Consider the following 72,089-nt stretch of genomic DNA (forward strand, 5'->3'; position numbering starts at 1 on the left):
GTAGTCTATCACTGTGGACAGTCAGAGCAGGAACTTGAAGCAGCCAATCACATCGAGTCCATAGGAAAGAAAGAATGAATGTGTACATGCCCACCACTCAGCCCACCTTTCCTCTTATAGAGTCCAGAACCTAGGTTTGCCTAGGAAGCGGTACTGCCCACAGTGGGCTGGGTCTTCCTGTATCAGTGAACTGTAATCCAGGCAGTCTCGCACAGACATGCCCACAAGACAGGCCGACCTAACAATCTTTCTCTGAGACTCTTTTCTCAGTTGATTCCAGATTGTGTTAAAATAACAATTAAAACTAACCATCAAATCCTCAAACACATCCTTAAGTTCATTTCTTCAGGTCTGTTATAGTAATAAGTGAAATAGCTAAAGCACTAACCACAGTGCATGATTGGTTAAGAGAAGTGTGTGTGTGTGTGTGTGTGTGTGTGTGTGTGTGTGTGCATGCGCACACATACCTTAAGAAAAAGTTGATAAGAGACTTTTTTTGGAAATAGATGAGTTGAGTGAGTCAAAATAGAGATTCGGGTTCTTCTTGCTTTAAAAAACCATTTCTATTTCTCCTTTGTCTTCTAGTCATGAACCCATAATTATTCCATTGTTCCCAGGTGTATTTTCCCATGAAATGACTATTTTCATCAACTCTTCAAAGAGTGGTATAAAATGACCATAACTTCTAGAAATGTTGGAACCTATATAGAGTGCATCTGTGTCCTGTCACTGTCTGGCCATTATTTCAGTGCTTTGGTATTTGATATACATCATAGTTAGCTTCAGCTGTCAACTTGACAAACCTAGAGTCACCTGGGAAGAAAGAACTACAACTGAAGAATTGCTTAGATCGGACCGGCCCATGGGCACATCTAAGAGACATTTTTTTTTATTGCTGGTTAATGTGGAAGGATCCAGCCCATTGTGGGCAGTGTCATTCCTAGGCAAATAGACTGGACTGTCTAAGACAAGTTAGCTAAGACAAGGGAAGCAAGCCAGTAAGCAGTGTTCCTCCTCCATGGTCTCTGGTTCCTGACTTGAATTCCTGCCCAGGCTTCTCTTGATGCTGGATTGTGACCTGTAAGCCAAATAAGCCCTTCCTTCCCCTTCTTGCTTTTGGCCATGTTATCACAGCAACAGGAAGCAAACTAGAATGATATACTAGAAGTGTATTGCTAAACCTGAGTACTAATATTTCCACTTTTTAAACATTTCCCAATGTTCAAGAAAATCAATTTGAGTTTCTTCTCAATTTTAATTATTGGAACATTAATGCACATGTTTGGAACCTTGTTTTCTTTCCACGTGACAAAGATTTCTGGGGAATTTTATAATACATTTATTCATTCCCAGGAAGTGACTGAATCTTCATGTCTAGGGTGCTGCTCTTATTTTAGGGCTGTAGCTATGAACGGGATAGAGCTGCTACTGCCAGGGAGATTTTCTTCCATTTTGAACAAGGATCTTCCAGTCATTTGGTTCTTAAATGAGGACAGCCCCTTTCTTCCAGGTCCACAGTAGTCACTACTGCCCTTCTTCCTCATGGTCATATACATTCTGTGGCCACTACATATCCCTATATATGGTCATATGATCTTAATATCTGGCTTTCCTTCTAGAAAGTAGGGTGATATTTCACCATTTCCTGGTACACTTAAGGCATTAAAAACAAGAGTGCAAGGTAAATTCTCAGTTGATGATTGACCACATGGATACTTTTATATTTATGATAAGATTTAAGAGCTAGATCAATCAAAGTATTAGAATCACTTCTCTTATCTTGGGTAATTGTGCTTTGAATCACATGGTTGAAAAGCAATACATTCAGTGCACACATCAGACTCAAACATTGCATGTATAGTTTCTTGAGCATGACACTGGTTGACAATCTCGCAGGTACAAACCAGACTAAAATGGTACAGATAATATTAGCAGCAATAACACATGAACGTAACTGAACACACAGGATATTCTGGGATCATGCTGAATGCTTTCCATGTGTATCTTAGGGGTCCCCATGGCCACTGTCTGGGGAAGAATTGATGTTTCTCTTTTTGTATTAAAAGAGAAAAGACACAAGTTTAGAGTATTGACTCTACTTTTGTGATAACTATCCAGTGATAATAATTTGACTGCTTTTTCTTTGTTTTGATATGGCCAGACAATAGACTGACAGATGCTTCCTGTACTTAATTCCAAACATAGATCTACCTCTTGTGATATACTTTCTAAGGATGAGTAATATGTGTGAACACCTCTCAAAAGAGCTTCTTTCTGTAGCTTCGAACTTATGTCCTACCTTCCAAAGACCTTTCTCTCTCCTCTTTTCTTCAGTGGAAGCATTATTTAGTTGTCTTAGTCACATTCATTACTAATGAGATAGGATAAATTATATTAATTTTAACTTTTTTTTTTGGTTTTTCGAGACAGGGTTTCTCTGTTTAGCTTTGGAGCCTATCCTGGCACTCGCTCTGGAGCCAGGCTGAACTCACAGAGATCCTCCTGCCTCTGCCTCCTGAGTGCTGGGATTAAAGGCGTGTGCCACCAATCCCTGGCTGAGAACCAATCTTAAACAAACCAAAACATAATCCACTGATTTAAGTGTCACTCCCATAATGTTGTGCTTGCTGATGGCACTCCTGCCCTTCGGTTCACAGCCAAGGCTGACCCCTGGCTTCTTTGTATCCCTGTTTCTCCTCATAATCTTTTATGGCCTTTCTTTGACCTCAAGAATCTCCCTCATAACCTAATCTTGAAGATAGGTTCTTGGCTTTGTCACTTTTGTGTAGACACTGCTTGAATCTGGTAGGCATTTAGACAAGTAAATGCTGGGTAAATGGTTAGATTCCTCCATCTCCCCCGCCCCCCGCCCTGCCATAGATTAACCAGATTGGAAAAGTTGACTTTAGACATCAGCCAAATATACAATGGCAAAAATATCTTCCAAATGATTTGAATGAGATTTCCGGGATTTCCCACTCTAGAGACTCAGTAACAGTATATCTGGCAAGGGGAGTGCTTGCTAGTCTCATGTCCTGTTAGATAATTAAGACCCCTAGAAGAGTAGATTTTAATTAGACCCTGAAACCTCACCGTTCCCGAAGCTTTTGACTTAAGTACAAGGTATAATGTAAGTCACGAGGGTCCGCTTACTCCTTTAGTTTCTCATTATTGTGGAGGCTTTGATTCTTCGTGAAAGCACAATTTACTTGGAGTGCTGCTTGCAAATTGCCATTTAACAATTTATGGTCCTGGAACATGGTACACCCTTTACAAATAGGAGCTCTTATTAGCCATCTCCTGTTCTTCGCAGTATCTGACGTGCTTTTGCAAAACAAAAACAAGAGCTGGTATCCAACAAATGCTTTGGAATGAAAGAATAAATAGACTAGACCACAATTGTAAGGCTGGAGTAGAGGAGGAATTGTTACAAGCCTTTGCTGGCTGTGATCGGTGTGCTTACCCTCAGGAAGTAGCATGGTTAGTGCCTCCTGGATAGCAAGGCAGATATTTTTGTCCTGTACTATTAAGCCCAGTAATTGTTTTCTTTCTGCACATGGGGAGCAGGTGCATGGGGGGAGTGGGCACTTGAGAGCCTAGACTCCCTTTAAAAAGAAAAACAACATGGAAGTTATTTTGAGTTCCTAGCTCAGTAGACCCATTTATACTTGCCATTCCTGCAAAGCCTGCGGAGCCATTATGTTCTGAGTCCCTGAGGGCTGACAATCACTGATGAAAAGCCAGGAGGTTAGGGTGAGAGGAAAAAATGATAAGCAAAAGGGACACAGTACTTTTTCTTTTGTACTCAAAATCAACAATTGTGGTGGGTGGTGAAGGAGAATGGCCTCCAGGAGCGCATACATCTGAATGCTTAGTCACCAGGGATTGGGACTCTGAGAAAGATTAGAAGGATCAGGTGGTCTGGCCTCATGGGAGGATGTGTGTCACTCGGGGGTGAGCTTTGAGGGTTCAATAGCCACAGCAGGCCCAGGTTCTTTCTCTCAGGATGTAGCTCTCAGCTACTGCTCAGTGCCTGCCTGCAGGCCTCCATGCTCCCTGCCATGCTGGCAATGGACTACACCTTTGAAACTGTAAGCAAGCCCCCAATTAAATGCTTTCTTTTATGAATTGTTGTGGTCATGGCGTTTCTTCACAGCAAGAGAACCGTGACTAAGACAATAGTCAGATATATGTAAGTCAGTATGTAATACCTATCAAGGGGAAAAGTGCTGAATACTGGGTAGTTTTCAGACCAGAGGAACTCTTCTAATAAATGATAAAGAAACAGAAAGGCTGGAAATAGATGGGGTGGAAGAGACAAGGTGAGCCACATTAGCATCCCAGGGCTTATCAGAGGATGTTTGCGCAAATGTTTGTGCTGACACCATTGTGGGGTCATAATACCCACCTCCCTGCTCTGGAGACTTCAACTCTCTGCTAATGTTTTATGAATCTTTTCATTTCAAGAGATACACATATGTTCAAACCACTGTATGAGTGCTCTTGACACAGTCCTATTTCATACAGTACGTCCCAGCCTTCCTGTGGTGTAGCGGAATTTCTCTCCAAGGACACTTTAGAAATTAAGACGCTGCCTTGGGTACCAATTTGACTCTATAGATTATATATAAGAAATGACTTAAAAAGAGGGCTTGAAGTTGGGAGGGAGTCTTAGTGGGGGGTCTTGGAAGAGTTGGAAGGGACAGTGGGCAGGGATTTGATCATCATATGCATGCATGGAATTCTCAGAGACTAGATAAAATATGTTTTAAAATGATACTTTCCCCCATTTACAAATATTTAATTTGCATAAAGGCCACAACGTTGGCAAACTTAAGTGTCTTAGTTCAGAACTAGGCGATGCCCTGTTACAAACTAAATAACAGGGCTGGAGAGATAGCTCAGCAGTTAAGAGCTCTCACTGCTCTTGCAGGGGACCCAGGTTTGGTTCCTGGTACCCACATGGAGGCTGATAGTGAACAACCACCTGGAACTCCAGTTCCTGTGGATTGGCCATCATCTTCTGCTCCCCCACCCATGTACTGCACACATATGGGGCAAGCAAATACATTCAGGTGAAACACTCTTCATCGTAAAACGTAAAAAACTCATATTACTTTATCTTAGAAATAAAATTTAATATCTCTGTGCTACTGGAATGCTAGATACAGTCACTTTCTTTCTTCCTTCCTTCCTTCCTTCCTTCCTTTCTTTCTTTCTTTCTTTCTTTCTTTCTTTCTTTCTTTCTTTCTCTCTTTCTCTTTTTTAAAAAAACAAAAAACAGGATGCCAGTATGCCTGTACCGAAGCTTCACTTCTTAAGGTCAAACCTGGCATGTTTTTTTTTTTCCCTATAAAATTGAGATTTTTTAAAAAGAATGAAATACATAAAACCAAGTAGGATGGTAGAATTAGATGTTTCCATTATTCAGAATTGCAGGGCTGGGAGGATGTGGTTTGGTGACAGAGGACTTGCCGAGCATGCGCCGAGCCCTATGTTTAGTCCTTAGCACTGAGAACAAACATCTCATCAAAACAAAAGCCTTTGGTTCCGGGAAGCATTTGAAACAACCTCCCCAGCCTCTCCCACCTCCCTCCCAAGTGATGACTGTACATGGAAAATGACTTAATCCAGTTGAGCAAAAACAACATATCAATGACTCATATTAAGAAAGAAAGCACAGCCTTTGGCTGCATGAATGGAGGCTTCTACAATCCTTCTTACCACCCCCTCCCTCTGCAACTGTCCAAACAGTCCGTGGGAAGAAGGAAGAACGCGGGATTTGTGCTAGGTTTATGGCGATTGAAATGAGAATAAGGAAAACTATCTCACCATCCAGACAGGATTGGGAGCTTTAGAAGCGGCGTGTGGTTAGGCAGAGTAAGAGGACAAGAGCTGGAGGGATGGAATGGAGCAAGCCAGGCAAGGCAAACTTGTTTTGTACCAACTTAGATTTCTTTTCCCCACATCTTTGAACTTCCCATATTTTGGTCCACACCCTCTGTCAACTTTTGCAGACCTGTGCAGATCTGTCTGAGAGACCTCCGGTCTGAGGACCTGAAAGAGTGGGGTGGGCCACAGTCTGATGCAGTAAACAACCTCCCTTCAGTTCCAGTGTACTTGTACATGTGAATGCAACAAAGAAGGCTACGATCCAAGGAAGGTTACTTGAGTTCAGAAAAACATGTCATTTATTTATTCCTGTAAGGACATACTAAATATTAAGAGAGCAGCCCTTTCCCAGAACTTTTTCAGGAAGTTTAAACACAATTGTCTGGCACATACTAAAGGTTAGATCTAGAAAAGCATGGAAACAAGATAGAAGGCCATGTCCAGAGCCAGGGTACACTGAGGACAGCACCTAGCACATCCTTCCAACAGATTGGATTCTATCGCTATATTCTGATATCCAAACAAGAACAAACGTAAGTTCTAAATTGAGTGTATATGTTTGTTGCAGGACACATGAAATCACATCCAAGAACAACCCAGGAAACAAAATTCACCTCAGGTAAAAGGCCCTCTGCCTTTTTCCCCTGGAGCCTGTCTCACAGTTCCCTGCAGCATTGTTCGCTGTGGGACATTCAATGCTCTTTGTTATCCTTCTCCATGCTCACCTCACTCATCATCTCCCAGAGACACCCCACTGTCCTTTCTTAGAGCTTTCATATGTCACTCAGCCCGTGATGCCAATCTGATGCATACAGAAGTGCCTCCATGCGTTAGCCTCAATTTCAAATATTTATGAGAATTTCATTTCCTCAGCCAGAAAATAAACCTTCAAGATGACTTCTGCTACATTTGCTTCAACTTTCTCAGTTTGATGGGCATATGTTGTAACTGAAATAATTCCCGATTCCTTGATGTGCTGCTTTTCTGGGAACAGTAAGAATCCCTCCAAGAGCATGTTTATCATCCTTCCATCCAATCTTGGCATTTCTGCTCGCAGGCTCTAGATGTGATGATGATTTAAGTGTTACCCTGTCACACGCAGGTGTGACTTCTCCACAGAACAACCTGGAAAACAATCTGTAATTCTGTTTGACTGTGTGTGCTGGTCCATGTCCCCTCCTTAGCTGTCTAGTTGAAATGCCTTTGTGTAACCTTACCCTGGCATATATGTGGTAACTCTCAAGAGGGTGTTAAAAGGGCTGGAGAGATGATGGCTCAACAAATAAGAACGCTTGCTGCCAAGCATTAGGCTAAGCTTGGGATTCCTGTTGAAGAGAGGGAGAAAGGATTGTAGAAGCCAGAGGGGTCAAGGACATCCCAAGAAAACCCACAGAAACAACTAACCTGAACACATAGGATCTCACAGACTCTGAACCAACAACCAGGGAGCCTACATGGGACTGACCTAGGCTGTCTACTTATATGTGACAGTAGTGTAGCTTGGTCTACTTGTGGGATGCCTAAGAGTGGGAGCAGGGGCTTCCCTAATACTTTGATTGGCTCTTGGAACCTGTTTCTCCTACTGGGTAGCCTTGCCCAAACTTGATACAAGGGCAGTGCTTAGTCTTACTGCAACGTGATCCGCCATGCTTTGCTGACACCCATGGGAGGCCTGCCCCTTTCTGAACAGAAATAGAGAAGGAATGGATTGAGGTGGGGTGGAGGAGAAATTAGGGGAGGGGATAGGAGGACAGGAAGTAGGGAAAACTGCAGTCAGTAAAAAAGCAAAGTCTATTCTGCGGCCTTGAGAGATGGCTCAATGGTTAATCGTACTGGCCGCTCTTCCAGAAGACATGGGTTCAATTCCTAGCACCCACATAGGCAGTTCACAGTCATCTGTAAAGCCAGTCCCAGTGGATCTTGTGCCCTCTTTCTGGCCTTCTGGGGTACTACATGCATGTGATGCACAGATATACATGACCTCGAAACACATACAAATTTTAAAAATAGATTCTTTTATAAATGGAGTCATGATCTTACTTAATTTGTCTGCTCTGAAGGCGTGCTCCCTAGATAGCCAGCGCTATTTCTTTGTATGTTGCTGTTGACTTCGTAAGCAAGATCCATAGATCACATTGGAATATGTTTCCTCATGTGACTTAAAGACTGTGTGGAAACCACAGGCACAATGCCTTTGGAGTTCTGCTGAGAAGAAAAAAAACAGGACCACATTTAGCTTTTCTGCTGTCTCTTGACTTCTCAGATGGAGTCACCAGGTAAAAATGAGCTAGAATAAAATGCTTGCTTTTTCTTCCAGAGGACTTGGGAATGGCCTTGTGATTAGCGTGACAGGTACCCACATAGTCAGTGCTTGGCTGCAGCTGGTGGCACTGCTGGGAGTTGGTGGAACCTTTCCAAGGTTGGATCTAGTGGCAGAGCGCTAGGTTACTGGGGGTTGACTATTGAAGAGGACAATGGAACTCTGCCACCACCTTTGTTTTCCCAGCCAGCTTTCCCAACTGTCCTAGTTATGGTTACTATTACTGTGATGAAACACCATGACCAAAGAATTTGGGAATGGAAAGGTTTATTCAGCTTATGCATCCCCATTACAGTTCATCGTCAAAGGACGTCAGGACAGGAACTCGAGCAGGGCAGGAACCTGGAGCCAGGAACTGACACAGAGACCATGGAGGAATGCTGCTTACTGGCTTGTTCTTCATGACTTAGCCTGCTTTCTTACAGCACCCAGGACCATCAGCCCAGGGATGGTACCACCCATAGAGGGCTGGGCTCTCCCCATCAATCACTAATCAAGAAAATTCCCTACAGGCCTTCCTATAGCCAGATATTATGGTGGCATTTTTTCACTTGAGGCTCCCTCCTCTCTGATGACTCTAGCCTGTGTCATGTTGACATAAAACTAGCCAGTACACTGACCATGATGGAAAGCTTGCAATAGTCCCAAAAGTTATTGAGCTAGTGACCACAGCAACTCCATAGACAGGAAGGACCCTTGTACCATAACTAGGAGGGAGTGCCCTCTGTTAATCTCCACAGCTGTGTCCCAAGCAGGTTGAAAAGAGAAAAATGTCAAACAGGGTGACAACAAGACATATTTTCATTTAAGATTGAGGACTAGACAGCAAAGATCATTTTTGGTATCTGTGAGAAAAATGCATTGGGTTTGCCTAGTGAATGCTGTGTGTGCATGTGTGTACGTGTACTAATGTGCCGAGCTCCTAATTAGCTTGGAGATCTTGGGATGGGATATTTATACACAGTGGTTTGGAGGTAGGATGCTGGTTGATGGGTATGACCCAAGAGGATGCAGGTGGTACCTGGAGATGTGAGGGTTACATGTGAAAGACCAGAAGAACAATCAAGCTAAGTTGCTGCCTTTTTACCCAAACCCTTTTTCTCAGTACCCAATAACAGGGTTTTTTTTTGTCCAGTTGTATATAAAGGAGAGTTTATAAGTTAAATGATACGGAACAATCTCTCGGCTTACAAGGCGGGATGGCTGAGCTCAAGAAGGGATTGTGTTTCTCAGAGGATTATGTGAGCACAACTTGGCCACATCTTACACACTGGTGAAATGGGCACCAGAACAGCCATTTTAATTGGGTCTCTCTGCCTTTCCCTTTGTTTGAGTTTTAGGAATAATTTGCTATTGTGAGAAAATCAGCAAGATCGTCAAATCCGTAGTTAGGTGTTGAGTGTTGAGGGCTTACTGTGTGCTGGACTGTGACAGGTGACAGGGTTATAATGACAAAGACACACTGTCTCCCCTCCTATGAGTCCCTATGAGTTGCACATGGCTGATAATGACATAGACTATCTGTGATAGACACTTCAATGGTGAAGTAAGGCAGCATATATGAAAATATTTTGCTCACCTCAAACATTTTAATTAAAAATTATTAAGAATTCTGTTGATTAGGGGACTGGAGACCACATTTTTAAACAAATTAAAAAATGCTATAGAATAAATAGGGCTGTAATTAAGACCTTCATGATGCCTTCCTTAAAATGATATAGATGTAATTGGGATATATATAGTGTATATATACAAATGTATGATTTATATTATTCATACTTTATACATAATTTTAACATTCATACTGATACATTATAATGATGAATATGATCATCTTGGGTCTTATTCATTTTTAATTTTGATCCTTAAAGCAACTTAAAGTGGTTCACTGCACATGTATAGGGCCCCCGAATATCTCATTCCTACCTGCTTATTGTCTTTAACAGACAGAGGTGGCCCACTAAGAACAAAGGAGATGCCAGGGATATGGAGTAGAGGAAGCTAGTCCTGGCAGGGTTATTTTGCTAGAACCTCACAGATGAGGTGGCATCTGAGTTAGGACTTGCAGCCAGACCAAAGTTAGGTAGGAAATAGCATTCTGAGGCTGGGAGAGCATCAGCAAAGAGTTGAGGCAATGTGCGGTTCCTTCTTGGGAGGACAGGTGGTCAGACAGCAGAATGGGAGAAGGTCAGAGCCCATGAAAGCCTACAAAAGTGACCAAGCCTTGTTATCCTTCAGTGTTCTCCATTCCTGACGTTTTCTTCAGTCTAATCTAGTGTTTTCTAATTCATTAACAACGTAGGTGATGATATCCATATTATGCCTGCCTCATACTTCTAGCTTATCAATTTTGATTCTCTAAGCACTCTACTGTTGTTACCATAATGTCTAACTTTGTGGAGGCAGTTTGAAATCCACTTTCTAAAACTCCTTTGATGTGTAGGCTTGCTGGTCTCAAATATTCCTTTAGAATTTCTTTAGTTAGTTTGCTCAGGCAAGGTCTTCATATATAGTTCTAGCTGGCCAGGAGCTTACTATGTAGCCCAAAATGGCCTTGAATTTGTGATTCTCCTGCCTGTGTCTCTTCAGTGCTGAAGTGGCAGGCACTTGCCTTTCCTCAACCTCAGATCTGCCTCCCTTATTTTCTAAAAAAAAGTCTTTATTATGCTCTTGTCCTTGAAAAGTAGTTCTGCTGGAGAGAGAAATCTAAGAGGACCATTATTTTCCTCATGACATTTTGAAAATCATTGCCAGCTGTTCTTGAACTTCTATTGTTGCCTGTGAGACGACATGTCCATTTTTTTGCCTTCCTTTCTATAGTTCATTCTGCTAAGTAAAATGAACAGTGTTTATTCTGCTTTCTGTGGTCTTGGGTTGGTGTTTTACATTGGTTCTGACAAACTTGGCCATTTTCTCTCCTGATTCTGCCTTCCTTATACCCCATCCATTTTCCTTGGGGACTTAAGTTAGATAAGGATAGGGCTGGTGACTCGATGCTCTGACTGAGCCTCTTTCATTTCTTCCCACCTCACCTCACTCATCTAAACAGTAGATCAGCCCTAAGTCTGAAGCGTTACTTTAGCCTTTCTCTTATGGAGCACATCTTGTTTATAGCTCACATTCACCTCTGCACAGGTGACTCCTGTCTCCAGACCTGGCTGTCCCAGAGCTGTAGGCTGTGGTCACACATGCTGCTGCCTAGCTCTACTCCACATGCCATCATCCTGGTGATCCCACAGCCCACTTTCTTTTCCTTCCTTGGCGCTGACCTGTCTTTGTTTTCATTCAAAGACTGACGTCTTTTCTTCTCTCTCTGTTCTTTACACTGACTGTTGCATCTGACCATGCAAATGGTCAACAAAGGGCTTGTCCCAAAGCTTCCCACTTAACTGACCTCGTAATCATTCTTTTCACATGGGACTCTTGTTTGAATCTAAGAAGTGTGCCCATCGTTTTGACCCCGTCTCTCAAAAATGCCCTCTACAAAGTTCAATCTTGAGAATTGTGCAACCAAGTCACAGAAACTCTTCCAAAACATCTCATAATGTTAAACCTTAAAAGTAAGTTTAAGATTCTGTGTTTAAGTTGGAAAAAAACTGGCTCAGCAGTTAAGAGCACTGGCTGGTCTTCCAGAGGGTGAGGGTTCAATTCCCAGCACCAACATGGCAGCTCAAAACTGTCTGTAACTCTGGTTCCAAGGAATCCAGCAGCCTCTTCTGGTAAACACTGTATGCATGTGGTAAAACACTCACACACAATACAAAAATACCAAAATAAACATCTATAAAATGATTTTGTGTTAGTCTGAATTCATAGCTATCCTGAAATGCATGTACCCATAGGCAATAGGTTGGTAATGCCAAGTAGAGAATAAATTCTAAGCACTTTAGTGTTACATTTCAAAATCTTCCAGAGCCAAAGCCTATCACAGTTCATTTCTCTGCTGTTGAGACTGCATCAGGCCTTGAGAGTGTGACAAGACTAGAAATAAGCATTTCATACTTATGAATGTTCTACTTATGAATAAAATATTTGTGAAGATGGGAAATAATAAAATTGAGTACATGAAAAATCAAAAGTTCTGAATCATGTGATACCCGCCATGCATGAGCACTGTCCTAAGAACTTTACATGTGTTGTCTCATTTCACTCTCATATGTTCACAAATATTTCCAGTTTCTAGAGAAGAAAACAGGCATAGAAGGACTGGGGAGATGACTCAGTCCATTTGAACAAATACTCTACAAGCCATGAGGTCTTGAGTTTGAATCCCTAATACCTACTATCAAGCCCCGCCCCCATCTTACCTTCCACCAGTTCTCAGCAATACCATCATATCATGAACCCAACAAGGGCTTAATCATTCATCAGGCCAGAGACCCATCATCTGTATATCTTTAAAAATATCCTCACAGACACACAGATGTATGCTTCATTAATCTAACAGATACTCCTTAATCCAATCAACTTTACAATGAAGTTGGGCCTCACAGGTGCCTTGGGAAAAAGAAAACTACATAAGATATCAAGGCAAATGTCAAATATATGGACATGAAGTCCCTAGGGGAAGACTGGTCAGGATTTATGCGTGTATGTGTGAGTACATGCCTTGTGTGTGTGTGGGTGCTCACAGAGGCCAGAAGAGGGTGTTGAATCTCCTTGGAGCCAGAGTTACAGGTGGCTGTGAGCCACCTGACAGGGATTCTGAGAACTGAACCTGGGTCTTCTGGAAGAACAGCAAGTGTTTGTTCAGAACTGCTGAGGCATCTTTCCAAACCCCTAGACTTCTAAGTCTGAGTTGGGTAGATGGTGCCATACTGCACAAAATGACACTTTTAACATGTAGTGGAAAGGAATCCAGCCCTTGTTTCAGTGACTTTGGACAGCTGGAAGAAGAACCTGTTGAAGATGTGTCTCCTGCTGGAAGGAATTTTAGATCCTGTTTGTGAGGTCTGCTTTAATCTTTTGTAGAAGATTTGAACGAAGGGTGAAGGCCGAGTGGGAGGAATTAATTATAGATTCCTCCACAGAACACCACTGGATAATCACCGGTCTTTTATCAATAGGAGCTGGTTTTGGAAATTGTGGTTTGAGTCTATTAAATGGAGGGGGAGGACAGACAGACAGACACACACACAGAGGTAGGTACACACACGTGCAACACACAATTTATTTCAAACTGCTGCAAAACTGTTAAACTAGTATTCATTTGTATACTATAACTTAAAACATTTGAAGCATTGAAAATTAAATTTTCTTGTAGAAACAAACCACAAGTTCTACAATGAATGGCTTGAATAGTGCTACAATTTTCTTGCTGTGTAACTTACAGATAAAGCATCTTTTCATCTCCCTAGCAAATTGTCACCCTACTTTAGAAGACCATGTCAGGCGGTCTTACAACATGATGTCCTGTGATTTTCAATACTTTTCCAGCTATTTCTGAGATAGTTATAAAACATCTCCAAAATAGATCTCTGAAAATTCCTTTAATGTGTGTGTGTGTTTGTGTGTATGTATGTATGTATGTATGTATGTATGTATGTATGTATGTATATGCACATGCTTGTAAAGGCCAGAAAAGAATAATTTTAGGTATTGTTCCTTGGGTACTGTCCCCCTTGTTTTTTTTCTTCTTTTTTTTTTAAACAGCCCCCACCCACCTCCACACCTTATGAAGTAGGCCGTTATTTAACCTGAGAGGCCCACAGATCTGCCTGCCTCTGTGTCCCCAGTGTTGGAGTTATAAGTTTGTGCAACCAATCCTGGCTTTGGGGAATTGAATTCAGGTCTTAAAAACACTTTACTTACTGAACTGTCTCCCCAGTCCCAAGTTCAAGGTCTTTGCTCTTAGCAGTTTCTTATATCATTTAACAATACATCTGTGTTTTATAAAATGTCAAAGTAGAATTTTATTTATATCCTGTTTAGTGCCCTCCTATTAGACTTAACTTAAAGCTGTCCTAAAGACTGGATTGTGCTATTTATGAAACAAAATGCCCTTTCCCAACTGGAACTCCTTTTATATTGTAGCCATTTTCAGGAATATGGTGTGGTATATGCTCCTACAGACCTGCAGGAATCTGTGACCATACTTACCTCACCTGATGGTCCTTTGAGTAGGAAGTGGCAGTGTGTATAGCTGGAGGTAGTAGGCTATTATCATATTTTAATAAATAATAAATGCAAAGTGTGAGGGATTGCTTGTGTTAACAGAGTCAGTAGAGAAGAGAATCTCCAATCTGATGTAAATTCAGTATGATTTTTACCTTCTCAAACTCTAAAATGAGGTCTCTACAGGGAAGTAAAAAGGAATTTCCACATATTTATCCTTTCCTGAGTTGTTAGACTAGACTAGTATTAGAACTTACCTTCCTGTAGGGTCTGTATTAGTTTCAAGGCGGCTCTGACAAAGTACCACACATGGAGTGGTTTAAATAACAGAAAGCTATTGCTGTCTAGGAAGTCCAAGTCCAAGAAGTCAGCAGCTAGAGTCATTCCTTCTGAGGATGCATAGCAAGGGTGTTCTCTGAGCTTCCTCCTTGCTTGGAGAAGGCTGGCTTCTCTCTGTGTCTTCCATTTCATCTTGCTTCCACATGTCTCTGCATCCAAAAGGACACCAGTCGTATTAAAACAAGGTTCACCCCAATGACCTTATTTTAACTTGATTATCACTGTAAATACCTTGTGTAATGATAACTCTTTCCTCCAAGCTGCCTGAGCCCCACTGCCACGTGGGTGCCCAAAATAACACACAGAGACTTATATTATTTATAATGCTGCTGGCCAATAACTAACTAGGATTTCTTATCTGCTATCTCTGTCTTAAGTATTGAAAGACCCTCTAGGTGAGGAGTCTCCCCAATCCGGCTGGTCACCCAAGAACTCAAAGTCCAGTTCAATTGATGCAATGAGCAAGAGGCTTTAATGAACGGAAAGTGTTTGTACAAAGGGGCCCTCTCAGCACGCAGGCTAGAGAGAAGCCCCATTCCCCAGGCACAGGCGTTTTTTTAGAGGCAAAACCCACAAGCTTTGGCAGGGAGGGTTGTGACTCTCCAGGCCCATCCATTGGGCAAATAGACCAGACCTCAGAATGTGCTAATCAATCTTGCCTAAGACAGAGGTCTTTGTTTTTCAAGGACTTACTTATCACTTTTTGACTCATGGTCAGTTAGTTCCCTTAATGGGTTCCTCTGGGGAGTGCAGCCATCTGGAAATTCTTGGTGCTCTAGCTATCTTATGGCCTTGTAGGGGAGATTCCAGGAACTGAGTCATGGGACCTTGGTCAGCAAGTCTCTGGGTCAGGAGCAATTCTTCCTGCAAGGGGGTGGGGTAGGTGGGTAGGTAGCAGAGCCGCATCTGTTTCCTTGCTAATTTTTAAATCTTTCAGTATCAACCATAATTATTAATCTATATATTTTATAAAGACTTATCTGATTGAGGACTCTGGCAGCATGCGTCCTCTCTTGTCGGGCTCACATGGCAGCTCCAGAGAAGAGAGCAGGAGGAAGAGGAAGAGAGCAATTTCCTGCTTGTCCCTGCTTATATTCTGAGTCTGCCTGGTATGTCACTTCCTGCCTGGATCACAAGACTTCTCTTTACTACATTTCGAGAATCCTCCTTGACTCCTAGTCCCAACTATCTTGCTTCCCTGTTGGCCAGCAGTACTTTATTTATCAACCAATAAGACAAACATATACGCACAAGGACTTCCCCCATCAATCTTGTTGTTAAACAAGGTGTCACATTCCTTACTTGGGAGTTTAGGGCTTCCACATAAGATTTGGAAAGAAGGCACTACCAAAATTCAACCTATAATGGAGCTGTAAGGCAAATTTCATCTCTTAAAAAAATGATCATAAGAGCAGTTATAGAAGGGGATCTTTTATCCAAGCCCGATTTCCCACCAAGGTCCTTGTGTCTTGTGTGTTCTACTGTTGTGGTCAGTTTATGTCACCATTTAGCTTTCAAGTGACAGACTGGGTGCTTTTCCTAGCTCACTGTCAGCTGCAACTTTCTGAATAGTCTCTGGAGATATTTTTTTGGTTGGGGGGAGGCAGCTGCTGGATTTATTCACTTGTTTAATGATTTCAGGATTCAAATGTATCATTTAACTTGGTGTCTGACATTTGTGGTGAATTTTGCTCAGTGCTCAGTGCTAATTTGATGCCTTCTGAGCAGTTTCCTTCTTCCATAGTTGGTTAAGGCGTCAAGGGATTCCAAATGCAGGGAACAAAAGTTAGGGTGGTAACATTCTGTATGTCAAAGCAGTTTGCAGTATGGAAAGTGCATCCCAGTAATCAGCACCATCCCACCTTCTTGGAAAACCAAAGGGCAGAACATGGCCTGACTTTAGATGGCTGGTGCCAGAATGCTGTAGATGTTGGAGCTTGTCTGTCACTCTGCTTCCTCACTGTGTATATCCCACCTGTGTGTTTTTCTTTCTGGTCATATGGCCATATGGATATTGCATAGATGGATCAATGTGTGTATATAGTAAGAAACAAATCTCGAGCTTTTTTTTTTTTAAGAGAAAATAGTATTATGTTAAATATAGAAAATTTGCTTATGCGCATAGATTTATAATATTGGTAAATTTATTTGATTTTTCTTTCTTTTTTTGGTTTAGTTTTTCAAGACAGGGTTTCTCTCTATAGCCTTGACTGTCCTGGAACTTGCTCTGTAGACCAGGTTGGCCTTGAACTCACAAAGATCCACCTGCCTCTGATTTTCCAGTGCTGGCATTAAAGGTATGCACCTCCATTGCCCAGCTTATTTGATCTTTTTTAAAGTGAGTATTTTTTCAATTAATAGAAGAAAGAACACTTTCTGTTTGTGTTGGGTGCAATGACTAAATACGGAAGCCGCTCTCCTTCATCTGAGGTTCTCCCATTGTACCTGCCCATCTCTTGTATCCTATGTAACCACTTGTATCCTATGATTTTTCTGTAATGTTATTATTTATCTTTATATATTCACTTTATAGATTTATATTTCTATGTAGCATATTGTTTAATTTTAAAGTAAAAAAATTCTTAAACTGCTAGAGATTTATAAAAATATAAGCTCTCATATGTTTTCCTAGGTTTAACATTTTGCTAACTTTATATTTCCCCTACTATCTCCGGTACTCTTTAATACAGTTTCTCATGTTGTGGTGACCCCCAGCCATAAAATTATTTTATTGCTACTTCATAACTATAATTTTGCTACTGTTATTAATAATAATGTAAATATTTGCTATGCACCCTTGTGGGGGTATTGATCCCCCAAGTTGAGCACCAGGACTCTAGAGAGATGTATCTACCCACATAAGTTATGCTTCTCTGAGCTGAGAGTAAGTTATAGATAGACATGATTATGATGATTAGAGAGTCTCTGCCCAGGTTGGGGGCTGGACTTCTGATGGCCTGGATGGCCTCTGGTTCAGCAGGGATTGCTGCCAAGTTTGGGGCTGGCATTCTGGCTATCTGTATGACCTCTGATCTGGCCGGGGTCCTCTGGGGTTCAGGATGCTGGCCTGGCTTCTGGTGAGGCAGGAGTCTTCTGCCAGAGGTGTGGGCTAGGATATGGTGACAAGGAGAGGAGAAGTGGTTGGGGTTATGCTGGGCAGGTGCAGGCAGGGTGTGGGGACAGAGTTACCTTGGGTTCAGGGAGCTGGCTTCTGGTGGGGAAGGAGGCTTCCGCCAGACATGTGTGGGGGAAATATTCTATCACCTCTGGTTTATATGACCAGACATGCAATCAACAGGAAAAACCTCTAGGCAGACGGATTGTACAGCAAATACTTCTGTTTGCTCTGTACCTGGGGTGGTCACACAGCCTGTTCCACTCTCTTACTCACAAAAAGAATATTGGATCAGAACAACTAAGCCCTTCGTAGTATTCTTTGGTGCTGTTTGGTACCTTTAACCCCACTCTGCCTTGATAGGCTAATCTTTGTTTTTCAGACCAATGTCATGTTTTCCATTCATCAGTTTGACGTGAATTGCACTAACATAGCAGGGTGTGTCTCTGCCAGGAGCCTCAGAAATCTCTGAAGTGAATACCTTTGTTCTGGTCTTCTATCCCATGACAGTGACCTGAGTAGGTCTACATGACAAGTACAGATAGCAGCTACCCCCTTTTGCTGTGTAGCTGAGCTGTTTCACAATTGTCCAGAAGTTTACTCTACTCCATGGCAACAAGCATTTTGCCCAAATTTCCCATCTGGTGTTGAAGCCTGTATCTTGCAGAGACTTGTGTCATATGCTGACAGTCATCATCTGCCTTTGGCTTTAGTATTTCTGACATTATCATGCTGCTCATCCTAAACAGTCATCATTTCACAGAAGAGGCGCTTGGGCTGGTTTGCTTAGCAGAAGGAACTTCAGTTCCCCATTTGGAAAACTAAGGATTTGGCTGGCTGAGAAAGCCCCTGCCAGCTGGAACTGTCTATGGTTTTAGGCAACTTTGTTTTTAATGATTTGTGTATGTGATTGACAGCTTGCTTAGATGGAGACCCTGGCCTGTAAGGAGGAAGGCCTGAGGGCCATGCTAGGCACTTGAGTTAGCAAACAAGTGAATGGCATCATGAGCCCAGACTGTCTAGGGGTGAGGAGGCCATTTAACCATGAAGAATGTATCAACTGCATTTTTCATCAGATTTTTAGAGATTTCCCAAAAATAAATCTGAAGGTTGGACATGGCTTATAACTCCTAATTATTTTTGGTCTGGATTTCTCACACTGTTTTCTCGGGCCTGTGGTGGGTCTCCACTGGCATGTTTGGTGTTTCTGAACATACCAAACACATCCTGTGTTGAGTTTCTGATGCTCTCAGAATATTCTAGTTACTCTCCCCAACCTTCTTGGAAAAAAAAATCCATGCTTAAATAGCATCTCTCTGAGAGACCATCACATATAACTTTTAGTCCATTCAACATTCATTTTCCATTACAACATTCTGTATCAAATGTCATAGGTGTTATATTTACTACAAATCAATTGCTCCCAATCCCTGTGATAATGCTACATAACAAACAGTCCACAGACAGTATTGGATGAACAAGTATGCAAATAAGAGCAAGAAAAAAAATGAAACACTTGGCTTGTGAATTAAAGTTCCCCAACCTAATGCTCCAATATCATTGAGAGTAGGCCTTTGTCTGTAGTGCCTCTTGTGGCTTTTCACTTCCTCACTTCTGTTCCTGTCACTGCCCCTTCCATCTCTTATCATCTACCTTGGATATTTATCAAGTACCAATTCCTTTCTATTACTGTCAGATTCTGACATTTCTATGAGACCTTTTCTGCCCACACCACTCTTTCTTCCTCTGGTGTAGTGGGGGATGCGCCTCAGCATGCTCCTCCTTCTCCGTGTCCATCTTACTCCTCATCTATCTGGTGTACTTTTACTCCCCAGCCAGAGACTTTGCATCTGGAGACTAGACTTTAGTATCAGGGGTTTGTAATTTTACATTTTCCTAGGCATTGTGAGTAGAATTATCTTTATAATGAGAAGAAGAAAGGGAAACCACTATCAATTTTTTTCTATAAAGAGACAACTACTGTCCCCCAAAGGATGTCAGAGTTTGATGATCCCTCTCGGAAGGCCTCACTATCCTTGGGCAGTGGGTGGGCGGTGGGGAGCATGGGAGGATGGGAGAGAGAGAGAATGGAGGATTGATAGGATTGTTTCTAAAATAAAAAATATATGCAAGCAAAAAGAGACAACTACTATTAATACATACATAATCCCTCCAATATATATGTTCATGTATATACCCATCCCTGTACCCATTCCATATTATCAAAAATGTCATTATACATGCATGGTACCTAGTAACTTGGATTTTTTACAAAGATACTTTAACACTATATAAAGGATAATTTTCCATTCAGTCAATCTGTCTTCATTGCTTTAGTCATTATTCTGTTTAGTCCTTTCTAATCTTGAGACTATAGTTTTTCACTATGTGTGGTGTATACTTTGAGGATAGTTTGAGTGAAAGCTTTGGAGATAGGGTAGATATAGAATCAGTGTTGTGAATGACTAAACTATGAGTTGCCTGGAGAAATACTCTTCACACTCAAAAGAAAACCTCACGTCTTCCTAAAAGAATTTTAAAAAGCAGTATAAGGTTTCAAACTTTTAAAGCTAGTGCTATATATGACTTGTTAAATGTAAATATATTCAGAGCCAATTATTTCTAGAAATTTTAAAATATGCACTCCTTCAAATTAAACCGTGATAGTAATCTTTATAGTGTTCTGGATTGTGGAAGGGGCAGTATGGCAACATGTGCCCTTAATCTCAGCACATGGAAGGCAGAGACAGGCAGATCTCTATGAATTCAAGGTTAGCTTAATCAACATAGCAATTGTGGACCTGTCAGGGTGACATAGTCAGACCCAAATATGAACTTTCTCCTTTTAAATGGTCTGAAATGTCATACTGCCCCCTTTCCCTATTGAGTTATGAATCCTGGTCTAATCCCTTAGACAGTTTTAGTCTAACATAGTATATTTTCTTCTTGGAAGTCTCATTGGACATTTGTTGTTATACCATTCATGGGCATAAATTGAAACATTTAAAACTTCCCAGAAACATGAGGAAGTTAAAAAATGTCTATTACATGTATCAATAGGTAATTTATTATATGTAAATAAAAAGCTATTTCCTACCATTACATAATGGGTCAATGAGTATTACTGGTTATGGGCACTAAGTAGAGCAGCATAATTTTTCTTATTGTCCACTTTCATATATATCAGTGTTGAAAGCAATTTTCATATAAGTCAAACGAATGTGGATAGAACAGTTTTAAGCAACATTGACCAATTTTTTACACTTTAAAATTATTTAAAGTAAGTATTAATTGTCAGTTACTTTTAATATTCTATTAGGTGACAAGCGATTAGTTCATCTGACATTCAGTTGGTTCTGTTGGCAGGAAAGGCCATAGTACTAGAGAAAATATCACAAGGTGTCAGGTATAGGGGTTATGTATTATGTAATATGTTATTTCATAAGGCTTTATACCCATCCAGGGTGTGTTTATCATAGAAAAAAGTTGTTGATCATTAGCTTTCCACAGGGGTAGCAAAATGGCCTCAAGTTTCCCCATTTCATTTACATCTCTCCAGAATAAACTGTCCATTTTTATTTTGCTCCAAAACATTTATTCCTAATATATTTCAAATATGTTTATTGAAGTGTTTTCCTACTTATTTCTGATGTTTATAATAGAACACTTCTGAAAAAGCATTGCTAAGTTCTAATTTTATGTTTTTTTTAGGTATAGGTTCTGAGTGTTGATTCCTCCTTTTTAAATGTTTATTGATTCAGGTATAATCTTTATAATCATCTAATTATTTTAACTTAGGAATTACTTCTGATCAATATCCCAATTTTAAGGCATGTCTCAATGAACAAAGAAACCAATGTTTCCTTTTCAGTTACACAATTATTTTTTTCTTGAGGTGTATCACCTTAATTCTCACTTCATTAAGTAGATAATTTTTAATTTTCTAATGGGTTTTCAAATTTTATTTTTTACTGAAACACTTTTTTCTCACAATATTGCATCTAAAATGAAAACAGGAAGTGCTTTGAGATCTGGCTCGGCGGTAGAGCACTTGCCTATCAAGTCATGCTGTATCACCACAAAACAAAGCAAGCAAAGAAACCAAACCGACAGGGGCTATTTCCTGCATTCTAATCTCATGACTTCCTATCTTATCTTGTTGAGCAATCTACTTACACAGAAAACAGCCACAGTACACTTGATCACTTACTGTGTTCCAGACATATGCTAAATTCATTACTAGAATTGTCATATTTAGTCTCCACAGTAGCCTTGTAAAGTGAGAGTGTTTCCCCACAACAGGCTAACAGCAATCTTATTAGGTTGAAGTTGGGTGGTTTTGCACAACAGTCCTTCCTTTAGTCACATTAATGAAGGAGAAATGATGCTCCTGTCCCATTCGTGTGACTGTACAGAAGAACACCTTTGAAATCTCAGGTCTACATTTTTGCAGATGTTGTATACACTTTACCTTTATGGATGATCAAATGCAAACTATTGCCACTTTTGTTTTGCTACCAAACTCAATCCCATTTGGTACCAAATATCTTTTGAAATTCACTCAGCATCACAACAGTCTCCTTTGAAAACATTTGTGTGTTTAGTGTCAACAAATGGTTACGATTTGGTAATATCTGATTCTCTTCTTTTTTTCTCTCTTAAAGATAGTGTTTTTAGAAGAATCATCTCAGCAGGAAAAACTGGCCAAAGAGTGGTGCTTCAAACCATGTGAGATCAGAGAGCTGAGCCACCAGTAAGTCTCTGCCAATGCCTTCCAATTTGCTGGGAGCCAGTACCAACGTTCAAGTGATGAGAAGTGTGCCTTGAGAGATGGAGCAGGCTTTCTAATTTAAGCAGTTGGCTATCAGTGGGGAAGATGGGTGAGAGGAAAGCAATCTGAAGAACAGAAACTTTGAGGACAAGAGGCTGCTGTCATTCCTTTATTAAACATCTGTTGGGTATTTTGTGTGAAGTATTAAAATCTTGACAAGTCTTTACCCCCATATAAGCACATGGGAGGGTGGGGACAAAACAGGGAAACCATCAAGGAACAGACTGAGAAACAACCATTCTAATGGCATGCTTAGCGAAGACCTGTGTCCAGAATGCATTTGAGTTGACATTTTAATGGTCTTTACAATTTGTATAAAATGTATTTTCTGTGCTGGGCTGTCTCCATAGTCTGGCTGATTTCTTTTGTACAAATGAAAGCACTTGTTATAAGCTCAAATACTTTTATCTAATTTCAGAAGGCTATTTTTCCAAATCAAATAAAAGTGGCACCACCATTTTTATTCTGAAAATATGTTTAAAACTTGGGAAGTGACTTTAGGATGAAGTAATGAAAAATTCATTTAACTAGTGATGGTATTCAAACTGGGTGACGTGGGCCTTAGCCTGCAGTCAGCTGTTCTGGTTGTGTGGCTTCTTTTGGTGTTTGCCATTTATTTAGACCATGAGTGGAAGGGTGGAAAGTGCCAGCACATGCCTGTAATCCCAACACTTGGCGGAGGACTGCAGGTTCAAGACTAGTCTGTGTTACATATTGAGACTACACCTCAAAAAGGAAATGAGAAGTGGCGGGGTCGGGGGGGGGGTGTCGGGGATGAGTGGGATATGAAACTGTGGTTGTAGGTTAGTGATAGAAGACATGCTTATTATGTATAAAGTTCTTGGGTTTTATTCCCAGTAGTACAAAAAAAAGTTAAATATGTGACAGATTTCGATGATTCCCCATGGAAGGCCTCACCCTCCCTGGGGAGTAGATGGGGGCATCGGTGGGGGGCATGGGAGAATGGGAGGGAGAGGGAACTGAGATTTATATGTAAAGTGAAATTGTTTCTAAATTAAGTAAAAATATATTAAAAAGTTAAAAATAAAGAAATAGAAAAGATGGGTAGGTGTTTTGATTACTGTGTATAGGGATGTATAGTGTTCTTCTTGATTTTTATAAGGTTAAACTACTATTTCAGGTTTAAAACGTGAAGTTGATGTTCTAAGGGAATTATGCTTACTAACATAGGATGGAAAAGGCTGAAAAGTGATGAGAGGAGAGCTACTTCATTTCTGTCTGGTGCAGCCAGTGGGCCACCTTTTTTGCTGTGTCTGAAGTTGGCTCCTGATAGGTACTATCCAGCTCCAAGTCATTTTATGAATAGTGAACAGACTTTTCACCTTAGCAAGGGCATTGACAAATTACAAGTCTGTAACCATCCCCAAGCTGCATCTTTCTGTCTGTAAGATGAGGTGGTACACTTGAGGGCTTTCTTCCACCTGCTTCTCCCACACTATACACTCTCGAATCTTTATCTCAGCAAACCCCATACTCATCCCTTAAGTATGTGGACTTTGCTAATGTCACAGCCCAGTGCTTGCTGTATTGGGTAAAAGCCACTCAGGCCGCAGAGGGTCCTTCCTAGCCCATCTTCTTCTCTTGAAGGCTGCACCCTCAAATACCTCCTTTCCTCTTGCCTCTTTTTTTACTGATAGCACACACCGGTTTCCCTTGCATAAAAGAGAACAAAACAAAACGAAGTCTCATGTACTCTTCCCATCCTCATATTTTGCTATGAAATATGCCCAATTCTCTATCACCCACATCTGGAGCACAGCACTTCTCAGCACCTTGGACAGAACTAACACAGCTTGAGTAAATTCCTTAGATGTCGAATGCCCTGGGCTCACAGCATTAGAGATACTACAGTTTCTCTGAGGCTTTGTATATCTTGCCTTCAGATTTATTTTTGTCACTGGTCACTCCACTGCCTCCTTTGTCATTCTCTCTGATATCTCTGTGTCCTGGGTCCCCACTATTTTCTTGACAGTTTGGCCGATGGCAGTCACCATCACCTTCTCTTCCTCTGTCCTTACGTGGGTGCTGTTGCTCAAGATTTAGCTTTCTTTCTATAGAAATTCCTGGCATCAGCAGCTTGTAGACAAGCTCCTCAACCGTGAACCCTGTGCTTAACTCTTGTGTGACTTTCCCCACATCTTCAGTAAATTCTCAGACAGTTAGAGGCCACTAGCTAGGGACTAGATACGGTTTTGAATGTGTCCTTGAAAGGTTCATATGCTGGAAGTTGGACCCAGTGTGAAGATGTTGAGAACTGGTGGGACTTTTGAGAGGTGGGACCTGGCTGGAGGTGATTGATGGTGATCTTGCAAAGAGAGGGAGTTTTGTGAGAGTGTATTCTATTAAAGTGGGTCTACCCCATACAGTAGGCTTATTCTGTATGTAGCTGGTTATTTTTATAGTTCTCTGTGTGTTGTCTGTAAAAAAAAAAGTGTACTTTTTGCCTAGATCATGCACATACATCTTTAGAAGTATGAGATTAAGAAACCTCTTTTTAAAGCAAAGTATCTAACCTTAGGTTGTTTGTTACAGAAATAGGAAATAGTCTATAGCATCATACTTTAACATTTAGCTTAAGCTGACACTTTAAGAACCTGCAAACCTGATTCTCCAACCAGGTTCTTTGTACTTTGTATGTTCACCCTCATGTGTTCAAGCTATCTCTCTGACTCATAACATTTGCCCCTAGGGACTGATAAAATATTAAATTCTTCCTATCATATTTGTCATTTGCCTTTCTGTTTCCATTACCATGATATCCATTCAGAAACTTTGTGTGTGCTGTAGGAGTCTCCTAACTCATGTTTTTTTTCTTTTTTGTGTGTGTTTGTAGGTTTTTTTGTGTTTTCTTGTTTGTGTGTAAGGATGTGTGCATGTGTACACGCATGCATACATGTAGATACAAGGGATTGCCATTCCCCACATTATTTGTTGAGGTGAGGTCCCGGTATTGAAATCCAGAGCTTATCAGTTCTACTAACGTGTCCTGGGGGCCCCTTATCACTGCCTTCCCTGTACTGGGATTAAAGGTGAGCCACCATGCTCTCCTGGTATTTATGTGGGTGTTAGAGATTTGAATTCTGGAAACACTTTATTCACTGAGCCATCTCTCTGGCCCCTCAACATCATCTTTTGGTAGTGATTCAAATTATTGGAAGAATAGTTGCTTTTTGTTTTCCTGTTTAATAGTATCCCATGGGGACAGTTTATCTGTATTTTCCCATAACAGTTATTTATATTGTTTCCAATTTGGGGCTATAATATGAACAAAGTTGCTGCAACATTTTTGCACAACCAATTTTATAAACTCCAGCTTTCTTTCTCCTGAGTAGACATTTAGGGGTGAAATTATTCACTAAGAGCCTCTGTAAGACAAGATCTCTGTCTCTGTCTGTCTTTCTTTCTCTCTGAAACACACATGCCCCTAATATCTTGAGCTATTATATTATACAGTCTCTGAAGGCAGGGAGATGCCTTATTTCTCTATAGAGTCCCCACAAGTCTTAACAGAGTTTCCTAAACATGATTGGGAAACATCTGAAGATTACCCAACTGCATATGAACTCAAAGCTGTTTGACTTTGTGGTGGTAGAGGAAGTAAGAACCCCAAGGACAGAGGTAATCGGAGAGGGCAGTGACTGACACATTTCATACTGGAGACTCCCTTGAAAATTTCTTACCTACTCACAAGTTGTTACCATTCTTTGTCACCTAGAGTGTGGCTAACAAGAGTGCTGAGCCTAGAGGGGATCTGCCACGGTCAAGGTGCCCCCCACCCCAAGCTCATGGAGTTAATGATTCGCTTTTTCAAGCTAAGGACATTTCCGGAGCTTATGTTTATTGTTATAAACCACTCTCCAACTCCATATGCTGAGATCATCACATTATCATTGCCACTGGCAGTTACTGATGCTTCTGTTTGCTAGACTCCACTCTTGTATGCAGTAATGTACTCCCCACAACCCTATGGTCATAACACTCATTTTTCATATAGTAAAGATGAGAGACAGAGACTAGATCACATGACACATATCCCACTGCTGGCTAATGGTGGTCCTCATTTAGGCTGGCTGACCTAGAATGTATTGTGTAACTGCCGTAGCAATCTGCCTACCATAAGTGACGTAATACTCAGAGGAAACTGTGTCCAGTTCCAGTAAGTGTTAGCTTCTTGCACCACAGCCTCATTACTACATTCTAGTTCCTTTTTAACATAGAGCATTTTAAAGCTGCTCATGGCTGCATCTTACATCTGGATGTATGGATGCATTTCATTTACTGGATAAGAGCTTTTCCTTGTGGTGTCAAGTGCTGAGTCCAAGTCCTGTGGGTGATTTTCCAGTTGTTTTAGGTGAAAGTAGTAGAGTAAATATCATCTGTTAATAGATGTGTGTTTGGATGAGTTGTTACAACGAGTGCCCCGGGGAACTGAATTAGCTCTTTAGATGAGCTGTATGTGTCTACAAGCATTTGCCTTTCTCCCTTCTGTGGATAGTGCTTCTGAAAACTTAAAAATATCTATTCAGAGCTCCTTGGTGTAAAAATAAGTGAAAATATGGCTGGGGAGGCTCAGCTGATCGGCAGCAAGAATGGAAAGCTGGGCATAGTGCTGCATGCCTACCATCTCAGAAGATGGAATCAGCAGAAACATGAGTTCAGTGCCAGCCTGGGCTGTACATCAAAGCATGTCTCAAAAAGGAAAGAAAAGAATCAGAGCAGGGATGGTGGTTACAGCATCATACCCTCTCCCCCCCCCATTGCTTCACCTTCAGACCAACAGTTCATTTCTACACTTTCCTGGCAAACATCAGGGGTCTCAAAGCAGCCCAGGCATGTTCTTGATGCTTCTGTTGAGAGCTTAGTCTTTGAGCACATGGAAAAGGACAGGATTTCTTGCAGCCTTCTAAGATGAAGAGGACCACAGAGCTTTAAGTCATTGTTTTTCATCTTTACTCCCCCTCTGTGATATGATGATATGTCCTTGTCCCTTAGCCCAGTTCTTGAAGCTTGAGGACTCTATTCCCACCTCTACTCTCTGTCCAGTTGTAAGAACATTACCATAGGACTAGCCATGGCTTCTCTCTTTTCTTCTGCTACAGCAGCTTGGCTTCTGTGCTTTCCTTCCCTCCACCATCTCTTAACTAGAGCTGCACCCATTGCAACTTAGGTGCTCTCTCTTATGGGACAACTTTATTCTTATTTTCTGATCTCTTTAAATAAGAAAACTTAGAGCTGTAAATGTGTAGAATAAATGAAACCCCTGTCTAAAGATGCTCCTAAATGATTTTTTTTCTCCTTACTTCCCAGTGAGTTCTTCATGCCAGGCCTTGTTGATACACACATCCACGCTCCCCAGTATGCCTTTGCTGGAAGTAATGTAGACCTGCCACTTTTGGATTGGCTGACCAAGTACACCTTTCCTACAGAACAAAAGTTCCAGAGCACTGATCTTGCTGAAGAAGTCTACACCAGAGTTGTCGTGAGTAGTCTGTGTGTGGGTGTTGTGTAATGTTTTATCATCTATTCAAACATTCATTTCTAAGACCAAACTGCAGTGATAAAAAAGTTAAGGTTGGGGTGGACTGTGTCAACATTCATTTTAAGTCCTTTCATTATCCACTAGCTTGCCACCCTCACAGTGATGAGGAAAGAACATGAGTGTAATGACCCTAGTCTCAGTCTAGTGGGTTCTCCTACAGCACTCTTTTATTCTTGTATTCTGGGTGTGTTCTCTCACTGTAGCCAATGCATAGTGCTGTTCTGAGGACCATATGGAATATCCATGTGACCTTTAGAAGGCTCTGTGACTCACTGTCCCCATCTGTAAAACTCAGAGATAACGATAGAACCTACTTGATGGATTGTTATGACAATTCATGAAGTTAATATTTTTGAGGTCCTTTAAATAGTGCCTAGCACATGTGTCTTGTCATTTTTTTTAATCTTCAAGGAAACATTAAATTTCAAATTACTTTTGGGAGGATATCACACTATTTTAGTAGGTTTTTGAGGAGGGAAGACAGGATGGTCCCACATTGCAGAACAGGTGGGAAAGTGATGCAAGGATGGACGGTGTTAGTGGGAAAACACTGGAGCCAGGTCAGTCCCTGATCGGTGGCCGCTTTGGGTGTCCACTGTGTGTTGATGGCTGGAAAAAATGGGCCATTTTCTCCTTTTTCATAAAAACTAGCTCCAGAATAAGAGCACACCCAGAAACTGGAAAACCATAGGCAGTAAAGAAGGTAGAACACAAATGCTTTTCATCTGGCCTCTGGCCTCTGCCTCCTGCCGTGAACTCTCATTGGATTTACTAGTGTTCTGGGGCACTGGCTACACACCTTCCAAACGGAAATCAGCCTAGCCATTCCACCAGTTTCTTGTCTTGTATTATCTCAGTCTCAAAGAGTAGAAACTAGTGCTTACATTCTTTCAGTTGTCTTGCTCATTTATAATTGTGGGACCTATATTTTAGCCTGCATCCACATGACACTAGAAAAACTGAGAAGGGCTAAAAGCTGGTTATGAATTGGCTAGCACACTGTGTTAATGAATTGTGTTAACCACACCAAATCTTTATCTTCAAGATGTATTTATACCTCACATTGTTCTAAAAAGGGTTTGAAATTGCTTAAAATTGCATAGTATGAAACAAAAGGAAATGAGTCATCAAAGCACAGAAAAGGAAAAGGAGGGGATGGAGAAATAAAACCCAAAGTCAACGCACTCTCTTGGTAGAGTCTGTCATAAATTTTGCTCTGTTTCTACCACATGATGTAGACAGGGAAGTCAGAAATGAAATTCACACTGTGTGTGACTTTGAGAGTCACAGTTGTTGGAATAAAAGCATATCTGTTCTTTATACTGAAGTTAAAAGATTAATTCTGACATTGCTTAATGTGGATGGATATTATGCTGTCAAAATACATTTGTAAAGATGGTTAGTGTTAGAAGAGAGAAAAGGAGAATGAAGGAGAGGGAGAGAGGGGGGAGAAAGGAAGGGAAAATTCCACTATATCAGACCTTTACACTTGAATTATATATCCTTCAGACAGTGTCTATACATATTTCTTCATCATAAATGTAGGTATTTAAAGTCAGTTAGCTCAAATGGTCTATTCCTGACAAGTATTTATTTGTCAGACATGCCCTATGGTTCTGGTTATGAGCAGGCCTACACATGCTGACAGAGATTAGGATGGAGTTGACCTCTGCTTAAGAGAGTTGGCATTCCTCCTTCATGCCCTCGCCTCCTCTCCCCTGCCCTTTCCTCATTTCTCCTTCCTTCTTTGTGTTCTCTCTGTCTTCTCACTTGGCTGTACTTTGCATAGATTTCTGAATGTTTGAGTGTTTTTAGTTCATTCCAGTCAAATATGAAAGTACAGCTTCTCATCTAGTTCAAGCTTTTCCTCATGAGAACCCAGGCTGGAGGGCTTTCCTCATACCATATCAGCACTGACTGACTGATAAGCCTTATTATAGGATGCACTTTGTAAACAGGCCCTGGAATCACTGTGAGAACATATTTTCTAGCCATTCATTTACTCTGGGAAGGAATTGTCTTCAGGAGCTGTGGGAGTGGCATGCCTGGGTGACTGAGGACACCGGAGATGAGCTAGAGCTCCTCTTAAACCCTACCCGCTTCTTGATTTGGGGGGATTTGTGCCCTTTCCACACTCACCAGTTTCTACAGAGAGTGACTCCCCTCCGCAGAGGTTAGGAATGATTGGGTGACTTCTACAGGGAGGGGGAAGTGACTGTATAGACTCCAGCCAGCGTCCTGCTAGCACCCCCATGGGTCCACCCTCTTTTCAAAGTTTCCAGGTCCTTCTCTGGGTTCTTTTCTGCAGTTGTCTCATCTTGTGATTTTCTTGGGGGTTAACCCTGTTGCTTTCACTTACCGTTGTATAAGTGAAAAATTGCTAAGGAAAAAAGACAGAATGATCATCGTTCTGCCAGGTGGAAGCAGAAGTCTGGCTGAATACATTTACTTTGCCATACACAGAAAAATCCCATTTGTACAGTCACATATAAATAAAATCCAAGTATCCTCACACAATCCCTAAGGAACAAGGAGTTAATTGGCACCACACTTTATGACCTCTGAAACACACAACCAGGACATTTAAAGTACCAAGTTTTCCTTAAGCTCACACTTTTAGAATATAAATACTTTTGCCATTTACTTAGGTCTCTTCCACATCAAGATGGCATACCTTTAAATAAACACATTTTAAAATTAAAAAGCAGACTTCTATTTTCATCTGTATGTGCCATGTGACTTTTCTGAGCACATGCGATTCAGGATTTTTGTGATTTATTTTTAGAGGAGAACACTAAAGAATGGTACAACCACGGCTTGCTACTTTGGAACAATTCACACTGACTCATCCCTGATCCTTGCGGAAATTACAGGTGAGCAGCTGAAAGCAGGATTTATGGGCACATCAGGCAAAGACAACCAGACTATGCCTGGCAATAGTTCCTACCCAGTAGGAAGCCATGCCTTTGGGTCTAGAATTTAAGCATTTGCACTTTGTACTTTTGCAAGTAACTAAGTGTCCCTGGGAATATCCTAAGTGGGCTTTTATTGCTTAAAGGATTTAATCATTTCTGTGTGGATTCTGGTCCCAGGATATGATGTTTATAGAGTTGAATTTTATATATTGATTTGTTTTTTTAAGAGCACCTTTATCAGTTTATCAGTGTATCTGTGGCAACAGTTTATTGCATTATAATTAACAGATAGATCTGGGTGGTTAGCTAGAGACTCGGGGCATTGCACCAACACAGTGTTAGTTTAGTAACACCTGTGATTCTGTTGCTAGGTACCAAGCAATATACAAAACACCCCACTCTAAATAGCCTTCTGATATCTATTGATGCCCTCATAGCACAGACAGATTAACTAAAGCTCAGAGATATCCACATGTCTAAGACCTCAGAACTGGGAAACAAAATGGAGACTGGATTTAGCGTGATGATTCCACACATACCCAGCACAGTGCCTAACACACACACACACACACACACACACACACACACACACACACACAACACACACACACACAGAGAGAGAGAGAGAGAGAGAGAGAGAGAGAGAGAGAGAGAGAGATTGTAAAACAGCCCCACCTGCACAGTTGAACTGAGTGAGGGTTCCTGCAGCACCTCTGCTGAAGGTCCTCCATTGCCAGCAGCTGATAGGCATTCAGCCAATGATAAAGATACCGATGCTGCTACAGTCAGGAAGAGCAATGACACGTCATCTGAGCACTGTGAGCCTCCTTCTTTGTGTATTTCTTACAATCCTACACAGAGCAGAGGACTCTGGGACACTGGAGTCTAGATCTCAGATGATAGCTGCCATTTTGGAGTAATCCCAGGGGGAAAAGGAATCAAATCCAAGTCGACCACCCACCATGCATATTCTTAACATTTCATATGCTACCCTTTATCCACAAAGGGTCATGACATGCATGGAGAGGATCTAGATCCCGGATGGCAGGAGAGCAACAGATGGGAGAGGAATGAGTGGGGGGGAAAGAGAAAAATTGGTATATTGAGGATATGAATATATTTTCTAGGATCTGAGGTATTCTCCTCTTGTATCATGAGAGAAAATGAGTGCCAAGATAGTTGTGACATTGGTAGAAATGTAGACAAAGTGTATAATCAAAAGGAAAAGGTAAATAAGAATTATAAGATATCCAGTTATTTTCTGACAGGTTTGGAGTGGGCTTGTGGCTGGGTGGAAGCCATTTACTATTCTTTGAATTTAGTGGTTTTGTGGCTGTCACAGTGTGAAGACAGAGAGATGATTCTTTACAGTCTCATTTTTTTAAAGGATAATTTTAATCTGAAAGTGTTTTTAGACTCCACAGAAAAAGTATGTGTTAAAAAAGAAACACATCTTCAGATTCTTTCTCTGTGTGCCTCACAGATAAATTTGGACAGAGAGCATTTGTGGGCAAAGTGTGCATGGACTTGAATGACACCGTTCCCGAATACAAGGAAACCACCGAGGAGTCGGTCAAGGAGACAGAGAGGTAATGTGGCTGGAGCTTTCATCTGTGGGGATGAGTCATCTGCTACTCTGATGGCATTTGAAACAGAGAGGAAAGCTGACACCATTAAGACCCAGTTGGGATATGAGCGTGGTGACAGACTGTTCTGATTGTTACAGTATGCAGTTAGTCCAAATACTCAAACTTGTGACAGTGGTCAGTTGGTGACTCACAGAGCTTTCCTGTGTAGACCATTCTTGACTCTCATAGAAAGTTCCCCAAGGTGTCTTTTTTTATGATAAGAAAACTGAGCCTGACATTGCCTGGGGGACTTGCCCATAGCCATTGGAGTAGTCCATTTACCATTACTCTGATATAACATCAGAGATAATCAACTTAAAGAGAGAAAAGGTGTCTTTGGGGTTATTGTTATAGAGGTTCCAGTAAATGATCTGGTGGCCACATGACTTTGATGAGGCAGGAGTGAATATAGGATACACTGCTCACCTCATGAGCCAGGAAGGACAATCAGAGAGAGAAAACTGGCCAGAATTCTAAATGCCTCTCTGGGAATATGCCCTGAGATCTTCTAGCAGGCTCCATCCACTTCCTAAGATATCCCACTCCCCATTAACACAAACCTGGACACCAAGCTTTGGCACGGGGACCTTTGTGGGACACTCATCCAAACCATTTTATTAGTGTAGATTAATGTGTCAGAGCCAGGGTTTAATAGGGTGAAAAATCTCTGACTTAAAATGTAGGCTTCCTGATAGCATGACATGGTCCTCACTCATGCCATACTTAGTGTGAGAGGCAGGAGGCATGTACAAGCAGTTCTTATTCATGCACATGATCAAGAATAATGGTGTGAGGGATCACTAGCAGAAAATATATGAGAGGTTATGGAAAATTTTCCATTTATAGATGAGTGAAAGACATTTCAGTATAAATGATTCAGGCATAGTGGTACACACCTGCAATCCAAGTATGTGGGAGACAGAGAAGGAAGGATGGTGAGTTCTAAGCCAGCCTTAGCCACATAGTAAGACACTCTTTAAAAAACTGAAACAAAAGTATTTTTTTTAAAAAAATAACAAAAAATTTATGCTTCCCTGGCATAAAGCATAGAGAAGCACAAAGAGGTACAAAACAGAGACATTTTCTTTAGCTAAGCCATCCAAAGACACCAATGTGAGATTTTACCCTATATTGTTTCGGTTGGATTTAAAAAAATGTTTTATTGATTCTTTGTGGTTTTTACATCATGCACCCAGATCCCACTCATCTCCCCATCCTATCACCTCCACCCTCTGTCCTTATAACCTTCCCCCCAAAACAAAACAAAATTTAAACTACAGCCCAGAAACAAAACAAAACAGAAAATTTTGGCATGGAAGCTGTAGTATGGCCCAGTGAGTCACACAGTGTACCCCTTAGCCATACAAATTTACTTCTAAGTGTGCTTTACATTGGGTCAATGTGTTGTAACCACCTAGCACTAACTATCCTTTTATCTTGCCATAGAAAGAGAAAAAAGATCTTCATGCATTCTGGAATCACCACAACATATTTCAAATACAGAACTAGAATATCTCCTCTCCAGAACTGTTACATGAGGAAGTGACACACAGACACAGCAGGAAAGCTGTGTTCCTTATATGCCCTCAGTCCACATTTGTGGACTTGTGGGAAATTAACCCTTTACAATAAAAGGTCTACACACTTTCAACAGTGACACACAGGCAAGAGAGACACTGAATGGTAGAGACTAAGGCCTGCTCGAGAGCCACTAGGTATAGAGTGAGTTCACCAGAGGATGTGAATAGCCTATTTTGGGGTGATCTGTACCTCAAAGGATAGAGAACCGTGTGCAGACAGAAATGTCAAAACATGGCATGGACAGAGACAACACAACAGGTCCACATGAAGTTTCTAATGTGACTGGTCCTCAAGCCACAACTCACAGATGCCAAATACACAGCAGGCACCCTGGGCACACCTATGTCAGTCTCAGGACAGGACTCCAAGAAATCTGCTTGCAAGTGTAGGGATACTCAATGCTATTCTCCAAGTTCAGTATAGTAGGCCTATCAATGACTCACAGAAAGGCAGCAGGGGAGAATAGAAGCCTAGGATCCCAGGCAGGCTAGTTTGCAAGGCTCAGCAGAGCTGCCAGGGCTGAGTGGAGTCTCATCTAATCACGCCCTACATTGCACCACAGTGGGGAACGCTGCAAACACACCCCAGCTGAGGTTTTATTCCAGGTGGACACTTAGCTCACTGAATTAAAGAATTGCAGGATAGGGCTAGAGAGATGGCTCAGGCATGCAGGGTTTGGTTTTGGTTCCCTGTACACCCATGGCTGTGCCCATATCTGTAACTCCAGTCCCAGGGAATCCAACGCTTTCTGATCTCCACAGGCACCACATACAGAAGGCATATACACACATGGAATAAAACTAACAAAAGAACTGCAAGGTCTCCTGTTCAGAGAGGAACCATGATGAGCCCAGCTTAAGTGTCCAGTCCCTCTGGTCTCCAGGTGTCAGAGTTGCAAGAAAGAGACACAGGGCAATGTCACCGAGGCTATCAAAGGACATCCCACACCTGACATGTCAACTGAATGGTGTGTGGATGCAGGAAATGTGGTATACAAAATGCATCAGCTATGGGCAAAAACAAAGTGCTAACAACATGATGAACTTTAAAATTACTGTTCTAAGAAAAACAGACTGAACACAAACGGGAACACATTGTAAACTTTCATTTATATTGAGTATTATAGAAACTGCAAGTCCACGAGACAAAGTGAGAGGTTTGCCATGCTGAGGAGGAGGGTGACACTGCCTATCTCCTTCCTATAAACCCAGGGGATCTTACTCTGGTGATGGGAATTCAAAGACTGTATTATTTCGGTAATTCCACAACCCAGTAAATTGGCTACAATTATTGAATAGAGCACTTAAAATGGGTAAACTTTATGATATGTAAATTATCCTTCACCAAAAACTCTTTTGAAAAATGGATATATGTTCCAGTGCACAATCTCTTTAAGAGTCAGGTAGGAAAGGTTAGATTTTTTTAAGTGCATAATTTTGAAGGGTTGCTTTTAAATTCACAGGAAAGTGATTCTTGACAAAGACATTAAGAGGATATAGTAGAGCAGATTCCAGATTCCCAGACTATGTGACTCTTGCATACCTCAGTGTTTCTTTCAGCCCTTCTAGCACCATTTTTGCCTCTACACAGCTGAAGCAATTCTCTTAAAGTCCAAGAATCTCAGGATGTATTGGCACATTGTAGAGTCTCCTTAGGATATAGAATTAAAGTTGAAAAACAGATTAAGCCCCTCTTCTAATCTGCCAAGGTCACTAAGTGGATTTAGCCCATTTTGTAAAATTGGTATGTTCCTTTAAAAATGTATATTTGCATGTTTTCGAGTGTGTGTGTGCGCGCGCGTGCGTGCGTGCGTGCGTGTGTGTGTGTGTGTGTGTGTGTGTGTACTAGGATCATGTACTAGTTCACACATATAGAGGCCAGAGGAGGATGTTGCCTGTCCTGCTCTGCCACTTTGCACCTATTCCCTTGAGACAGGGTCTCTCACTGAACTGCAAGTTTTTAGCTCAGTTGAAACTCCCAGCATGCCCCTGGCTCTGACCCCAACACTGGAGTTAGAGGCATAGAGAGTTTTCTTTTTCTTTCTTTTTTTTTTTTTAAATCGGTACTGGGAAATCAGGTTCAGGTCTTTGCGCTTGCATAGCAAGTGCTCCTGCCCGCTGCAGTATCTCCCCAGGCCCAGGCATGAAGGATTCTTTATTTTAAAAATTTACCCTTAGTATCCCATATTAGGATAGGGTTTCTCCAGGAGATTGGGTTTGTTAAGTATGATGCCATGCTCATTAAATTACTTTTACAATATTAATTGCACAAAATAGTAGCTTCCATTGTGGCATTTTTATATGTGCATGTGAAATACTCGGATCATATCTCCAGCTCCTCAGTAGCTTTTGATTATGGTCATTTCATGAGTTTTCATTATGTTCAGGTGCATATAACATTGGTGGAATTTATTGATCATTGAAGTACTTTTCTTACATGATCTTTAATGGCTTTCCCAAGGTATCTTGAATATTTAAGAAGGTGTTTCACTGTATTATATTTCACATCAAGAGATACACAGAAGAAATTTCTTTAGATTTGTTCTTTTGGGGCATAAGTTTGGATCTCGGCTTTGCTTCTATTTTCTGGGATTTTCTCACTTCAAGTATGTTTCCTCTGAAGTGCTGAGGTGAGAGGCTGCTGCATGGTCACAGGAAGAGGGTTACACCTCTGATCTTCAGCACTGGCCATTATAATCAGCTCATGCACAAGTCACTACTGTGGTCACTCTAATTCACAATTTGTTTCCCTGGGGCTGAAGATAGAGCCCAGGGCTTTGTTCATGCCTGGCAAGTATCTATCACAGAGCTACATTCCCAGGCTCTCGATTCACACTTTAGTCTGAAAGAGTACCAGAAGGAAGAAAACCAATAACTAACAAGTCTTTACCAGCCAGGGCAGGAATAACCATTTTGTAGGACGCTTGCCACTGTTCGAGTAGGCGTAAGTGCTAGGTTCACCACTTGTCCCATTCCACACACACTTCCTAGCCACCTCTGTCATAGTATTCCACCTTCCTCCAATACCTACTTCCCACCAGACTTTGTCCTCAGAGACTGATGGTGATACTGTGGGCATGATTGGCTTCCACATAAGAGGGGACTAGAACAAGTGTCTAAGGCTCCTAAGTGCTTGTGTGTGTCCTAGTGTTCATGGTCCTATCATCCACAGAACACAGTGCACTGTAACTCAATTACACATAATTGGAGCTGCTAGCACAGGATGTGTGGATGCTCAGAAAGGACCACAAGATGCCACAGGACAATATTGCCTGTGATTTTCCTCTTCCTCTTTTGCTATCAAAGGAAAAGTGGAGTAATTATTGCTTGTTAATCTCTGATTAGTGGTAGTGAAACCCACACTGTTAGGTATGTTTTCATGGAAATCAGGGCGTTGTAAGGATCTCATTTTCACCCCGTTGAAACATTTGTTTGAAAATGATTGACTTTGCTAACTTTCCGTTTGTCACTTCATTGCAGATTCGTGTCAGAAATGCTTCAGAGGAACGTAAGTGAATTTGTTCAGTTTTCACCCAGAGTGCCGCTTTGTTAGCTGTAGCATCTGACAAGTTGTTTCATGCCTTAGTCTGTGTACCTATGGCTTAGTCTATACTTAAGAGGTATTTTCCTAGAGCCTTCAATTGTTGACACAGTGTACCCAGGGGCTCGGCTCAGGGAGGTCAGATTTTTTAAAATTGAAAACATCTGACAAAGACTGTGAGTCCTGAGGTGTGGAGTGTGATAGCTTCTTGCACATATGCAGTGTCGGATGATGGTCCAGTGAGATCCATTCACATATGCAATGACAGGACTGCACAAAAGCCTTAGGTATCTTTTCATTTTATAACTGAGAACGTGTGCCCTTTGATCAATATCGCCTCATATGATCCAGAGATCCCATTTCTGAGTATCTATCCAAGGAAATAAAATGGGCTATATTGGAGAGATACTACATTTACTGCAGCTTTATTCACTATAGTCTCAAATATGGAAAGAACCTAGAAGTCTATGGATGAATAGGTAAAGAAAACCAATTTTATTCATTTTTACATTAAACATGTATACAGGAGAATTATACATACATGTTTGTATATACATATATGTATACAAGTGGGGGTATATATATATATATATATTTATATATATATATATATATATAACCTAAATATGTCTCCTATATCCCATGAGTATGTATATATACACATATGCATTTATAGTGGGATACTATTCATTCATAAAAAGATCTTGCTATTTGAGACAGCATAGATGAATCTGCAATATATTATGTTAAATTAAATGAATTCAGAAGAGAAATACTGCATGCTCTCATTTGTATGTGCAATCTGAAAAGGTCAAATTCATAGAAACTTCTGGCTTTTGCTTTCCAGTTGAAGGCTCATAGGACACTATATTTAGACCTTTTTTAAAAGTAGTTTTATAGTCAGGAACAATGATCTGATTTTGGTGGATTTGATTATTCACTATTAAAATTTGATTATTCACTTTATGTCTACTGAATTTGTTTATGGCTCCAGGGATATTGTGTGTACCCTTTTGTTTTTGGTTCCTGTACCCCTTGTCTGTATGTAGCACAGATCCCAAGTTTAGTCAGGTATGTGAATTCCATCCCAAGTTCACTAAGCTTGTGGTTAGTTTAAGGTGTGTTGCTCAGCTGTCTGTCACAGTAACAAAATACTAAGAAAGGAAGGGTTGCTTAGACTCACAGTTTCAGACAGTTTTAGTCTATGATCACTTGGTCTGGTGGCTTTTAGGCCTATGGTTGTTAGGTAGAGCATGATGGCAGAAATCCCAGTCAGAGGGAAGCAGCCTACCTCATGGCTGCCAGGAAGCCACAGACTACTTTCTTCCAGTTGTCTCTACCTTCCAAAGGTTCTGTCACCTCCTAATAGCACTATTAGGCAAGAACCTTTACCCAACATGAGTTTGGGGAGAATTTAAAATACAAACGGTCATTTAAGGTGTGACAATCCAGTCATCGTCCTCAAAAGTCACCTTCTGAACTCACCTCACCCATTCTTATGTCATTTCTTCTCCTTGGTCTGGGGCCTTTTAATTTTGTGACATTGGTCTCTGCAGAGGGTGAATTGCTCTGTGATCCGAAGAGGTGGGTGGCATGTGGACATTGAGGACCTACTTGCTGCCTTCTTTTTTGGTTCTGTCCACTGCTTGTGTGGATCGAGAAGCAGGCTATATACTCAGACTCAGTGCCCTGGCTACAGGGTGCCTTGCTCTGTAAACGTGTGGCACGTGAGGCCCATACATAGCCAGCCAGGCATCTGCTTTGCCCTGGCATTCTGGGGTTCATGAAGACATTGCTATTTATTGCCTCCAAGCACATCGTGAAACTGGTTTATGGCTCCAGGGGACAGGCTCACAAGTTGGTCAGCCTAGCCCTTGCTTCCCTTATGACTCTTCGCTGTCACACTGGAAGCCATAGGAATGTTCAGAATTTATTGCAGTTCACCCCTGGTGAGTTATAGATAATGCTTATAGACCCTCTTCCTTACTCCCTCTAGGGGTCATTATATCCTGCCAGCCAATCTCTGATGTATTACCAAAGAGCTCTGAGTGAGGATGCAGCCTGCACACCTCCTCAAGATGTAGGCAGGGAAACCAGCCACCACTTCCCATGTAGTGTCCCCACCCCAGGTCTCATCTGAGGTAATGAGAAGGGAATGCCTGTTTCAGAGATAGAACTTTCCTCTGGGAAGTTGGCGCTGAAGAAAGTACTGTTCTCAGTCATGAGTTGTCTTTTGGAACCTAGAACCTCTGTCTACTCAAAATTGGAGATGTTCCTCAATATTGAAACTGTAAAATCACATTGTTGTGGAATGTGCTTTGTGCTCATAATCTCCATATTTTCCTCATGAATTTCTTTTATTATTTCCAGTACTCAAGGGTGAAACCCATAGTGACCCCACGCTTTTCCCTTTCTTGCACGGAGACCCTGATGAGTAAACTTGGCAACATTGCTAAGACCCATGACTTGCACATTCAGGTAGGCACTTTTCTTTGGTTTGTGCTTCTGTCTATGCCTGAAAGATCTCTTAGTATCCCCAGGTCATCTCTAATAATCTGTAGTTCATCTACTGAGATCTCCTAGAGTCAAAGAATTTCAGGACAGGAGGCGCCCTGACTAACGTCACCAGGAAGCACCGACTGAAGCCACCTAACCCAGTCTGTCAGTTTTGCAGGTCAGGTGCCTGAAGCTTTTTTCATCCTCCATATTCTCTGATCTGTCTTAGACAGTCCAAGACAGCTTTAGAAAGAATAGCAAGGTCAATGTCATACTACCCATTCCTGATAAAACACATTTCCTTAGTGCTTTTATTTGATGCTTTCCTGGTGTTTTAGACCTTCATTTGTGGAGGAACCAATTATTATTTGAAAAGTAAAAAGAACTTAATTTCTACCTTACAAACGTGCATTTAAAATCCTTTTGTTCTGAGTTTCTTAATTTAAAACCAGGAACAAAAAGTATATCTTCCTTTATCATTAAGTTGTTGCAATTTAGCAATAAAATGCTTTTAAAATCTCACAGCTGGGTTAAAATTAGGAGCCCCCCTCCCCCACTCAAGCTTAATTACACACTGCACTAAAATTTCCCCTCTTTCAGAGCTGATGGTCTTAAAGGGAAGGGAAAGTTGGGGTAAAGGCAGCATATTGATTCCTTACTTTTATTTATTTATTTATTTTTAAAATGTATGTTCATAGGACCTATTAGCGTGTCTTCCTCGTGATTATTGTTTGTGGCTTCTGATATTTGGAATTTGGATTCAGTCCCCCACAATTATGCTCTGGTAATAAAATTCCAAATTTGGATAATATTTCCACTTTGGAAACAGTATGTTTTATTCTAAAAGAAGAAGAAGAAGAAGAAGAAGAAGAAGAAGAAGAAGAAGAAGAAGAAGAAGAAGAAGAAGAAGAAGAAGAAGAAGAAAAGAGAGAGAAAGAAAGATGCAGACAACATAAAAAACCTACATGAAAATAAATTGAATAAGACATGAAGAAGTCTCTCCTTCGTCTGGGGATGCAGTGCAGTTGACAAAGTGCTTGCCTGGCATGCACAAAACCCTGAGGCTGATCCCAGGCATAGCCTGGGTACTGGGGACACAGCAGTCAGAAGGAAGAATCAGAAGTGCAAGGTTATCCCTTGTTAGCAATCTAGTTCACAGACATTTTGGCAAACAGGAGACCAGCTCTGATTAGAGGGATGGAAGATAGGCATTTAATTTTACTATCCAATCAATCACCAGGTTGTTCTTCCTCTTGGGCTACATCCATGCATCTCACTGATAGACTGGGATTTACTCCCCGACCATGGGTAGAGTCCGATGTAGGTGCAGCACTGGTTGGGATCATTACTCACTTTTTCTTTTGTTCATCTTTCTATGTTTCTTCTTAGCACAGAAAAAGAGGCCTGGCAGAATTGGTTAGCTAGTGTTTGTTGACTCATGAATTGTTCCCATTATCTACTTTCATCACCCCTGAAATGTTTTTTTCTAGAGGCTTGGGTGGCTACTCCAGTGCAAGGTACTTTTTGTCCCCTCAGATTTCAGGTGCCCCCATGAAAGGTTGGTGTGGCTGTCTACTCACTTGGTTTGTGTGTGGATTCCCATGAGTGCCTGGTGAAGGCTCTGTCATTTTCATATTCTTTTCTGCAAAAGCATCATTCAGAAAGCCGAGAAAAGAGGCAGACTGAGGACAGATCCTGAGCCCAGCCTTCCATCTGCTTCCAGTATACTAGGTTCTGTAAAATTTCACACCTGAAATATGACTAACACATCTGCATAAGAGATGGAAAATGACTTACCTAAGCCAACACTTTTATTGGCTGATGAGAAATGGAAGCTTAGGAAGAGAACTGGCTTGCTCTATTAGGCTCTCTGTTCAAATTTTAGTTTTTTTTTTTTTTTTTTTCCTGAGTGAACCATAGATTCATCTTCCAATGGCCATTGAATTCTTATAGGATGCTGCAAGCAAGGCACTGGGCACTCTTTAAAAGAGGGCATAGGTTGTTCCTGCTATAGATAAAGGTCTTGAGGGAAAGACCCCCCCCACACACACACACACATACACACACAGAGCCATGCTCAGGATATCCAGTTTCTTTGTCATGTGTATTATCATAGAGGATGCATTATAATTACTGAAAATTAAACCTGAGCAAGTAGAGACTTCAATGTTTTCCTCCAAGTCGCCTACATCAGCAAGTTCAGCAAGTAGAAACTAGCAGCAGCATATTGAGATAGGAGATAGAATGTCAAATATTTTACAGAAAAAGTGAAACCATTCTTTCTTTGTTTGCAGAGCCATGTAAGTGAAAATCGTGAAGAAGTTGAAGCTGTGAAAAGCTTATTCCCTGATTACAAAAACTACACAGATGTCTATGATAAAAATAATCTCCTGACAAACAAGGTAAGCTCAGTATCATGATATAATCTATATAAAGCAGGCTGCATCCTTTAAGTTTCAAAATCTCAGAAGTAATCACAGTTCTTCAGGACACATGCACTTTTCAAACTAGAATAAACCCAGTGTGTGTGTGTGTGTGTGTGTGTGTGTGTGTGTGTGTATGTGTAGATATATGTGTGTGTCTATGTGTGTGTGTGTGTGTGTTTGCATGCATATGTGTATAGATATATGTGTGTATATCTACATGTGTGTGTGCTTGTGTGCATGTGTATGTAGATATGTGTGTGTCAATATGTGTGTGCCATGATATGTGTGTATCCATCTATCTGTGTGTGTGTGTGTGTGTGTGTGTGTGTGTGTGTGTGTGTGTGTGTGTGTTAATATGGGCCTGATGTTTCATCCTCCGCTTCATTCTTAAACTCCTAACAACTTTTTCCATTGCTAATTGGTGAGAGAGTGAGTGCGTATTTTTTTCCAATGATGCTTTCATAGTTAGTAGGTCAGTGGGCTTTTCTTCGAGCCGGCAGATCCATTTCCAAGGATAATTCTTTAAAGAGTGTACAAATAGATGCATTGATAACACAGGAAAGTTTGAAAATAACTATCCCCAAGGAATTGGTTAAATCATAGAATTTACATTATTAGAATTCTATCCAGCATTCACAGAGCAAAATGTGCATGCTTCCACAGAAGAATGCTCAAAACAGTTGGATATGCATGTACATATGTCTTGGTGTGTTTTTACACATAAAAAACGTTCAGAGATATACAGTGAATGTTAAAAGTAAGATTTTAAACTCTGAGGTTTAGAAAAATGCATATGTATTACTTCTATAATTAATTAAAATTATTGTGAGTAGCAAGAGACCTCATTAAAGCAGTATACCCTTTGGCCTTGGCCTTCCATGAAATGAACACACTGCTTTGAGAGTTTACTGCAACAAGCAATTTCTTAGTGACTACACAAAAGGAGATATGAATGTAAGTGATTTGAAAGGTTAGTACTTTGCATAAATAATGTAAATTTACATGGGAAGCTTTATCTTCCTTTACATATATTACCATATGATTAATAAATTAACCTTAAATTTTCGTGTTAATTATATTTGCATGGAGGTTGAAAAAGTTCTATTTTAATAATAGTTTTTGCCTATTGAATTATGCCTCCCAAAGGAGAAAGCAACTGGGTATCAGTTTTATATTAAAGTAAAAAGAAACTTTTTAGAGAATTAAATGTTCCTTGAAAACCCACAAATCTTACCAACATGAGAATTTAGAGAGGTTTCAAATGTGTGGCACCTGCTTTCATAAATAAAGTTTGCCTCCTTATGGAAAAGTTATTATGATATGACATATCCTGATTTTATGTCCATGTCAAGATCCATTGGTGACTATAATGAAACTAGTAACAGAAATAAAGGACAATTCTCTCAGATGTGGTGGCTTATGCCAAAAAAAAAAAAAATACCAGCATTCCAGAGGCTGAGGCAGGAAAATTATGAGTGTGAGATCAGTTTGGGCTGAGTTCAAGGCCAGCTTTAGCTATATAGATAGATATCATTTCTAAAACAAACCATCCGTAACAATTAACCCATAGTTCTTTACAAAATCATATTTGCACCTTCTACGTTCTCTTAGAAAGTCCTGATTGGAATGCAGACAAGTATCAGCCTACTGGAAGTGCATCATACAGATTTAGAAAAGAGGATATTTGAAAATTTTCTGTAGTAGAGATGATAAAATCGTAATAAGGTATTCAGTCTGGTTGGATTTCCTATGCTGCGGATGAGCTGGCTGACCCTGTACTGAATTGCAAATCAGCCAAAATAATCAAAATCAAGAGCCAGGGCTAGGATGGAGTTCAGTGGTAGAATACTGGGCTTGATTACCAACACTACTAAGATAGATAAACAGACAGACAGATAAAACATACAAATTTGTTGAGAATTTTGTGATGTACATTTGGATACAGGAATTTTGTCCTTTCAAATAATAGCAACTGCTTTGCAAAGACCATTGTAGCCAAGCCATTGCTTCTGTATCTCCTTGTAGTACATAGCCATGGGTATTATTAGTACAAGCAGTTTTTAGTGGTAAACTCCATGCTGGTCATTCTTCTCTTTAGACAGTCATGGCACATGGCTGCTACCTTTCTGAAGAAGAGCTCAACATCTTCAGCGAACGAGGAGCGTCCATTGCACATTGTCCCAACTCTAACTTATCGTAAGTAGACAATAATTGCTTGGCAGGTTATTGATGTGTAGTGTGGATAGGCATTTTCTGTTTTCTCCGTTGTTTCTTCTCCTAGGATCTGTTTCTATAGTTGGTTTGAATAGGGAAGGAACCCGGTAGATGGATGCTCACCTGTGCTAAGGTGAAGAAAGAAGACATTTGAAAGGGGGCATTGTTGCAGGGCATACATTTAAAGATTTCCACATGCACCAGGGGGAAATAGAACAGAGTTTAAAATCAATAGCATTCAGGTTTTACAGCTGAGAACAGACTGAAAAAAAATGCATGTCCCAGGGAGACAGTCTGCTCTAGAGTTTAGAAGGGAGTTGCGGCTCAATTGCACTTGGACATGCTGCTGAATGTATTGAGACACAGCTCATATAGGAGAACCTTGGAGGGACTTCATCCTATTTAATTCCCAAATACAAAAGCTTTATTTGAAACATGTCCTCTTTTTTGTTGTTATTGTTGTTGTTGTCATTTTGTTCTTCTTGTTGTTTTTCAAGACAAGGTTTCTCTGTGTAATAGCTCTGGTTGTCCCGGAACTCACTCTTGTAGACCAGGCTGGCCTTGGACTCACAAAGATACACCTGTAAAGGTGTGTGTCACTACCTGGTGTCCTTACCTTTCTTAAAGGTTATAAATTCATGAATGAGTCAGTTGAAAGTTATGGCTTGCATCTTCAGTGAAACAAAAAGGCCCATAGACATAAAAATGTTGTGTCTAAGTTTAGGGAAGTTGTGGATAAGGAGATCTAGTCCATAGATGCTGGGTTAGAAATTCAGAGTTGTAGAAAATAGTGTATTTGGGTGGGGGTTGATCTTAGAGAGTGCTACTAGGGAGTCCAGCACACAGGGAAGAAGTCAATAACATCAAACCAGTTAACCACAGTTGGATCCTGGAGTTGTCCATCTCAAGAAGTGATGGCACAGGGACAGTAACACTGAACAGTGACAGAAGGCCTGGGTGACTGTGGAGGAGCACCTCTTCTGACCCCCCAACAAGAACAGAGCAGCCTCTAGAAGTGGGTAGAACATCTCAGCAAAGAGATGAAGGTATTAGCAAGCTTACGAACTTTGTGAAGGACACAGATGTGTGTCCATGACAATGTCAGAAGGGCTCCTAGAGATACAGGACATTTTTCTAGCCGTTTTAAAGGTCTCAGAAGACCCTGCATTTTCAAATGGGAAGTAAATGTACAAACATTGGTGACTTTCATTATAGCTGAGGGACAAGAATTTAACATCCCCTGGATGAACAGTAAAATATCCTCTAAATTAAAACACGATCGGGCTTTTCAAATAAATGCTGATCTTCAAGAGTTTTCCTTGTGCACACTGGGGCTTTGGAAGTTATAGTTTAGTGCACTTTTTTGAGCATAGCCATTTGGCCACTGTATCCTCTTGGGCTTCTAATTACATGCTTTAGCTTTCCTTTGATCAAATGGGATGAAGATGACAAGGTTCAAAGTTCAGGCCAGGAACTCTCTCTACTAGTTGCTATCCCAGGAAGCAGCATTTGAACTATCAGGCCCCCATTTCAATGGCTTCCATCCTCTTTAGTTGTATCATTATTGATCCTGTAAACACAGGGGAAGAAAAACATGATGGAAGATTACCTTTCCTTATCTGTCATAAAGTCATCACCAACCTTCTACAATAAGACACATCAATGAAAGAAAAGCACAGCCAATGTGCTTACTCAGAGTTTATGTGACCAGATCATTAAATGAAGACCAATGGGCACAGACAGCTCTCCTCTATTTTTATGCTTTGCTGTGATGGAGCATGGCAACCACACAGAAGTGTAATTAGACAAAGAGGTTTTAATCTAATGCCAAGTTATCAAGTTGGGATACTGGAGAGAGGGCATCTTCAGATCTTCTTGGTCCCTGTGTCATATTGTTTTCCTTCTGTGAATGGGGCAGGACCTCTTCCAAAATAGAATCATATGACTGTCTATCAAACAAAGTATGTCTGAGAACTCCTTCCTGGCCAGCATGAGACACAAGGAAGGAGGATTAGAACAATCTCCTTAGGGTTTGTGGCTTGCATAGGGAAAAAGGATGGAAACTTTAGTTGTTTTGTTGTTGTTGGAGATGAACCTGGGGCCCTATATATTCTTAAATAAGCACTCTACCACTGAGTTAGACCATAGCCCTGAGAAATTCTGGCTTGTGTGGTTTGGAGACTTGGGGGAGGAGGTCAGTGAGATTTTTTAGGCTGCTTCTGAGGCCCAAAGCATCATACACTGGGCTATTATTTTTGTTCCCTAATACAAATTACTTCTTTGGGTAATACATTGTTCTGGATATATCAGAGTGAGATGCATTGTAATTTATGTTTTCTATTATAGTAGGAGGAGTTGGCTAGGTAGGAAGTGTATAGCTTTATTAGATTTACAGATGAACTACAAAGTGTAATTCTTCGGTGTTTTCCATGTAGTCCTTTGCTGCTTTGCACCTCCTCGAAGAAGTGACCTCATGCCAGGAAGCAAGAAACAGATTTTTATGATCTTCTCTACTCCACCACTTTCTTGGCCTGGTCTGACTGACTGTTGACCTTAGGGCTAATAAAGATGAGGATCCATTTCTTTTTTTTTTTTTTTAATGTGACTGCCATCTTTGACAGTGTCCATATATTGTTAAATCACCAGATCGCCTTGTTCTTGCATCTTCTTTCTCTCCAGGCTGAGCAGTGGCTTACTGAATGTGCTTGAAGTCCTGAAGAATAAAGTGAAGATAGGGCTGGGGACAGGTAAGCAGCCTCCATCTGGAGCTGAACTGATGAATAACTGTTCTGATGTAGCTGAATTGTAGGTATGGGGTCTCTGAGGCATGTGAGCTTTATTGGTTGCTAGGGATGGGTGTCTTAATAATAAACAGCAACCAAATAGAGTTCTGAAGTCTTTATCCCCACCCCCAAAGCCATTTTCCCTGTTCATTGTTTAGAAACTGGGCGCCCATGTCTAGTAGCTCACAGCTGACTGTTCCAGCTCCAGGGTACCTAACACCTTCTGGTTTACACAAGCTCTTGCACTCACATGTGCCAACAGCTCACACACAGACATATGAGACATTAAAAACACAAATTCTTAAGGAAGGAAGGAAATAGGAAATTATTCTTGCTGAAAATTCAGTCAGTGATGTAGAGAATAAAACTGAGAAAGAAAGAACACGTGAATGTCACAGGATGGTGTGGAGGCCAGACACTGAGCAAAGAGCATGAGGGAAGGCTGAAAGTGTGGTACTATGACTGACTTCCTGGCTCATGAGAAGCTGGGATATAGTAGGTCATAGTCAGAGCCTGGGAAAGAGCAGTGTTAAGAGAGCTTACACTCTGTGTGCTAAATCATAACCAACCATTGTGATCAGCTATTTTAATTTCAAGAAAAATAAAAATGCTCCAAAAGCTTTGAATCTGGGAATAAAATGTTACCACCAAACAACTAAAAGCCATTTTCTTTCAGATGATTGTTTCGTTGGTGATGGTGCAAATAATACCAAAGGCAAAAGAATTATTAATCAAAAATACTATTCATATATCAGGTCATCTCTCATTCATGTGTAAAAGCAACAAACTTCTCAACTATATAAAGACTTGGAAAAAATTCTTCTTTTGACCCCATTGTAAAGAGTTACTTGAAAGTCTCTTTTATTAGTGATGTGTCAAAATGAAGGGTCATTATATAGGGGTGTTTGTACAGCTGGGAAGTGAGAGGAAGCTGGTACCAGCCAAGCACCAAGTTACAGGAAGACAAGGTCGCATGTCTTCCCACATTTGGAAATAAACAAGCAAGGATGGCCTGAGAATAGAAAACAGACGCAAGAAGACAAGGTCACGTATCTTCCCACATTTATCTGGAAACAAACAAATGAATAAACAAAAACCAAGGATGCCCTGAGAGTATAAAACAGACTCTCTGGGTCTGGGAAAGGGATCTTGAGGACAGGGAAGGTGGGGGAAAAAAGGGACGAGGGACACGATCAAAGATTGATAAGATATATGCATGTATAGAATTGCCACAGAGAAATCCATTCATTTGTACAATCAATATATGCCAACAATAATAACAAAAAATCAGTAACCAGAGCAGGTGACACACCTCTGCTCAAATTGAGGTTTGAGCAGTCAGATTGAGAACAGTGACAGCGACAGGGAATCTAGAGCAGTAGATTTGTATCAAGAGTGCTGCTAAAGCTTCTTGAATAAATTATTTTAGAAGTCGTAAAAAGAAATGGTTAACAACGTTAAGAGTAACTCATGGTAAGTCAAAAAGACTTTTCCTTTGGTGGAAACACATGATAATTGTTTTTGAAACTGAACACTAGATTGTTGAGTTTTGATTTGTACTCCTTACGTTGTTTGTATGTTTTTAAATATATTACAAAAATTTTAAGTGATGTATGCTTCATAAGGAATAGATATTTAGGGGAATGGACATAGGTCTTCATCTGGAATTCATTTATGATTCATACATACAGACTGAGGCAATTTTATAGTGTATTTTAAAATTGTCACATGTGTCACATGACAGCAGATGTGAAATTTTCTAGTATGTTGTCACCTGCATTTGGGATTTCAGAATTTTGGATATAGAATGATTATCCTATATAAATAAAACTACCTGAAGAATTATGAAAATGGGACTCCTCCCCTCTGAAATATGAAGAAAAAGGCAAAATAAACATTGAAGAAGACCCAAGAAATAACCTGAAGGGAAAGTTGAAATATATAAAATAAATACATATAGCATGATGTACAAGTTTGTTAAAATGATGTACATGGAGCCACTGTCCCACTTGCCAGGATTGTGCCATCACTCCGTGGGATGGCTAGTTTTTCTTTATTTGGCACAAGCTAGAGTAATCTGGGATAGGGGAACTTCAACTGAGAAATTACATCCATGAGATTGGCCTGTAGAGAAGTCTGTGGGGCATTTTCTTAATTAATGATTGATGTGGGAGGGCTCTGGACACCGTGGGCAGTACATCCTTGGGCAAGTGGTCCAGGGTTGTATAAGAAAGAAAACTGAGCAAGCTGAGGGGAAGAAGCCAGGAGGCAACATTCCTCCATGTTTCTGTGTTAGTTCCTGTCTCCAGGTTCCTGCCCGGTGGTCCTGCCTTGGCTTCCCTTGATAATGGACTGAGACCTGTGAGCCAAATAAGCCCTCTTATCCCAAAGGCGCTTTTGCCACAGTTTTTATTACAGCAATAGAAACCTAACTATAACACTCCCTGAGCAACAGCCTTTGGTCTTCTTGTGGACTTTGGTCTTGTAATGCCTTGTTTTCTCCATCCTTCCTGCCTTCCTAAAGCAGGTCTCTTGGATGCCAACAGATATTGCAGTATCTCGTCTTCATTTTGTATGTGTTCACTTTGAAAAAGCCCAGAACTAGATGACCTCAACAGTTCCCTTTTCTATGCCTGCAGCTGTGTGTTTAGGAGTAGCTGGAGACAACCGTGCATTTCATGTTAAATTTTGTGCTCAAATTCCAAGAAGCCCTCAACACTGGCAGCAGAGATAATTATATTTCTCTACTAAGTATCTGGCTCCTTAATCCAAGATGGGTTTCTATCCCTCTTGATTCTGCTAAAACATTCTATTGCAGCTCAAGCCCTCCATTCCCAGCACATAGCCTCTTCTTGTAGGTCATCACAAGGATGTAAAAATAAATCAGAAATCTTTGTTTCAGTTTCCATCACCAAATTTACATACGCTCTTTCCCATCATTATGTGCTGTCTACTGGACTATCCCTACCAATACACAACCATCTAAACTGTCTCCTGACACTTTTAGGTCATAATATGTAACTGTTCTCTTACCCTGACACCCCCATCAGCTTCCTGTCCCACATTGTGCCTTTCTTCACAGCAAAACTTCTCAGAGTGTGGACATCCACACAGCTCCTGATCTCCCCTGCCCCCCAGTCCTGATTCCTGTCCAGTCAGCAAGGCAGCCATCTTGTTTCTTGATATGACCTGCTGCCATGATCTCTTTGCTGCCTCTCAAAAGATGCCATTCTGTTGTGACTGAATGCCTCTGTGGTCTGCTGTAGTTGACACTTCTCCTGGTCCTAATAGCTTACATGGGAATCAGCAAAATTGCATTAAAATTTTGTTCTTCCTCTGCTGCTGGCCATTCTTTCTTCTCTGAAAGCTTGCTCTCTTCTTCCTGGCTGTTTGGAAAGCTGTCTCCAAAGCTCAATAAGTCAATATTTTTTTGTACTTCAGATTTTCCCCTCTTAAGGGTTTTTGTCATCAACTATGGCTTCATATGCCTATTAGCTTTTATGTGTAGGTCAACTCCACTAACAAAAAGTCCCCAAGAAAAACTTGACAAATCTCATGTTTGAGAGCCTCTGTTGTTAGCAACTTTATGAATTATCAAATTGCTAATATCTGGTGTGGCATGGTACCTTGGTTTAATAGCAAGTTATTTTGTCCATTGACCTTGATATTTTTGTCTCTAAAATGGAGTTGATACTAGCAGATACCTTACATGTTTGTGTGGAGGACTGGTTAAATCAATGTTGTGTTGTTCTTATACTGATTCTTGGTATGATACAACACTAGTTTGTGACAATTGGCTATTTGGCAATGCTTTTTAATTTTATAATTATTTCACTTCTTTTTAATTAACATGAAATAGTTATACACAAAAGGCTTAATGGGTGCTTGTTATTTATTTGTGTGTATCCAAGTGTTTGTGCTTATAGTGTATGTTTGTGTGTGTGTGTGTGTGTGTGTGTGTGTGTGCATTTGTTAACATGTGTATATAGAGACCAGAGGTTAACCTCAGGTATCTTTCCTTAGGTGCTGTGATAGGGTCTTTGAATGGGACCTGAGGCTTGCCAGTTAAGCCGCATGAGCCCTAACTGTGTCTCTGCCTTTCCAATATGCCAACATTCTCAGCTTTTTACATAGGTCTTGTGGATCAAACACAGGCCCTAATGCTTGTGTGACAAACACTTTACTGACTGAGCTGTCTCCCCAGCCCAGATTATTTTCTATTAACACAGACTAATAACTTAAGTAGCTGTGATAAAACTTTTCAGGGAACCAGATGATCCTCTAGCAACACTGTTCTAGATAAAGAAAAGTACTCTACCAAAAAAAAAAAAAAAAACCCAAAACATACAAGTTTATCTAAGGGAATACAAGACAGTTGACCATAAAACTCAGCTGTAATTCAGAATTGCAACTAAATAACCAATTACTTTTGATAATTGTAATATTTATAGGCACTAAATAATCATATAAGCCTACCAGAAATGATGGGGACATTTAAAACTACAATGGATATTTGATTAGTTATAAAATGTATTCTCCAATAAAGCATGCTGCCTTGCTTGACATTATATCAACTTGTTTCATAAAATGCATTTGTTTCTGCCAAAGGCAGTGTTTCAATTCATTATGACTAGGGGCTTAAGCTAAGTCACTAAAACTCTCATTTCTCATTCAGTGATGCCAACCAGTATGGAAAGCTGTCCTTATCAGCCTTAGTTATTTATTGTACTAAGTTTCTAAAACTTAGTACAATGAACTTATGTTCATTCTAAAACTTTCTGAAGAATTATTGTTTTAAAAAATGCCTTTTTAATTTTCTAAACTTTTCATCTAGATTGGAATAACACTCAGACATTTTCTTAAATGTATGCCAATTGTGAGTTTATGTTAAATCACATTATAAACCTATCACAGCCATATTTGAGTAATTTCTGTGAGTGTTCAAGAAATAGAATATATCTCTTTATTAGCCATGAGGATATTATAGTGGGTTGAGTTGTAGTCCCCCAAAGAAGTCTACTAGAGCCTGTAACTATGGCCATATTAGGACTAAAGGTTTCTGTAGATAGAATTCAGGTAAAGCTGGCAAGATTAACTCATTCTGAAATGGGGTGGCTCCCAAGTTCAATGATCAATGCTTATAAAGGACAGTAAAGGAAGGCACAAAGACCCAAGAGAAGGCGATGTGAATGTGGACAAGAAACTGGAGTTACTGCCATAAGCCCGGGTCTCCATGAGGCATGAGAAGCTGGAAGGAACAAATCAGGATTCTTCCCGAAGGGTTGGGGTCCTTGCTGACACTTTCAGTGGTGCTAGGGTCTGACACGCTGGCCTTGTACAGTTTCAGCACACACTCTGTCTCTGAGCTATACTCCCCAGTCAGCCCTGCCGACACATGGATTTTAGACATCTGACTGCCAAAACTATGAGAGAAGCCATGTCTATTGTGTTAAGTCACAAGACTTGTGATGTTTTAAGCAATCCTAGAAGCTATTTCTGGAATAGATTAGATTTTAACGAAAGGTGGTTTTTAAAAATCAGCATGCAAAGTAATAGATTTTGTTAGAGCATTTTGATATGTGTATTGTCATTTACTTTGTTCTCATTTGTGCCCCTTGTCATGCTTCCTTCTTGTTTGTCCCTTTCCTTCCTGTAAATAGTGACCACTTCTGCTTTTATTCAAATGACAAAATATGAATTGATTTAAATATTGGCTTATAGTTATGTTTACAGATGAGAAAACTTTTAGAAAATGAAAAATACAATGTCATTAAAACCAGAGGAAGAAAACAACATATACACCTGTTATTCTACCCATCTTCATAAAGCTACTGTGGGGGCTTTGTCTTTCCTACCACAGATGTGGCTGGTGGTTACTCCTATTCCATGCTTGATGCCATCAGAAGAGCAGTGATGGTTTCCAATGTCCTCTTAATTAATAAGGTGAATGAGAAAAGCCTCACCCTCAAAGAAGTCTTCAGACTAGCCACCCTTGGAGGAAGCCAAGGTAATGACTAGTTTCTTCCTCTCTCACGTCATGTACAGCCATGCCAATTTGTGTCTTTTGCACCATAGTGAACTAAGGCAAATCCTATATTAATGACTGATATATGTCATATAACATACCCAAAGCACAGCCATGTAGTAAAACAATGAGCATTGACCTCAGTGACTTCAATGACCTCAATGTCTTTCTCAGAATACAAGCTTTAAAGAGATGTCAATCAAACAGCATCGCTGGCAGCAAAACCCAATATCTTCACATTCTTTAATATGTTATAAGAATGAGACATGTTCTCCCTTGGCATCCAGTGACCACGGACATGAGTTACAGCTGTAAGACAGGAGAAGTCAGTAGACATTATTGGCCTGTGCCCTATTTTAGAAAAGCACTCTTCATGGGCAACCTGAAGTTACAGAGTGACTTCCTTTCAAAATTGCTGCCTCTCTTGAGTGACAGGGTCTCTGGACTTTGAAAAGGAATATATATATATATATATATATATATATATATATATATATATATAATCTAAATATACTAAAACTCACACTAAAGAATTCATGATGAAAAAAGAAAGAATTCATGATGAGTATGCCTGTATTAGAAAGTTTGCATAGATTTTTGTGTTAATTTGAGGTTCAGTTCATGCAATGAAAATAAATACCACTAACCATTTCACAGAACAAAAAGGCAAAGCTAGGAGTGTTGGGGAAGAGGAGGAAAGGATGAAGTAGATAGATTTGTGACACGCTTGTTACTTTGAGGGTTCAGTGGAGTACACTGACAGCTGAAACTGAGATGTCATCAGCAGTGGTGATGAATGGAGCTACTTGCTTCCTGCTCCCTACTTTCTATACAGAGGTCATGTGACCTGTTGGAGTGAGAGGACTTCTCTACTTCACTGTTCAGATACTACCTTTGGAGGGTCTAGTTACATGTTGGCTGAGTCTGTCCTTGCAAACAAGGATATCACAATGATTCAGTGGTAATTCTGATTGCTATTCACTTCCATTTGTAGCCCTGGGGCTGGATAGTGCGATTGGAAACTTTGAAGTTGGCAAGGAATTTGATGCCCTCTTGATCAACCCCAAAGCATCAGACTCTCCCATTGATCTGTTTTATGGGGATTTTGTTGGTGATATTTCTGAGGTAAGTAAAAGGAAGTTAAATGAAATGCCTTTTGTCTTTTTTGTTTTTTTGGGGGGGGGCATCTATTTTTAAAACAATCATTATTAAAGTAAGCTATATTCACTTTGTTCATTTGTAAGAAATGCCCTTATGTTTTTAAAAATTATTTTGTTTTATTATTAGAGTAGGTTTCTGAGAAATAGGCTTCATCTCATTCATTTAGTCATTTTTTCCTGTTTTGCAACTTTAGAAATATTTGCATCATTTTTATATTGATTGATTTATTTAATACTCTGCATTTAACAATGTCAAGATTGTTTGTCAAGAATATTCCAGTAATAGGCAGGGCATGGTGGAGCACACCTTTAATCCCAGCACTAAGGAGACAAAGGCAGGAATATCTCCTTGAGTTTGAGGCCAGCCTGGTCTACATATTCCAAGACTATGAGGAGACACCCTGTTTCAAAAGCCAATAAATAAATAATATTCTAGTAAGGATAAACATTTGTTAATAGCTAGTAGACTGTGATTTTTTTTTGTTTGCTTGCTTTTGGCTTAGGTTTCCATTTATTTATTTGTTTTTGGAAAGACCATTTTTATTAAAATGTAAAATGTCATTAAGAAATAAATTTTAATTTCTGGAGTCTGTCAGTAACATTTCCATGTATATTTCATTTTTAAATGTACCAAGTATTATTTCTTAACACTTTTGTTTTCTATTTTAGGCCGTTATCCAGAAGTTCCTCTATCTAGGTATGTAGCTATGTTTCTGGGCTATAAATACAATTTTTTCTTGGTCAAGACTCTCTGTTCTTGGTACATTATGTTAAACTCTATGAATGTTACACTGTGATAATCATTTTTAAACAGTTCTCAGCACTGAGCTTGCACTATGGCACAATGTCTAACAATTCCCCAAGAACACACTTAAGTCCTGAGCTGGGACATAGAGGGGAAGATAGCTCCATGCCAAGCCCTCCTATGTCCCTTCTGTGTCCCTAACCTTTCTATTCTGGGACAGAACTGAATTCATGGTCAGAGTTCTATTCCTGGAGACATAATTGAACCAGGAGAGTCTAAGAGTAGCCTCCCTTCCCATTGTGTGAGTTCAGTGCTGGGTGAATTTGAGCTTTGAGAGGGCACAATCTATAGACTGCTTATCTTAATGTGCTTAACACAGAGATAGGGGTTTATTGATCATTGATTGATTTCCACCTCAGACACATAATGGAGACCCCAATTCACAATGAGCTATGATGTCATCTCTTGATCAAGTCATCCAAGGAGATTATAAATGATTTGGGAGAAATAGAGCTTCCACCTTTTTGCTTGTGTTTCTTCTTTTACAAGTGTTTTGCCTAAAACCTCTTTCAAAGGAAATTAAGGCAGTTATTGACCCAAAAACACAGTACACATGATTCTTTGTTTTTGCTTCCAGGAGATGACCGGAATATTGAGGAGGTTTATGTGGGCGGAAAGCAAGTGGTTCCATTCTCCAGCTCAGTGTAAGACCCTTGGGCATCCATGATGTTCTCCTGGGATGACATGGTTCTGCATCTTCCTTGTGCCCAGGTGCTGGTTAGAAAGTATGTTTTAAAAAGTGCCGTGTTCTTCGGATGACTTCTGTTTCTACGTCTGCTTCCAGTGCTCACTTGGTAAATTGTGCAAAGGAAGTGCACTGTTCCTCCACTTTGGTTGGGAGCAATCATAATTTCATGACAGTGCCTCCTTCGGGGCTGCTTAGATTTGTGTTAAGCTCATACAGAAGGCAGTGTTAACAGCTGGCACTGTGCTTCTAATATAGAAGGAAAAACTTTCTGTGTAGGGAAATACGGTGCAAAGAAATATCCCTATGTGGTTAGACATTCTGAGCTAAGTGAAAAGTTGGAAACTCCGTGTGAACCATTGAGTAGATTTTTATGAGAGGGCACAAGCTAGACTGGGAACAGATGTTGGAAAAATCATTGATTGTGCTTGGAAATTAAATACTGAGAACACTCATGTAAAAAGAGAACTTACTGGCTTTTAAAATGCGCTTCTAGGTTGACCTTATCTATGGAAATTTGCACTTTATGGAATTTGCATTTCAGAGATGTGTTATTGTTATGCTTTGCCTTCTTTAGGGATGAATGTCAGAACCCGAATGCCACATGCTTTTCAAATATAGTTCTGTGCTTCAAAGTGTTTGACAGAAGTTGAGTATTAAAGATTTACAGTCTCTTAGGGATAGTATTCATATAGCCACATGGCATAAATAGTTGTGTTTTTGTGTACTTCAGAGTCACCTTGATTTCTGGCTGTGTGGTGTTACAATTGCTTCTATTTTATTAGATGAGAAACAAGCCCCAGGTACTGCTGCTGTGTAGTCTGGGGTCTTCATAAATTGGGGAAGTACTGTACCCCTGGGAGCCATTAACAGTAACAGGACAGGGTTCTTTGCTCAATGCCCTATCTATTCAACACATTATGTCATCGTGTTTGTGAAGTTCTCCCCCTATCAATGTGCTAGAAATAAAAAGCCAAGTACAAATCCTTTAAGGAACTGTGAATAAGGCTCTGTAAGGCCTGTAGATCGAAAGTACTCTAATTTACCAGATTGTCACTTGAATTCCTTAAGATTTTTCTGGCAGTTTCTATTAGTAGGATTTACTGTGCTAGACATGAAGGAATATTAAACAAAAGAAGGCATTTTATCTTTTCTAACTAACATTATGTACCTTCTTATAACAATTAAAACCAGATTATAACCACATGGCAGATTCTTAGGAAGCAATGATAAGTTCTACTGAAATACTACATTTTTCTTAATTTATTCCACATAAACAATCAAAAATAGGGAACAGGTTTTGTTAACATATCATTTCATTTCCAGAATTTCGGTGAGTTTCTATATGATCTTATAACAGAAAAACCTTAGGCAATAGAGCTAATTCCGTGTTTTCAAGTCTGAAAGCACACAGTTCTTCTGCTGCCCTGTAAATCTCAGTGTCGCGTAGCATGCTAACTTGGCAGTCATTTGTCCAGATCTATTTTCCTGGTTAGAAGCACTTTTAGATTTGGTTGTGTAGACATTACATCTAAAGATGGTACAAATATTTAGTCTTACTTATTTTTATTTTTATTTTTTTTAAAGACAGTTTCTTTTGTGACATAGAAGTGAATAAGCCCAACTTCTGGTCTTAGTCTGAATGTCCAGTGTTTCAAACACACCAGCAACATCAAAATGATCTGCCAAACCCCCTCTCCCATTTCTCTCTGAGGCTGGCAAGTGTTTTTTGCTGTATCTTTTGACTCTTGCCAAAGTAACTGAATTACAGGGCATCTAAGCTGAGTGAAGCAGGCCAAGTAGCTTAGGTGTGTGTTGGGTAAGAGCTCTGCCAGCCAGCAGCCGCTTCCAGCCTTTGCAGACCCCACACTCCTCTTCCTCAAGAGTGTGCATTTTGATATTGAACATCAGCTTTTATTTAAACTTGAGATTCACACACAGTAACATAAATTAGTGTATTCTGGAAGTAGGAATAACAGTTATTTGCCACCATCCTAGCAAGCATCCAGATTAGTCCTGATAGTGTGTTACAAGCTGAATAACTTCTCATTGAAACAATGTATTGAAGTGTTTACATGTACTTTGATCTCCCTGCATCCCTTATAACTTAGGTGTTTTATTTTCCCAAGTGAAGTGTTCCTGAGTGTTACTTATGCTGTTTCAGTACCCCATACATGGGGTCAGATGTCCTGCACTTTGAAATGTTGCCTTTCCCTAATGTAGGCTGACTTTCTGAATTACAGGTAGGCACTATTTCTAGCCCATCCCTGTTGTCACTTTTTATTTTATTTGAATGGTTTGCTCTCTTTAAAAGAAAGGGATAAACAAAGAGATGAAGGAAGGAGGGAAGGAAGGTTAAAACATTATCCTTCCATCCTACTCCATACCATTTTCCTCGTTTCTCTAGAATTTTTGATGAAGTTCTTTGTAAAAAGTTAAAAAGCATTAAAATTATCATGTGTATTATATTTCCAAAATTTCTTGTAACCAAAATAAAAAGTAGGCTAATCAAGAATAATTTGATGGGGGGCATTTAAAATAAGAGATTAGAACCTGAAAAGTTGTTCTAATCTTCCATTGGGCCAAAGAGACTAAACTCCTCTGTTGTGTTATCTTTGCTGGTTCTTTACTTGCACTGTCAAAGACTTTAGAATCCAAGAGCACATCTATATTCATGCCAGAAGTAGGGCTTTCTAAGTTAATTCTGTGAGCATTGAGTCTCTTCTTCAGTGAGACATTTCAAAGTTAAAGGAAAGGACATGGTAGGAAACCCCTTCTTCATTGCTTAGCGGATTTTGAAGTGTGCCCTTGGATGTCCCTGTTGGCAAATGCTCTGAAATTTTACAGAGGAAACATAATGGCTGTGAGATCTAGCAATGTGTTATGGATCTTCACTCCCTAGCAGATTATCCCTATTTTTAAGCCTTTCCACTTCAGAAGCAGACATAGGGGAAGCCTTCAAGGCATCCTGGAGAGCACATTGCATCAGGCCCACCTTGTGTATATACATGTGGGAGATACCAGAACTGGTTGCTTCTGGAGCTTGGTGGGCATCTTTGAAAGTTGCTGCTGCTACTGCTGCTGGGATATTCAAATATTTTAAGAGAGTTACCTTAGCTATTAACAAACAGAATGAGAAGTGTATCAAAGGCATTAGCTTGAAATCATTTTTTAATCACAGAGACTCTGTATAATTTTTTTTAAGACCAAAAGGAGATGTTTGCAATTTCTATTCTACTCGCTGCTGCAGGTATGACATCACACATTACACTTTATAATGTCTCCAGAGACAGTATGAAAAAGTTTCTAAAGACCTGGGAAGAAGCAGGCCAGTGAAAAAGCACAGAGAAAAAGCAAAACAACTCTTGACATTCATTTGCCATGCATGTCTCCAAGCCTACTCCAACTTTCTTGCCCATCTGAAGCATTGGGTGTGAGAGAGTGAGTGTTTGAAGGGTTAGTTTGTGGATCTAGTCCAACTTTAGTGACATGCAAAAGCCAGCCAAGTCCACGATGAAATGAAATGTAAGCCCTGAGCAGGCTCTTACCAGGTTACTTGAGTAATTGATACCGTTGTTAACCTGTTACTTGGCAGTGACTCATCTGTCTATTTCTTACCCAGTAATCCTATCAGAAAGCATTCCTTACTTTATTGTTAACCTCTTGATGGCTGTTCTTAAGAATATATACATATATGTGAATGTAGTCAAGGGGACATCCTTCCCCTCAGTATTTGTATGATTTGCTTATTGTTACTGTACTGAGTGAGCTCCCTTGTGCATCAGGAAACAAAATAAATGAGATTTTGTGTTTGCATTAGTGTCTGTTGTGTGTGCTGTTTTGTTGCAAGTTCTATTGGTATGATGAAAGGAGGATGAATCTGAAAATACATTTTGCTTTTCTTATAATGGATTAAAAATAGACTAGAATATTTAGCCATGGGTCAACATACACCTTCCATCATATCACCATACATGGATTTTTAAATTAAGCTACTTCAATGGTCCATCTAGATTGGCAGCTTATTTGAGTTGATTAGGGGATCAGTAAAAACATATTCCAGTTGAGTCTGTAAGGAAGCACAGGACATGAATAGATCATGAAGGCTGTGACCTAATGAATAGTTTAATCCACTAATGAATTTAAGATTCAACTATAGTGTTGGGAGGGGGTGAAACTATAACAGGTGAGGCCTAGTGGGAGGATGTAGATCACTACAGACATGTTATTTCTGTTACTGTCCACTCAACATCCTGTCTGCTATGATGTAAGTCATTCCACCCTGTCCTCCTTGTCATGATGAATTGAAACATCTGGTATTGTGAGCAAAATAAACCGTCCTCTATTAAACTCTTTATATCAGCTAGCACTTCTAGCATTTTCAACCCTTTAGAATCAGATCACTATGCTTTCAGCTTTAGCATAGCTGATTTTTCTTATTATTTAAAACATATTTGTTTATAATTTACATGAATGTGCAAGTGCCTGCTATGTGTACTATATGTGTGCCAGTGCCTGTGAAGGCCAGAAGAAAATGTCATATCTCCTGGAACTGGAGTTATAGGTGGTTGTGAGGCTCCTGATGTGGGTGATAGGAATTGAACCCATGTCCTCTGCAAGAGCAGCAAGTGTTTTTTAACTGGTAAGCCATCTTTCCAGCTCTGTTTGTCATGTTTTTAAAGCTAGAACCCAGAATAAGAAATATACCTCACATCAATAATCAGTTCATTGGGATGTAGGAAAGGCAGATCTATGGGGAAGCTACGAGTACCTACACATTAAAAACTGGGGACCTCTTCACATTACATCTTTGAGATGATACATCTCAAAGCCTTAGAAAATCAAGAATAAAATAAATCTAAAACCATATAAGGAAAAATAGTAAAAGTCAGAGTTGACGCTTATGAGCTGGCAACTAAAAAAAATAAGAGTTGATTCTTGAAAAGGGAGAAAAATAGAGGAAAGAAAAAGAACAAACCCTTAACTAAGCCAACTAAAAGAAAAAGACCTAAATTAATAAATTACGTTGAAATTGGAATATTACAGCAGGTTGCATGGAAAACAAGAGGATCATTAGAGATTATCATGAAATTTTACACTCTCACAAACTGGAAAAATCTAGAAGAAATAGAAAAATTTCTAAACATATAAGCTTACCACTTGAGCCAAGAATATATACTCAATCTAAATAAACAGCTGCCAAAACCAAGATTGAACAGGATGTCTCCCATCAGAGGAAAGCCTAGGACCAGACACATTCACAAGTGCATTTAACCAGGCATTTACAGAACTGTCAATTGTGAGCTTCAAACTATTCTATAAAATAGAAATGGAAGAGACAAATGCTCACTTTATGAAGGAAGACACTGATACAAAGTCCAGGTAACAACAACAAAAAAAAAAAAAAAAAAAACAAATTATTTGATGTATAAAGATGCAAAAATGGCTGGGTGTTGGTGGCACATGCCTTTTTAATCCCAGCACTTGGGAGGCAGAGGCAGGTGGATCTCTCTGAGTTTGAGACCAGCCTGGTCTACAAGAGCTAGTTCCAGGACAGGCCCCAAAGCTACAGAGAAACCCTGTCTCGAAAAACCAAAAAAAAAAAAAAAAAAAAAAAAAAAAAAAAAAACCAAACCAAACCAAACAAACAAAAAAAAAAAACACTGCAGATTTATTTCAATAACACATTACAACCATGACTAAATTGGTCCCATTCTAGAGAAGCAAGAATGGTCCACCATCCATTAATCAATAAACATGTTAGAGCCTATAGATAGAATCAAGAACAAATATTGTATTATCATCTCAATAGATACAGAAAAAGCTTTTGATGAGTTTTAACACTGCTTCATGTTAATGAATCTAAAAAAATCAGGAATAGAAAATCATAACAAAGGTAACATTCATTAAACCTATAACCAACATTTCACGGAAGGGTGAACTGGAATGCAGTTCTACATCTACAATCAAGCACAAGATGGGATTTCTAATTTTGCCCCTGTCATTTAATGTGTAGCTGGAAATCTTAGCTAAAGTAACAAGGCAAGAAAAAGAAATAAGAGATATAAATGGGGAAAAGAGAAGTTCATTTGTCCCTATTTGTAAATGATATGTTCTTATACCTAAAATACCTTAAAGAATCTACCAGAAGACTCTTAGATTTGATAAATGCTTCCAGCAAAGTAGCAGGATACAAAAGTAACATACAAAATCATTAGTTAAAAAAAAATAAACCGCCGGGCGTTGGTGGCACACGCCTTTAATCCCAGCACTAGGGAGGCAGAGGCAGACAGATCTCTGTGAGTTCGAGGCCAGCCTAGTCTCCAGAGTGAGTGCCAGGATAGGCTCCAAAGCTACACAATTAACCCTGTCTTGGAAAACCAAAATAAATAAATAAATAAATAAATAAAAATAAAATAAATAAATAAAAATAAAAAAATAATGAAGTCACCAACCAAGAAATCAAGAAAATAATCCCATTCACAATAGCCAACAACCAACCAACCTACTAGGAATAAACCTAATCAAGGAGATTAAGAACCTCTATGACAAAAACTTGAAAACTCCAAACAAAGTAAGTCCCCAAAGACGCAAGGATTTCCTATGTTCACAGATTAGCAACATTTTTAAAATTTTAAAAATGAGGGGCTGGAGAGATGACTCAGCAGTCAACAGCACTTGAGGTTCTTGCCAAAGACTTGGATTGGGATTCCAGCACTCACATGGTGGCTCACAACCATCCATAACTCCAGTTCCAGGGGATCTGGTGCTTGCTTTTGACTTTTGCAGCCCCCTGCCCAACACACACACACACACACACACACACACACACACACACACACACACACACAGAGTCATGCACGTAGATAAAAATAAAATTTTTAGAAGAGTCTAAAAATGACTAACTCACCAAATGAAGCCCAGATTCAATACACTTCCCATCAAAGTTTCAGTAACATGCTTTACAGAGCTTACATTCATAAAGTAACATAATATGCCCCAATTTTGAGCATAAAAAGCAATGTGACAGGTGTCATAATACCTGCTTTAAAATGATGCTTCAGAACCACACTTAGAAGAACAGCAAAGTATCGGCACAAAAGATACTGTCTTGGTCAGTGTTCTGTTGCTATTTAGAGACACCATGATCAGGGAAATGCTTATAAGAGATAATTTAATTGGGGCTTGCTTACAGTTTCAGAGGTTTGGTTCATTATCATCATGGTGGGAAACGTGGTAGGACACAGGCAAACATAGTGCTGGTGAAGTAGCTAAAGAGTTCTACATCAGAATCTGCAGGCCTCAGGAAGAGAGCCATTGGGCCTGGCTTGAACTTTGGAAACCTCAAAGACCACCCCCAGTGACACACTTCCTCCAACAAGGCCACATCTATTCCTTCTCAAAGAGTGCAACTCCCTGATGATTAAGCATTCAAATATGTGAATCTATAGGGGCTATTCTTATTCAAACCACCACAGACATGCAGACCAACGAGATAGAAGAGACTCAGAAATAAACCCATTCAGCTATACCTATTTTGACAAAAGTGGCAAAAATATGCATTAGAAACAGTTTAGGAGGTAGAACCAAAAAAAGTTGAATACACAACCATTAAAACCTTCATTTTGTTTATTTTTGACTATTAATCAAGTAATGCTAAGGTAAGGGTCTTCTGTACATAAAACTTCCCACATATGATTTCTCAATAGTATTACATGTTCGTGTTTCTATATTACAGCATGAAGTCTAAAGCCATTCATAGATTTGATCTATAGATTTGCCCCTATCCCCAGTGCCTGAGCAACTCTCAGGACAAGTCTCCATGGCTTCTCCCCCTTCCTCAGAACAGCTGTAGGGTGTGCTGGAATGTCAGCATCTGAGTATTGAGAAACTGCCCGGATTTCTGAGATGTGATGGCTCAGGTATCCCGTCCCTTGGGTGGAAGCCTGAGGACCTTCAGATGAGGTACATGTCAAACAAATGCATTTAAGACTCTGCACACCATGGGCAGTTCTCTTGACCAGTGGGGGTCCCGCTGTCTGCAAAACCTCTGGCTGTATTGTCTCCTACCACCTACTCTAATAAAGTCCTTTCGTTTGACTTACTGTATGGTAGTTTTGTCTTGCCTGACTCATGCATTTACCAGGAACTGCAGCCCACAATGGAGTGGGGTACCGTGCTGGCTAGTTTTTTGTCAACTTGACACAATGTAGAGTCATTTGGGAAGAGGGGGGCTCAATGGAGAAAATGTCCCTACCAGAGTGGTCCATGGGTGAGCCTGTGCAGCATTTCTTTGATGGATGTGGGAGGACCCAGCTCATTGTGGGTGGTGCCATCCCTGGGCAGGTGGTTCCTGGTTGTATAAGAAAGCAGTCTGAGCAAGTCAAGAGGAGCAATGCCAGTAAGCAGCATTCCTTTATGTCCTCTGCTTCAGTCCCTGCCTCAAGTTCCTGCCCTGACTGCAGCAAGAGATATGCTACATGCTGTAAGATGAAATAAACCTGTTTATCCCCCCAGACTGCTTTTGTCATGGTGTTTTGTCACAGCGATAGACCTTACACAACTTTTGGGGGAGCGTGGAGGGTTGAGACAGTTTCATGTAGCCCAGGCTGACCTATGTAGCTGACACTCACTATGTACCTGAGAATAGCCTGATCCTCTTTGTCCACTTCCAAGTACTGAGATTACAGGAGTACATAGCCACACCCAACTCTGGCTACTTCTTTTCTTTTAAAGAACAATCTAGGCAAAATATACAGTAGAGAAATTTCGTGCACATGAATTAGCAATAATAACAATGCCCAATTTGAGGGCACTGTGTTCTGTAGTAGCAATTAACAGACATACAAAAATTATTTTATGGTACTGAATTAAAGATTTGAATAAAGTAAGATTTACACATAAAAGAAATACAGAACTGTGATAAGGCTCTTCAGGGATCCATGAAGAAATTACTCAGTGGAACAGAACAAACAGTAAGTTTTTGTTACCAACAAAAGCAGGGTTTTGTTTAATCTTTTAAAGAATGGGAATAGTGTAAATGGGGACAGGGGTGGGAGGCCAGGGTAAGGAGAAAATGTAGGGACAAGTGACACCAAAGTCCCCTTGAAAAGCCGTATAGAAACTTACTACCAAAGATGCTTCTTAATATGTGTGTATGTATGTACTAAATATATATTTAATCCAAAAATGTGCACACATGTGTGCACACGTGTACAAACACACATACACACACACACACTATATATATATATATATATATATATATATATATATATATATATAGAGAGAGAGAGAGAGAGAGAGAGAGACTGACTCACCATATACTGGGAGAATGCTACAACTAGACATGTTATACCACCAAGTAAAACACACAGTGTAAGGAATGGGTTACATCTTGTTAGTCATTGGCCAAAGGGTCCCATAGATGCCCCAAGACATCACAGGCTATTGCCAAGGCAATTGGTTACTCTTTATAACCTAAAGGTAAGGTACTATTACTGAAGACACAATTTACTTATGTCATCAAACATGGAGAAATCAAGTAGGTGCCCAACTAGAAGCTTCATGCCCATGGTACTCTGTATGGTACTGGAAGAGAAAAGTAGTCATTAATATAGTCATCAGGTAGCTACAAACCCTGGGGTCTACAACAGAAAGCTGCCTGCAAGGTATGCTGGTGTAATTGTGGCACAAATTATGAAAGTAACCAACCACTCTTTGATTGGATTTAAGGCCCACTCCATGAGACAGGGTCCAGACTAGACACTGCTAAAGTGACCAAGAACCTGAGACTAGATAGGCCATTGGCCATGGGGGAGAAACATGCCCCCATTATTCAGCTATGGGAACATAGCAATAAAATGATAATTACCCATTTTATTCTTGTAGTAGGTGGTAATTAAAACAGAAACCCACAAATGGCCAATGTATGGAAAGTGAAAAACTTTTCCTCACTCAGCCCCAAATGGGATGCCGTTATCAAATTCCTCTCCTCACTGCTCAGGGATTTATGCAGAAGAGGAGGTAGAAAGAATTTGAGAGCTAGTGGTGGTGGAGGAACCATTTAAATAACATCACCCAGACATAATAGGACTGATACACATATGGACTTACAGAGACGGTGACAGCACACACAAGACCTGCACATGTTCAAACCAAACAACGTCTTAGCATAGCGAAGCGGAAGTACAAGTGGGGTCCTACCCCAGCCAGGAAGCTATTTGCAATTGATACCTGCTGATAAAGTGAAAAAATCAGTTTTCTACAATGGAGGGTCACCAGTTATATCACATGCACTCCAGGGCAGAAACCAAGCCCAGGGATAGTTGGCCAACAACAAATGAAGTCCACGTTTTTGTTGTTTATTTGTTTGTTTTGTTTTGGTATTTTTAATCACCTTTTTTTCTCTGAGCTAGAGAACATGAAGTTGGGTTGGTAGAGAGATGGGGGAAGATCGGGGAGGTTTCGGCAAGGGAAAGAACATGATCAAAATCTATTGTATGAAAATTTGTAATTCAAAATAGATAAAGGGGAAAGATTCTCTCTTCTTTAAATGAATAAAATTACGTTTTAAAAATAATGAATTTTCCCACTGTGGCAGGCATCAGCTTTATCTCCAACCGTGTATCTAATGTACACCATTTTGAGGGTGGCAAGGATCATATGTGAGTTACTCAAGAAAAGTGCAGGGCTTTGTGAGTTCAGAAATTGTGTTTTGTGTGCAGCAAAGGTCATTATGCCATCACTGGGCAGAAAGTTCATTAGCAAACTTTGCAGAAATTTCCACCAGCAGGTGACAAGAACAGCGCTGGCCATAAAGGAAATGCTCCTACCCATAAATACCCAGGGCTGCCTCCTGACCCTGGGACCTGAGACTGTAGAGTTGATGAGCAGATGACTGCTAATCCCCAACATGCTCTCAGGGCCACAGAAACTGCTGTCACTTTGACATTAATGGGACACTTTAATACCTGATGTTGGCGCGAGCCTCTTCTGTATCCGTTCTGATGATACAGAACTTAAACTTAAACTTAAAAGCCAAGTCTGAACACCTTTAGTTTCCTTGTGCCTCCCACTACTGACTTCTCTGGAGACCTGGCACAATATTTTAAAGGACCATTTTCTTTTCAAATAAATGAATGAAGGCTATACAACAAAATGACCATCTCTTAGGAACTTTGCTGTTTCCCATGTCATCCCTGTCCGCCAGGGGCTCTGACCTCCCCACCTGTACAATAACTGCCACCCAACCCAGCTCTTCAGGGTCCCAACAGCAGCTTTCATTAATGGGGTCTCCAACTTCCTTCCATATGGTAAATGTCCTAACATCTAGTCAGTCATGGGGGAGGGAATCGATACAAAGATCATATTTCTATCATTTATAGAAATAACTGAGGGCAAATTTAGCCAGTGAAATGGGCAGTTCCCTCTGTAGAAGCAATCGCCCTTTTGAAGATGACTCCATGTACTGACAACCAGTTGTAAGAAAACGTGGGGAGCCTTGAACTAAATGTACTGGGAGACATGGTGAAAGACTGTGCTACTCAGTCACAACTGGGGAACTCTTCCCCAGCCAGGAAGACATGAAGGTAAGGGTCCCAAAGACAACCCATGAAATATTTGTTTTTTTTATAACAAATTATAAGTTTTTATAATTAAGTTATAAGTTTTTTTTATAACTTATTTGTTTTGTTTTGTTTTTTGAGACAGGGTTTCTCTGTGTAGCTTTGGAGCCTATCCTGGCACTTGCTCTGGAGACCAGGCTGGCCTCGAACTCACAGAGATCCACCTGCCTCTGCCTCCCGAGTGCTGGGATTAAAGGCATGCGCCACCAATGCCCGGACCCCATGAAATATTTAGACACCGTTAGTGTAGTATTAAAATCCAGGGCTGTGTGTGCCTCTAGAGGCCCTTCAGTGCTTTGTTCTACCCAGACTAACTAAATATCAGCGAGTGGAGGAGCCTCAAGTGGAAGGAGATCCCGGGGCCTCTACAGGATGAAGTGCCATTTTGTTCTGAAGGACACTTGAACTCAGGATACGAGGACACTGAGGCTCATCCCAGGGCATGTCTACTAGGATCCTCCGCAGTCATGTGCCTCACGATCATGCCTTGACATGCACATGCTCACAGAAGAGCAATTCCATGCCATGGCTTTGTCCTTTCTACAGTGCCAATCTGAGGCAAAAGTGGAACATCACTCATGTCTGGCTGGTCACCTGCTGTGGCTAGCAGTGTTTCCAGGTTCCAAGTGCACTACACAAATCAAAGCACTTTCTACTTTGTACAATGATTAAAAGAAAAGTTAGAAGACACTGCCATAGAACTTGATTTCCCAGCTGCAGCTGACTTGGCTTGGAGGCCAGACTCATTTAGGGTTGGAATGCTGTACAGACACAGGCTTCATTATGGTTGACTGTAGTCCATGGGGTGCTGACAACTGGGAGCAGACTATGCGTGGCTTTGAAGCTAAGAAGGTCCTTCTAATTACCACAAAAGTGTCTTTCCAGCCAGCTGGCCCAGCAGCCACTGAGCAAAGCTTGTGTGGTGGTATATGTCTGCTTCAAACATTCTTAGTTCCCTTGAGTGTCTCTGCAAGATTCTGGTGTAGGGTATTCTAATTGTTATTATAGCAAAACGCCATCACATTTAAAGAGGAAAATACTAATCAAAATGTTTTCTGATGCTTGGCATGAAGCACATGCCTGTAGTTCCAGCATTTTGGAGGCAGGGGTAGGAAAATGACAGGATCCCAACCAGTCTTAATACAACCCTGTCTTGACAAAACAAAATAAAATATTTTATAACAAGGTGTAACACAGTAGCAAAAGGGTTGCCTACTGTGCACAGGTTCTAGGTTCAATTCCAGAGACACACCGGTGAGTGCACATACACAGAGATTCACACATAAACACACAAAATCACATACACAGACACATGCATACAGATGCACTAAGAAAGACATACACACATTTACACACACAGATTTTACTGCTGAGTGTAAGGCACAGTGGAATTGGTTTGGCAAATTACACACCAAGTTATGAAGCTCCTCCTTTATTCTGTCCAGCTATTGGCTGGTCAATGTCTTTATTAAACTAACCACAGTGACATATATTCATTCACACAGTGTAAAGGAATATTCCACAAATAAGAGTCATAGAAATTAAATTATCCAGCTGGGCGTTGGTGACGCATGCCTTTAATCCCAGCACTCGGGAGGCAGAGGCAGGCAGATCTCTGTGAGTTCGACGCCAGCCCAGTCTCCAGAGAGAGTGCCTGAATAGGCTCCAAAGCTACACAGAGTCTGTCTTGGAAAAAAAAAATCCTTCTTCAAGCCCATAAAATGATAATCTCACATGTGACCTTGCAATGTACCTCAGTAATCAAACATTTGTCTAGTATATATGAAGCTGTGGTTTTAATCCCTAATAAAACATTCTCTCTCTCTCTCTCTCTCTCTCTCTCTCTCTCTCTCTCTCTCTCTCACACACACACACACACACACACAAACAGCATATTACATTTTCATGAAACAGGTGCTCTTGTTTGTTACTCCTGAGACAGCAGTGGTAATAATCTGAGAGGAAGAATTTAATAGCAGTTTTCAAAAACTAAAGGTCCTTGTGTCCTCTTACCTTATAATTCGGCTCTGGGGAGTTTATTCTCTACACAAACACAAAACTATTTTTGTAATTGTGGTAGCAAAAGATTATGAACAGCCTGAAAGTCCATACACAGAGAATTAGGCCCCAATGGAGCTGCTTGCAACTTTCTGAAGCAGTTGCCTCTGAGGGAACTGGGGACTCGATTTGCATCTCACAGCCTTCTCTTTTGCATTTGTGGTATCTAAATTTTGTGGTGATCTTATGCATTGCACATTGAAATGCATGCATATCATACAGTGAAAAATAAAACCAGAACTGAAGCAATAACAACAGCTAGCACGGTACATGCTGATTCTACACGCAAAGCATCATTCCAGAGGTTTATGATATTGGCTCAAGTAATCTTCACAAAATTCTAAGGAAAAGGCATATCAGCTTTTCAGACAACAGGAGTTAAGCAACTGAGTTGGATACTAGATCACGTAAGGGGCATTAGCCACGCAATTAGCAAGATTCGGTCGAGGTTTGCAGGTTAGCCAGAGAACTGCAAACTGTCTTTTAAAGAGACAGAGAATGCATGTTTTGAGTTCTGTAGATGAAGTGAAAGAATCCCTGAGGGTCCTTGGCAGCTACTCGGCTCTGCGACGTCAGCACAAAAGCAGATGGAGATAATGAGCATGTGCAGTCTGAAGCAAATTCATTCACAAACTTTGAAATTTGAATTTCATGTGTTAAATGGTTCTTAACTGTCTAGACTCATTCTTAGCTAGAGGGCTCTGCAGAAAGAGATGATGATCTTAATGTCACTGTCTGGTCGCAGTTTAACCTTCGGGTAAGAAAACAGTATTAACGGTCTGCTCCGGACTTTCAAAGTGATTCCCCTTATTTTCAGAAAATAGACATGGAGATAGAGTTAAAATATTTGTCTGTTACCAATTTTCCGGTGCCAAATAGTTGCTCAGCTTTTACTTGTATACATCCACTGATGGGAAATTCATTTAAATCCTTCACTATAGGGCAACATAAATTAATTAAAAAAAAGCCTTTACCGAATTGAAGGGAAGTATTCCAAGTTAGGGAGAAATATTATTTGAAAGTGAACAAAACCAGTGTTTGCTACATGGTTGTAAAACTGGCTTTTTTTTTTTTTTTTCCAGTAGCAATCCTTGGAGGTGGTGAAGCTAATGTTTAACCAGTCTGCCACCTAGTGGCCAAGGCACGAATAGGTGCATTTGAAATAAAATCTCTCCTAACTCCCAAGGGCCTGGGCGGCGGCGGGGGAGGAGGGTGGGGCTTTCCTCGTGCCTTTTTTAATCTTTATAAAAACTTTGCTACTAGGTGATTATTGTTTAAAATGGTGATGGTTGCGAGTTAGACAATATTAATTCCGTTTAATAGAAAGCAGATGGCTAAACCTGTCATTCAAAGACCGCATCCCACCTAGCCGGACTCCCAGGGCGCGAGCCTGCTCTGTAGTCCACTAACATACAAAATCTGGGCTGCACCTGGGGCTCATTTCAGTCAGTAGAGTTCCGCAGAAGTGATGTGCTGATTCTGGGCCTAAACCTTTGGGGGAAGCCTGGAAACGTCTGCTACTGGAAGGTGTAAGCCATCATTTAAGAAGTCTAGGTAGAAAGGCCTATTGTCGAAGAGGCTGGGTAGACAGAACATAGGAGAAGGTACACAGAGATGAGTAAGTCATAGCATCACATGCAGAGTGAGCAAAAGTAGTGAGGGAAGGGATTCAGGATAGAGAAGGAGAAGAAGGCAGAACGAGAGAGGGAGGGAGAGGGGAGCCCTTAACTCCATAGTCCTGACTTCCAGATATCTCTGCAAGAGTCATATTTGCAAACAATCTCCAGAGTACGCCAGTTGAACCTCTATCTACTCAGTCCTCCAAGTGTCATTGCATTAGATCCAGCTGAACTCCATCGGCCTACAGACTCACGGGAAAACTACTGGTCAAAGGCACTCGTTTTGAGACAGTTCTCTCCGGTCTAATAGATAACTGAAATGAGAAGATCCGTAAGTAGAGTGTGGTGGGAGTTAT

General features: G+C 40.4%; 1 protein-coding gene across 1 annotated transcript; it reads left to right on the forward strand.

Moving 5' to 3' along the window:
• The first annotated feature begins 6,448 nt into the window (after positions 1 to 6,448).
• Gda (guanine deaminase) lies at positions 6,449 to 60,245 on the forward strand. Its single transcript, XM_035441930.1, has 14 exons — positions 6,449 to 6,511; positions 22,445 to 22,533; positions 27,940 to 28,111; positions 30,957 to 31,044; positions 32,570 to 32,675; positions 37,775 to 37,802; positions 40,206 to 40,313; positions 42,626 to 42,733; positions 44,856 to 44,953; positions 47,651 to 47,718; positions 53,615 to 53,761; positions 54,774 to 54,904; positions 55,609 to 55,636; positions 56,322 to 60,245. Exons 3-14 carry the CDS (start codon positions 27,950 to 27,952, stop codon positions 56,390 to 56,392), a joined length of 1,143 nt encoding a protein of 380 aa, XP_035297821.1. The 5' UTR covers positions 6,449 to 6,511; positions 22,445 to 22,533; positions 27,940 to 27,949; the 3' UTR covers positions 56,393 to 60,245.
• The last annotated feature ends 11,844 nt before the right edge of the window (positions 60,246 to 72,089 follow it).

The sequence above is a fragment of the Cricetulus griseus genome, chromosome 3 (genome assembly GCF_003668045.3).
Source record: "Cricetulus griseus strain 17A/GY chromosome 3, alternate assembly CriGri-PICRH-1.0, whole genome shotgun sequence".
NCBI classification, from domain to species: Eukaryota; Metazoa; Chordata; class Mammalia; order Rodentia; family Cricetidae; genus Cricetulus; species Cricetulus griseus.

Excerpts from the sequence above, each read along its gene's own strand:
- Gda (XM_035441930.1), top strand. The coding sequence starts at position 27,950 with ATGCCAGGCCTTGTTGATACACACATCCACGCTCCCCAGTATGCCTTT. Across the intron at positions 32,676-37,774 it reads TCGGTCAAGGAGACAGAGAG|ATTCGTGTCAGAAATGCTTC; the intron begins GTAATGTGGCTG and ends ACTTCATTGCAG. Across the intron at positions 42,734-44,855 it reads ATAATCTCCTGACAAACAAG|ACAGTCATGGCACATGGCTG; the intron begins GTAAGCTCAGTA and ends TCTTCTCTTTAG.